We start from the raw sequence: 72,089 nt of genomic DNA on the forward strand, positions 1-72,089 counted from the left end.
CAAAGTGGTGAGTGCAGTTAGAGAAACAACTATGCTGAGAACTATCATGAAATTCATTTCTAAATGCTTTATCACTGCCCCATGGCACTATAATAATATTCTAGCCATTATATACATTATTTTAACGATGCAATCACAGTAAATTCCATTCTGCTTGATGAAACTCTCAAACACATCAAATTCTAGGTCTCACAAACAATTCCACCATTTGATTATCTTAGTATCATTCAGTCATCAGTTTTTTGATATAACTTTATTTTAGAAATATACTTTGGTCTGAAAAAATAGTTTTAGATTGGTCTCAGCTCTAAAACTAGAGAAAAATTTACTTCTCTGGGAATTCTTCCAGGTGACAATTTTTGTTGTTGTTGTAGGTTTTTTGGGGCCACACCCACACTTAGAAATTGCTCCTGGCTCAGTGGATATAGAATGCCAGGGATTGAATCCGCATCCATCCTGGGTTAATCGGGTGCAATGGAAATGCCCTACCACTGTGCTACCACTCTGGCTTCTCTCTCTCTCTCTCTCTCTCTCTCTCTCTCTCTCTCTCTCTCTCTCTCTCTCTCTCTCTCTCTCTCTCTCTCTCTCTCTCTCTCTCTCTCTCTCTCTCTCTCTCTCTCTCTTTCCCCCTCTTTCTCTCTCTCTTGCTCTCGCTTTCTTCCTCTCTCTCATTCTTGTGGGGGTTCACACCCAGAGGCTCCAAGAGTTAATCCTGGCAGACTCAGGGACCATATGGGATACCAGGAATAGAAACTGGGTCTGTCCCAGGTTGGCCTTGTGCAAGGTAAATCCTTTACTGCTGTGCTATCTCTTTGGCCTTGCAGTTGACAACTTATTTTAAACTTTTAAATCTCTGAAAAAGACAAATGGACAGCAAGTGAATGTAAGAAAAATTGCCGTCATCACTCACTAGGAAAATACAATCAAATTTAAAATAAGATATCATCTTATATCAATGAGAATTTATATAGCAAAAAGATAGCAAAGAAATATAATCAGTGCAGTGGGAGAAAGCACGTGGTGATTAAATGAACCCTTCTTTCAATGGTAGCAAAAATATTTTCTGACTAAGCATCTATGGTAAATACTATGACGATTTCTAAAAAAAATATAAGGATGGTGACAATAGTGATAGCATGTCACATTTGCTTCTATGTGGCTGCCCTGAGTTTGATCCTTGACATTTCATATGTTTCCTGAATCTGCCAGGAGTGATTTATGAGCTTAGAACCAGAATAACTTCTGAGCACTGCCAGTGTGGCCCCCAAACAAAACAAAAAGTAGGCTAGAAACATCATCAATTAAATAACATCATAATCTACCACAAAAGTCTTAAAGGAGAAGAACAGATACAAAATGACCCCTCTCATTATTGGGATAATATAGGATATAAAGAAACATATCAAAGAATTAGCAAATATTAAAGCCTACAGAAACTGAGAACTATTCTTGAGAACAGAGGTTACAATGCAATGGAGATGGGCATGTGGATGGGTGTTAAGGAAAGAAAAATGGTGTTCAGAAGACATTTTGATGGAAGAGTGGTGTTGGGAACCATAGCATTCAAACTACGTCACTAAAATATTTTTTTATTTTCTTTTTATTTCTTTTTCTTTTTCTTTTTCTTTTTCTTTTTTCTTTTTTTTTTTTTGGTTTTTGGGTCACACCCTGCAGCACTCAGGGGTTACTCCTGGTGGCTCTATGCTCAGAAATCACTCCTGGCAGGCTCAGGGGACCATATGGGATACCAGGATTCGAACCACCGTCCTTCTGAGTCTAAGGCAAACGCCTTACCGCTGTGCTATCTCTCTGGCCCCTAAACTTTTTTTCTTAAAGTAAGAATAGAGTTTTCATATGACTCAGTGTTTTTATTAAAGACACAAATATTCATTGGAAAGATTTATGCACAGCTGTGTTCATTTTAATGCTTATTGCAATATCCAGGACATGGAAACAACACAAAATTTGGACAAAAGATGAATGATTAGTGGCCAGAGCGGTAGCATAGCAGTAGAGCATTTATCTTGCATGCAGCTGACCTAGGACAGTCCATGGTTTGATCCCTCGCCATCCTATACGTTCCCCCAGCCAGGAGCATTTCTGAGCAGGGAGCCATGAGTAACCCCTGAGCTTCACCGGGTGTGACCCAAAAAACAAACAAAAAAAAATTTAAACAAAAAAACAAACAAATTTAAACAAATAGAAAGCCCTGCTACTAACAGTTACACCCAAGGCCACTAAGGCCACTGGTAGGAGAAGTATCACCCACTTAGAGAAATACTGATAGACTTACACTATGATCCAAACATTATATTGTTGATGCATAATTAATAGAATTGAAAACAGGTACAAGTTTTCAGTTGAAGAAAGTGAAACATCTATGTTGACACTCCTATGATTCATAGTTACCAAGGAAAACAACTCAATTATCATCTGCTGGTGAGTAGATAAACAAGTGATAGCAGACTGATAAAGTCTATTACTATGCAGTCATAAAAAGGCATTGCATGTCTATACTGCAGATATGGTAAATCTGAGCTGGAGAGATAATGCAGTAGGTAGAACATTTGCTTTGCACAATTTGCTTTTGAGCGACTTCAGTTCAATTCCCAGCACTGCATAGGTCACTTGAACACCTTTAGGAGAGATCTCTGAGCACAGAGCCATGAATAAACAGAGAGAGGAGCTATATATGCTCCCCTTCCTGGTGCCATAAACAAAACAATAGGGACCGGAGTGGTAGAACAGCGGTAAGGAGTTTGCCTTCTATGCAGCTGACCTAGAACGGACCTCGGTTCAATCCCCGGCATCCCATATGGTTCCCCAAGCCAGGAGCGATTTCTGAGCACATAGCCAGGAGTAACCCCTGAGCATCACCAGATGTGGCCCAAAAAACAAAAAACAAAAAAAAGATGAATGATTAAATAATAAATAGTATACAATGATACATATATACTAATATAATAGCATTAGCATATATAATAAAATACTTTGCAACTCTAAGAAAATATAAGGTCTTTCAGTTTTTTATGAATTAGATGCAAGTGTAAAATATTAAAAAAAAGTCAGATTGAAAAAGACAAATGCCTGATGACTCACTCATTTAGTGTGCAGAAAATAAGACTTGAGGATGGAGTGCATAGAATGATGACAATCATCCTGCTGTCTTGGATTATACAAGAGACAGTTACGAGTAGGGTGAAGAGGGAGAGAACAAAAGGAAGAGGTGAAATACAAAGAATATTGAGACATTATAGGTGGAGGTTTCTAGGACAGATTTCTGGTGATGATGTCTAATAACTATACATTAAAATTGTAAAACAAAAATCTTCTCTTAACATGTTACTACATTGTCAAACCTTACACTTAAAAATAATTAAAAACTTTTATTTACACACAGAATTAAAAACTAATAATCTATTGTCACAAATAATGATCATTAAATTTTTTTTAATTTACTCTAAAGTTTAATTTCATGTATAAGTATTAAATAAAGAAAATACAACTGATCTCTGTTTATTTTTTTGGTTTTTGGGTCACACCTGGTGACTTCAGGGGTTAATCCTGGCTCTTTGCTCACAAATTGTCCCTGGTAGGCACATGAGACCAGAATGGGATGTCTGGATTTGAACCACTGTCCTTCCTGAATCAGCTGCCTGCGGGGCCAATGCCCAACTGCTGTGCTGTCTCTCAGGCCTCTCTGATCTCTGTCTAAATAGAAAAAAAAATTAAACTAAATTTTAAAAATAAGGTGAGAAACAATAAAAGTTGAGTTTGATATTGGTTTTTTTGTTGTTATTTTATAAGAGACCTTTCAACCATTTTCTAAGCCAAATTTCTCTCTTTTTAACTCATTTTTCCCCAGTGTAGTCCTAATGCAGTACTGATTATTATTTTTAAGTTTTTATTTTGGAAGCCATGCCCTGCAGTGTTCATAGTTAACTCTCAGCTCTGCGGCGAGAGATCATTTCTGGTAGAGTTGGAGGAACCATTTGTGGTAGCAGGAATTGAACTCAGGCCTGGTACATGCACGGTAAGAAATTTCTAAAATAGTTTTTATTTTGGAACTCTAATTATTTTTTGAAAGTCTTCTCCTAGTGCTTTATTCTAAAGGGGATTACAAAGGCGATTCCTACCTCATTAAGAAGTTGCAAAGGCAAAAACAAACAAACAACAACAACAAACACTATCAAAACCACCAATATTGACAGTGTCACAGGCATTCTGTACCATTAAACTAATTTTCTTCCATTGAGTATGAAGACAACTTGGTGCAAATTCCTTGTTACTACTGCTAACCTCTTGAGAATTCAGCATTGTATTTTGACCATAGGATGTGAATAAATTTTTCTTGTGGGATGACTGAATCCATAAAGTCATAAAAATATTTCTACGATGAGTTTAAATCCATTCATTTAAAGTAAGTTTTTAGATAGCCTAATTTAACCTTTAGAGTAGACTATCTAATTCACATTGGATGGACTATCTAGGTCAAGGATGGACTAACTAGGTCAGGGAAGAACAGTACTGCTGTCCAGGCTAGTGAAGTTTTGGCATCAGTGCTGCCTTGTTGCACAACTCTGAACTGTCCTTAAGTGAAATGAATATTGTACGTAGGCAGGTTTGGATGATTGTGCTAGCAGTGCTGCACTGGGAAAAATTACACAGCTCATTACCTACCAATTCCAGGTGCTTGCTAAAGAAGTTTCAGTCTTTTTATTTCCTCAGCATCAGCACACAATGCAACTACTATTACTCCTCTTAAAAATCTTAGGGACCAAGCATGTGTAAACTTCTCTCTGGTACCTTTGAGAAAGCAGAGGCATTTTTCTTACTCTTATCTAGCTATTCCTTAGAGTGCATATGTAGATAATTTAAAAATCAGAACTGATCATTTGTAGGTGATATTTATCAGTGATAAAATTTTATATTATTTAAATAAAAGACATTCAAAGTCAGGTTATTTAAAGATACTAAAAATATAAAAAGCTTTTAAATATGATGTGTATTAAATCAACTGTTATGTACCACATAGAATATTAAAAATTACTTCCTGAGTGATAACATTTTAATTTAAAAAACTAAAATGCTATCTACTTTAAAAAGTATATTTACAGTAAATATAATTAAATGTATATTTTGCTTTGGGAAATAGTTACAGAATAAAGCTATAGTAAATTTTACTCATGCTTTTGTGTTTATTTTATTTTTCTGTAATTAAAAACAATTTTAAATCTATAGCAAATCGTCATGAAGTTGACATTTTAAAAATTTTACTTTGAATCGTTTAAAATGTTTCAGAGTTTTGTCAGTGATTATTCTCAATTTTAGCAGTAATTTTTTTAAGAATGTAATTATGTACAAATAAAGAAAGTCATTATATGGATAAAAAGTGTCATCTTGCTTTCACTTTATCTCTGTAGACTAATTAAGACTGAATGCCAAAAAGACTTTGTGAATTAATAGGAAATTGAAGCAAGCCTCAGAAATGTCTTTTCTCATTATCTTCCTGAGACATCTGTCAATATTTATTTGTTAATAGACTAAGCAATCAGCCTCAGTAAATAAAATATCAGATCCAAATATATATACCCTTTAAGTAGTGAAAGGGATGTTCAAGAATAGTATATTAACTTGAAAGTATATCAACAGTTCTGCTTTATACTGATCTTGTCTTCATAAAAATAAGGATGTGGTTAAGTGGTGGAGCAGTAATGACAGTCTTAACATCTCCCACCACTATTGTTCACCTTTTGCGTTATTGATATCTGTAAGATCTTTAAATAAAAACAAATTCCAGAATGAATAAAGGTTCCCGTTTATAAAGTAAAACAAAATCAAGGTCAGTAGGTAATCAACTAATGAAAAGTTGTTATTTACCTGAAGCAAAACACTTTCTGGAACCTTAACTTTGTTTTGTTTTCACTTATCCAATAAGTTACAATGCCTACATTGATGCTTCCAATTGCTGGTTAAATTAACTTGAGGAAGTTGCCTAAACTTTTGAAAGGACTTAAAACACATCTATAAAATACATCTTTAGAATATCTATTAATTGCAAAATATAATGTAGATACCTGATGTGAGGATTTTGGGATTATATGCATAAATTGCCCTATAAGATACTGAACATTAAATAGATTTCAAATTTCTATTCAGTAATTTAGTTATTGTTAGAGAAACAAATGAAAGGCATTCAGTAAGCAATCATACCCTTAAAAGCAATTAACTTTTTCTTTAGATATGATTATTTTAATCAAAATTATAAATAGCCTCAGAATATTAAACAAATCTATAAGGTATATAGCTCTTGGTTTGGATATATTCACAAAAGCTATTACTGAAATATTATAGTTAGATCTAAAATTTTATTATTAAAATATAAGATAAAATTCTTTCTTTTCTGCAGACCATAAATATTCAATTCTTTGTATTTTCCTAAATATAAGATGAAGTTGTTGTTAAGGTGCCATTAGACCAAATTCTATATTGCATGGAAGTCAGGGAAAACATTGTTTTTCTCAGAGTCACAACATAAATAAGTTAGAGGTAAAATTCTTCATGAACAAGTCATTATTTTTTCTTTTCTTCTTTTTCTTTCTTTCATTCTTTCTTCTTTCTCTTTTTTCTTCTTTTTCCCTTCCTTTCTTCCTTTTTTCTTTTTTTTCTTTCTTCCATCCATCCTTCCTACCTTTCTTTTCTCCCTCTTTCTTTCCTTTTCTCCTTTCTTTCTTCTTTCTTTCTCCTTTCTTTCTTCTTTCTTTCTTTCTTTCTTTCTTTCTTTCTTTCTTTCTTTCTTTCTTTCTTTCTTTCTTTCTTTCTTTCTTTCTTTCTTTCTTTCTTTCTTTCTTTCTTTCTTTCTTTCTTCCTTCTCTCTTCTCTTTATCTCTTTCTTTTTATTGTTCTTTCATTTCTTCTTTTTTTGTTTCTCTCTTGCTTGCTTTTTTAATGCTACATTCAGTGGTGCTCAGGGCTTACTCCTGGCTCTGCACTCAGAAATCATTTCTGGGAAATTATGAACCATATGAGATTCCAGGGATCAAATCTGAGTCATTCACATGCAAGGCAAATTTCCTACCCACTGTGCTAACACTCCGACCCAAATTATCAATATTTGATGTAACCAAGTTATCATTATATATACCAAGTTTCACAATCACTTAAAACCTAGAAAATTATTTATTAAAATAGGATAGAGAAAAGCATGCCAATTTCATTTCTTAAAAAGTGATTGAATGCACCTGGAAGCAATCCTATCCCAGAGAAGACCCTATCACTTCTCTGAAATCGACCTGCTCAAAAGAGACTTCCCTTAACATTTAGAAGACTTAACAACAATGATCTGCTTACAGGACAGGGCTCTCTGCATTGCCCTTTAAATGTGAGGTGAAATGAGAGGACGCTTCACATCCTGACTTCAATGTAGGATATGCAGATTTCAGGATCTTTAATACAGAAACATGATACCAACAACAGAGACTGTGTGAAAAACAAAAGTGTGTTGGCACTACAGACAATGACTTGGATTGGACAAACTAGTTTGACTGGAGCCTAGATTTGGTCTTATGCCAGGAAACTTCAGGGATAGGGTCTCCTTGTATTTAGGCCAAGGCTTTTCCTTTCCATGCCCCCCATTTTTTGGTGGGCCTATGCAAACAATAATTGCCACTTTAACACCATTTTTACTGTGCTCCTTTGACTCTAATCCTTAAAAAAAAAAACCACTTAAACTTTTGAGGTTAACTTAAACTAATATGCATGTGCATGGAAGTGTAATAAATACTATGCCTTTAATGTTTAAGGAGTTACATAAGTTTTATGGCTTTAGATTGCTTTGTGTGCTGCTAAGAAATACACAAAAGAGAAAAGAGCTGGAAGTTCCAGCTCACCTCAGGAAGCTCACCACAAAGAGTGATGAGTTTAGTTAGAGAAATAACTACATTTTGAACTGTCCTAATATTGAGAATGTATGAGGGAAATGCAGAGCCTGTTTAGAGTACAGGCAGGGGTCGGGTGGGGAGGAGGGAGATTTGGGACATGGGTGATGGGAATGTTGCACTGGTGATGGGTGGTGTTCCTTTTATGACTGAAACCCAAACACAATCATGTATGTAATCAAGGTGTTTAAATAAAAAAAAAAAGAATTCTCTAAAAAAAAAAAAAAGAAATATTTTGTATTACAGTCTGGGGACTTGAGGGGCAAAGTAATTGTACATGGGTTCTATTTTATTTATCTTAATGTTCTTTGGCTGCAAGTTCATAGTTAAGATATCAGCAAGGGTACTTCTTCTGAGAATTTTGTTTATGGGTGAATTTCCTTCCACTGTAACTTTACCTTGTCCTCTTTCTTTGCATCTTTGTTCTCATAATTAAAAATAAAAATAAAAAAAAGTGATTGAATGCAAATGTTAATTTCTCAAATCACAGTAAATCACAATACCAAATCAAATATCAAAGTACAATATTCAATAAATTACTCTTTAGCAACTTGGGAATCTTGCTCAAACCATTCTTTTTTAGTAGATCTGGTGTTTACTGGTCAAAAAAAATTCTCAGGTAATACTAGGAAATTAGTTGGCAGGCATTTATTGTAATGCCATTTCTGGATTAATGGAACAAATTAATATACAAATAAAAATTTTGTAACAACTAGCCCATAAGAATATTATGCTTTTGTATTTATCTGATTTTATATATTATAATTTTATTTATTTTTAAGTTCAGTAGTCAAATAAAGGTAATGGCAATCAATTATTCAATGACATCAGCTTAAATAATTCAAGAAATTTATTTAGATGAAATCATACTCATAAAAATAATATAATCTGACAAATAGAAACTTTATGTAATAATTACTGACATTGGGTTTATTGGTCTATATAAAGTCCTTAAGTATATTGAAATAATTACTTTAACCAAAGGGGAAAAAAAACTATTGAAAATCAGTATAGAGCATGGCTTAGCCCCATGTTTCAAAAACTATGTTATAACTGTACTTTGCAATCTTGATTAAATAAATCATATTTTTGTCTCAAATTTTAAGTTTAAATTGAGAATAATGGTAATAGTATTATAAGTTATCAAGGCTAATATTGTTAATAATTAGAATAGCATCAGTTTAAGTGTATATATATTTAAGTATATATATAAATATATATTTAAGTATATATATACTTAAACTGATGTTATTTAGTTTTTATATATACATATATATTATAAAATCACTCTCTTATAAAAAGTTCACAAAAACATACATTTCATATAGATTAAATATTGGATGGTAAAAACGTTAACTTTCTTCAAGTTTGCATTTATATCTGTATATTTATAAATCTAGTTAAATTTTGACCAATGTTTTTCCCAGAAATGTCCATTAGGCCCATTTTATATAATCCTGCAATGACAAAGTATTTCTATCAGTATATATTATATTTGCATATTCCAGAAGAGCAAACAAATGAAAATATATTTACTCCTTGCTTCTTCTATGAATTAGAACAGAGTTAAATTATTGCATTACTTCAATGTCTGGATTTATTCTATATTTAGTACACTTGAGTTTTCTAATGAATAAATACTAAAACTGGTATAGCTGTTTTTATAAAAGCTATTTGTAAACATTAATTGTATTCCATGTATAAATGCCTAAGAGTAAAATGTCTAAGTTAGAAAAAGTGAAATGTGTTAAAATTTTAAATCTAAGGTCAAACATATTTACTGAACTATTTTTTTATAAATATCTTTATGCACCATAATTACAAGCATGACTGTAGTTGGGTCTTAGTCATAAAGAGAATACCTCCCTTCACCAATGCAACCTTCCCACCGCCAATGCCCCTTCTCTCCTCCCCCACCCCTGCCTGCATTCGAGACAGGAATTCTACTTCTCTCACTTATTAACATTGTAGTTATTTCTCTAACAGCATTCACCACTCTTTGTGGCGAGTTTCACATTGTGATCCAGTTCTTCTGGCCCTTAAACTCCATTTCTTGCCTCATTACAAAAATGTCATTAATATTTTTAAAAACTCATAGATGAGTGAGACTATTCTGTGTCTATCTCTTTCCCTCTGACAGATTTCACTCAGCATAACAGGTTCTATGTATATCTATGTATCGGAACATTTCATGACTTCATCTCTCCTGACAGCTACATAATATTACATTTCTTTAGCCATTCAACTGTTGAATGGCATCTTGGTTGTTTCCAGAGTCTGAATATTGTAAATAGTACTGCAATGAATGTAGGTGTGAGGAAGGGATTTTTGTATTGTATTTTTGTGTTCCTAGGGTATATTCCTAGGAGTGGTAGAGCTGGATCATATAGGAGATCAATTTCCCGTTATTTGAGGAATCTTTATATTGTTTTCCATAAAGGCTAGACTAGACGGGATTACCACCAACAGTGAATAAGAGTTCCTTTCTCTTTCATTCCCGCAGCATTGATTATTCTTGCTCTTTGTGATGTGCTCCAGTCTCTGTGGCATGAGATGGTACCTAGTTCTTTTGATTTGCATCTCCCTGATGATTAGTGTTTTTCATGTGTCTTTTGGTCATTTGTATTCCTTCTTTGATAAAGTGTCTGTTCTTCCATTTTTGGCAGGCTTGGGGAACATATAAGATGCCAAAAATTGAACACAGGTCTGTCCTGGGTTGGCATCATGAAAGGAAAATGCCCTATAGCTGTGCTATCACTCCAGCTCCACTGTTTTTCTTCTCAAGGAAAATTTAACTGCTTGCAGATTGATGCTGTTTTCATTATTCCGTGGTATGTGGGATTTTAGGAGTCAAAATTAATACCAATACACCAGTTCATATTTTTATTCTGACTAAAGACCTATGCTATCTCATTGGTCCCTTACCTTGTGGGGTGGGTGATGTGTGTGTGTGGTTTATGTTTTACTTGATTCCATAAAACTATAATTAATTTAGTTGTTGTTTTAAGTAGTATAACATCTTAAATATTCATAGTCCTTAGATAGTTTGGTTTGACATTAGACATTAATGATTACTAGAAAGGAAAAGAGATAAAAATGGTGTTACAAAATTTATGGATGTCAAGAAAGTGTGCTGCATAAGCAAATATCATGAATCAATATCTCTGCCTAAGAGACATATTTATGAGCTAAAATTAGTACGGTATATGTAGGTTAGTTTAAATTAAATTTATCTACACATATTTTTAATATAAGTTATATCAATGTGTATATATACTCCTGGTAGACACTTGGTTCCATGTGATCTGGCTGAGTATGGATCCTGGTTGTGTATGTACAAGACAAGTGTCCTCTCTGCTAATACCCTCAGATAAAAGGTTGTCTATCATTACTAACCTGCTTCAAAAGAATATTTTAAAATTATGTACACTTCCCTGGATAATAAAAAGTAAGCTATTGTCATCTGTTCTGAGCATAAACCAAGGCACAGGTCTATATTTCTTTTTTAAAATTGTTTTTATTTAAACACCGTGATTACAAATATGATTGTAGTTGTATGATTACAGTCCTGTAAAGAACACCCCCCTTCAACAGTGCAAGATTCCCACCACCAATTTCCCAGATCTTCCTCCTCCCCACCCCACCCACACCTGTACTCAAGACAGGCTTTCTATTTCCCTCATTCATTTACATTGTTATGATAGTTTTCAGTGTAGTTATTTCTCTAACTGCACTCATCACTCTATGTGGTGAGCTTCATGTCATGAGCTGCACCTACATGGGATGATGGGGGGAAATAAGGGTTGGGACTGAGGCAGTAAAAGATTAGAAATGAGTTTTGTAGGGCAGTATCAAGATCACAATACAAGATGGATATTATGCATATATAAACTATATGCATACAATACTGTCAATAGGAGACCAAGGAGAAAAATTTCCAGTGACTGTCCCAACATAAACCGGTTCTAGAACGGCCCACCCTCCTCCCAAAGTGTATTCCTTAATGTGGGGAGAGGTAGGGGGAAAGCCCAATGACCCCTATAGAGTCCACCTGGACTGACACCCAGGGAAGGCCTGGAGTCCAGGGAAGAGAGAGGGGGACAGTTGGGGCCTGCCAAACTTCCCAGCACTCCCCAGGTTAGGGAGAAGGCCTCTGGCATGAGGACAATCTATATTTCATTAGTTTCTTGAAAGAAAGGAGAAATAAAAATGTCTCAAACTTAGACTTAAATGTCTTAACTTAGACTTAAAAAATGTCTTAACTTAGACTTTTTTTTTTGTTGTAGGTCTTGGCTGCTGTTTTAGTCCTCTCACAGACACTTCTATCAGAAAACTGAAAAACATTTTGAGACCATAAAGGAACTATTTACTGCCAATATATGCAAGTATAAAGTGATATGACATTATTTTTTTGGGGGGGCCACACCCGTTAACGCTCAGGGGTTACTCCTGGCTATACACTCAGAAGTCGCTCCTGGCTTGGGGGACCATATGGGACGCCGGGGGATCGAACCGTGGTCCGTCCAAGGCTAGCGCAGGTAAGGCAGGCACCTTACCTCCAGCGCCACCGCCCGGCCCCGATATGACATTATTTTAAAGATAATCAAAAACAATTATTGGTAGGTATGAATAAAACTTGGTTTCACTGTCCTAATATTACAATCTCTGTACAGTTATATGCCTTAGATGCGAGAGGAATTTCGTTTAGGAACTTAGGCATGTGGTGCATAAGTTATATCTCAACCTATCCTCTCTTAGGTCATATAATGGCAAATTGAGTATATGAGCAAGGGATAAAAGTCACAGCATATTAAAATCTTCATGATCTTTATTAAGAATAGAAAAGAAGAGAAACTGAATAGATAGTTCATGTATTGTTTCTTTTTTTCTTTTTCTTTTCTTTTCTTTACATTTGGGGGAGGAATCCCAGTGATGTTCAGGGGTTACTCCTGGATATGTGCTCAGAAATCACTCCTGGCTTGGGGGACCATATTGGATGTGGGGGATTGAACCGCAGTCTGTACTAGGTGAGTGCTTGCAAGGCAAATGCCCTATTATTTGTTCTACCACTTTGGCTTCTATTTCTTAATATAATTTCAGTAGACCCATACTTATCCCTGGCACTGCATATGGTTCACTTCAAATAAGGATTTATGACTAAAACAAAAGATGTAGCAATGGGCTCGTTTATATTTGATTTTTGGGCCAATTCTGACAACACTCAAGGATTACTCCTGGCCCTGCACTCATAAATCGCTCCTGGAAGGCTCAAAGAACCATATGGGATGCCAGAGATCGAACCCAGGTTCATCCTGGGTTGGCTACATGCAAGACAAATGCCTTACTGCTATGCTATCACTTTGGCCCCCACAGCAATGGGCATTATAAAGTGTGTCTCCAACTTCAGGATTGAGCTTTCCAAACTCAATTAGGTAATTCTAGATTTGAAATATTGTATAGTAAATAGAATGTAAATGTGGTAGTTATATAAGGCTATTTAAAGAAGACACTGAGAAGTAATGTCTGCAATTTTGGGACAAGTCTATAAAAATCACCATCATATTCTAAAATAAATATATGAAAAAATTATATTTAAAAAATTAAGGATATCATATAAAGATCATGAGATAAGATTTGGAAGAAAAATGGAAAAAGAAGAGGTCAAATTGAACACTTAATATTTTATAGTAATTAAATTTTATTCTGGCACAGATAATACTTATATGCTATAATCATATATTTTCTTTTTTTTTTTTCTTGGGAGGGGGTCACTCCTGGCAGCACTCAGGGGTTACTCCTGGCTCCAATCTCAGAAATCGCTTCTGGCAGGCTCGGGTGACCATATGGGGTGCCGGGATTCCAATGACCTTCTGCATGAAAATGCCTTACCTCCATTCTATCTCTTCATCCCCAACTACAGTCATATTTTATGTCAAATTTTCACACCATCTCAGCATAGAAATACTGATAGTCCTTTAACAAACTCACTAAATACTTTAGCCTAGCTCCTACTATTTTCAGTAATATCAATGTGTGCTGCTCAGTGTTTAGGTATGTTTTTACTAACAGCCTTTTTGCTTTACGTTTTAATATTTTACTTCTGGATATAATGATCAGGCATTTATAATAAATTATTTTATTTTTATTTTTATTTTTAGTAAAAAAGTATTATGAGTTATGGGAAGAATAAATATATAACATTATCTTCTGAAATCTATCATATGCATATATGGAAACATGTACATAAAATATGTAAGTGGTAAGTTAATAAAAATAAGATTCTATTTTTAAATAACTTATAAATTATTAGAGTTAGTATATGTCTATTTGTGTCTTTTTGTTTGCAGGAAAGAATCTGTCAATATCTAGCCAAATTAAAATTAGAAAAAAATGGGATTATAAATAATGTCTATATATATATAGCATATACTTTTTCTCAGTTCTTCTAAGAGTATGTTTTAAAGTGTTTATATTTTTTGGTTATTTGTTTTTGTCTGGCAATGACAATGCTTAGAGATTATTCCTGGTTGTCCACTCAGAAATTACTCCTGGTTATGCACAGGGGATCATTTGTGATTGGAAATAGAAAAAGATCGGTTTCTTACAAAGCATATGCCAGATATGCTATGCTAACTCTGTCACTGTTGCTCTTTACTTTTACAAGTTAGATCTCTTTCTTCAAAGATTCCTTTATTTATTTTTACAGATACTATTTTTCTTAAAAACAATATAAACATACATATTTGAAATATCTCTGTCTCTGACAAAGTGTCACGCGAGTCTTGCAAAGAAATTAGCATATACTGGGACTAGAGTCTTTTGTTCCTTGCATATTACCCATTTGGTTTCAATCCATGGTACCACATATGACTAGGACACTGCCACGGATGGTCCTTGAGTGCAGAGCCAGAAGTAAGCCTCAAGCTTAAAAGGAAGTAGCCTAATCTCAAGCATAAACACAAGAAAATATTAGAACATATTGGTTTAGTGAATTTCTTTGTCATTTATCTATGACAAGGACAGAAGAAAATAAATAAAGGAAAAAATAAAAGTAAGGCAACATTTTAGGAATGTTTTATTGTGAAATAAATGGTGCCTAAGTGCACAACATTTCCAAAACAAGGTTGATGTAGTAAAAAATCATGTGACAATTCCACTTTGGGGATTAAAAAAGAGTTTCAAATTATCTTCTTCTTTTATTTCTTTGGTTATTCTTCGTGCTCTCATATTTATCTAGATGTTCTTATTAATTTTTTTCATCCTCTACACTTTAATCTCTCTGCTATCTTTCTAATATTTTTCCATTAGAGATATTTTTATAGCACATTAATACTTTCACCGGAAAATTACATATATAGATGACAGTTTTAGTTTGGGGAAATTTTATAAGGTGCATATATATGAGAATTTCTTCTCAGTGAGCTACTGTGGGTCAATTTACCCACACAAAACCACTAGCCAAGCTTTCATGCTTCTTAAATTAAATGACAATATTATTTCTTTAGAAAGCAGGCTGCTAAGTCCCAGGACTAAGAGGAAGCCCAGATTCCAATTAATCTCATTAAGCCTCTCTTGCATGACACATTTTTTCCTTAGAAAAAGTTGTCACAATATGTTTAAATATTCATATTTTCTTGTTTTTACTAGGCAGAAGGTGTTACAAACAGAGGCAACACATTGCACCTACTTATGTTGCTATAATGCTCTCTGATGCCATAGCTTCTTTTATATGTCAAAAGCTACAGAATCCTACAAAGTTTGGTATCTTAGTATAATCATAACTGAATAGTGCTTAAATCACTTTTGTAGAACATGTGAAAATTTATGGTGTTCAAAGAATCAGATAAAGAACATCCTCTGATGGATAAAATAAAAATATTCGTTGCTCTTTCTGGAAGTCTCTGTCATGCTGTGTGGAATGCTTCATTAAAGAATGACTTATATGGAATTACAAACTAAAAGTCTTTCAGTGTTCATGAAAGAGTCACTGTGGAAATACTTCAGTCACCACACACTACTGATATTTAACAGGCCTGTCATTTGCAGTGCACTTTAAATAGATTGATAATGAAGAGTAAAGAAAAATACAAGTATCAAAATTTATCTTTTTTTCATACTTGCTATAGTCCAAGTATTTTATTTACTTTGCATTTACTTTTTGAATTTTTATAGTAGGTAAACAATATAGCCTATAATTATTATCCTTAAATTAAAGCACAATCATAATTCTACCACATTCTATTTTAATTAATGTATGTTCATATTTATTCAAATATTCTTACATTTAGATATTATGTATGCAACTATTTTAACAATTAATAGTTAAATTGCCATGCAAAAAACGTAATTTCAATCAATTCAGTAGAAGAAAACCTTCTCAGTTAATAATATTGAGGAAAAATGTAATGTAAAAATCTTATAATCTAAATGGTGTAATGAAACTAGGAGTTGTTTCATGATACCCAGACTTCAACATAAGATCTGTGCAAAAACCAAGATTGTTAATTAGAGAAGCTTGATTGAAACAACTATGATTGAAGAGAACTTTCCCTGGGACCATGAAGAAAAACTTTGGGGTTAGACAATTTATTATACCCGGAACATATTTATGACAGGATGCTTCATGGGTAGGGACACCCTGTATTTTAGGCCTTCTATTTTCACCAATTTTTGCTGCATATATGCAAAAACTTGCACCCTTCTTTTTTTATCTTTTAGATAGGGGCTCCTGTCTTTTTCATAGAACCTTAGGACACAGATTACTTTGTTTCACCTCATATTTCTACATTTTTCTATAAAATTAAGAAGAAGAAAAAAAGAATGGATGGTGGCTAGGGCCAAGTGGTCTCAGGTGCGTTGGTGGAGAAACAAAAGGAAAGAACTAAATATCCAAGACAAAGTCAACAACAATAAAATCAAGAGATATAAACTTTAACAATCTAAATTTAAAATGGGCCTGATATACTGGTAGTCTAGGGGTAAAGGGTGGTGATGCAATCTGAAAACATTGGTGAGGGGGATGTTGACACTGATAGTGGTAATGGTCCTGATTCACTGTATATCTGAATTCCAACTATGAAGGAATTTGTAGACCACAATGGTTTCAATAAAATAAAATTTAAAAAACTGTATAGTCTATATTACATCAAATTATGCAATTACTTTGCAGCATACTATATATATTCTATGTATGTGTATGTATATATATATATATCACATGAGGTATAGAACTATGTGACTTCCATGACAAAACAGAATAATCTGGACTTACAGAAGGTAAGATGATTGCTTAAATAGTGTCCATTGATTTTTGATCCCAACATTTGAACAAAACCATGAGTGTTCCTTGTGCACAGAGGAAATAAATCATTGAGCATAGCCAGGAGCAGAAACAACAAAATAATAGGATCAGCAAATAACAAATAAGAAGAAAATAAGAATAATATTCACAATCTGGGAATAAGTAAACATGTCTTTATTGTGGAAGGGTGAAGTCACACCTTACTGTACTTGGGGTTTATTTCTGCCTATTCCTTAATTCTCTGCACTTAAGGATCAGGAGACCATTATACAGCTTCAGTAATATAACCTCGGTGGGCCACTTGCAAAGTCTTACCCATTTTAATATATATATATACAATCTGAAGCAAACATTTTTGTATAGAATTATGATAGGTCTAACTATAAAAAAGGTATAAATAAAATACCTTAAATAATTATCATTAAGTAATAGAAATATTTTTTTCAACAAAAACCTCTGAAAAGCAGTGCTGATATATAATTCTCTAGTCTGAGTTTCTTTGGTGACAATCCAAATGACAAAACAATTAAAAAAATAAAACTTCAGAAGTCAGTAAAAATATAGTAAGTTTTGTCAAGTGGAATATTGACTATAACTTTATTCTGCCCACTGAAAACAACAATCGTCCCCATATTTAATGTGAATATCTTTTGCTGTGATTGAACATGTGCAAAATCCCAATATATAACAATGCATTCGTTTAGATAAATCACCCGTGTAATGGTTCAAGCATTTCAGAGAATCTCTGTGAATCCAGGACCGCATTGAGCCATAAAGATTGCTTGAAATTAGTAAACAGGACAATGTTTCCTCAAAAGGAATGAATAGTTCTTGTTTTTTCATATGAAGCCAAGTTGTTAAAGGGATAATGCAGCTCCACTTACGTTAAAAAATGTTTCAATACTGTTAGTGGATAAGATTGAAATAAGAAAGTGGGAAAATTAACCAAATAGCCAAGAGTTCTCTTCAGTCAGATATTCACTTAACAAAACAGCAGAGTAGCTCAGGTAATAGCTGTTTACACTAGGGAATGTATCTTAGATTAGGGTCATGATTGTGACAGCCAAACACCCAAAGGAAAAGAAAATCTCTGGGTGAGGAGGGTGTTTGAGGTTGATGTTCTCTGCCACAGGCTCATCTTGACTTATGCATCTATCACAGAAGTACATAGGTCAAAGGAAGCATAATAATTTGCATTGCTAAAGGAAAACAGCATACCACAATTTATTAAAAATATTCATTAAAGCCTTAACTTTGGTCTCTACAGGAAAGACAATTATTTACAGAAATTATTATAAGGGGCTAAATTGAAAGCAGAAATAAGACACAAAGTCAAAACACTAAAAGTAAAATAAAGTGGTACCTTTATTTTTAAAATGCATGCATGAGCGCAATTTTTTCTAAATACCACCGTCCATTCATTCATCAAGTAACTATACTTGATAACTGAGGCATTAAATTGTATCAGGTTTTAACAACCCAACTGATGATAGCAGTATATCTTTAAAAGTAAATGTTTTTAATGACTAACCAAACAACTAGGCATCACATGTGTAATGAAAATTTCCAATGACATAATTCAGACATTCTTGGTCAATCTAGATCCAATCACTGGTAGGGGCATAGATATTTCCAAGAAATATTGCAAATATTAGAGTCTGAATGCACTAACAAAAATAGTCTTTCTTTTTGGCTGTCTTATGAAATAGACCAAAAATATTGATTATTCAAATGCTACATACAAAAAACAGTTTCTTTTGTTTTATTAACAATTTTTATTTTGACCAAAATGGATTACAAATCATTCATTTAATCAGGGACATTGCCACCACCAATGTTGTCCTCCCTCCACCCCTGTTCCCAGAATGTAGCAGATTCATACTGGTTTATTTATAGTACTTAGGTAATTTCTTTGAATTATCTGAAAATATCTGCATCAACTAAGACTAGTGAAGTAATGATGGAACTTCCTTGCTTATTTTTGTAAGTCATCAGCTCCTCAAACTCTGAGTTCCAGGTAACCACTAATAGCATAGGCATCAGTGGGTTTTGCAATAAAAATTAAATTTAGTAGTCAGAATTAGAGGTTTGATTCAGGTCTTAAAAGAACCAATTTGGAGGCTCACCTAAAAATCAAAACAAAACAGAACAAAGAGTATGCTTATGAAACACTTATGCATTACATTTTTATGAAAATCAATATTTAGTACCTATAGATTATATGAAATACAAGATTTACATAAACATTTTAGATACCTGAAAGTTTCTATGAGCTTAATTATAGATCTTTACAGATCTCTGGTTATTTAGTCTGTCCTCCATTAATCATATACTTGTACTTTTTGGATTTTATTAATAATTTATGTCTTTCTGAAGTATTCAAAAATTTAATATACTTGATCATACAATTTAACATGCTACCTAATATTGTTTGAAGAATGTAGTGTCTCAGAAAACTCACAGTTATTTGATTCCAAATCATATGTTCACTTCACAGATTTAAAAAGATATTTCATGTATAAAATAATTACACAAAAAGATATAGTAGGTTACAAAGAAGTGCATTATAGACAGTTATTAAATATTCAAAATGAGAATTGAGAAATGAGTAAGAAAAATTGTCAATATGATAAAGAAAAACATTAAATAAATTAATGTTAAATGCATAGGTTCATTACACAATGTATGAAACAGCAGTAGATTATCAAAGCATATAGGCAGCTTCAAAATTTAATAGATGCCATAAAGTTCTCATTTAATAAAAAAAATTAGAAGAATATGGCCTTCCTTTAGATGTCAGAACACTTACTTGTTCAGGTCTAAAGCTAAAAATTCTGATTGAATTGACAATTTAGTTTGAGATAGAACCTAAATGTCAAAACTGTGTGTGATCCTATTTACATACCAACAAAATGTGTTAGGGTTGAGATAAAAATGTCTATATTACTTCTAAAAACATGAGGATAAACTAATCTGTAAAAGTTTCCTGAAAGGGCTGATACATGTGTCAGAACCTAAAGAATAAACAGTAGTTATTCGATTGGAACAAAGTGAGAGGAAGTTTTTCTAAGCTTCACAGTTTCCATTAGAACAAACATTGGCTTTTTTCATTGGTCTGCAGTGGTGGATTGAGGTATCAGATGTGGCTGTGAAAAGATGCTGAAAAATCAGTGGTGCTCATGACAAGTTTGGACAATATAAACTGTTTCATAATTGATAAAAGTCATTTATTTGATGAATCTGACCAGCTTAAGCAATGTGTGACTAATGCGATGCTAAGAGATTGGCAGGAAAATGAGACATCCACTCGGGGAAAGAGGTAGGAAATGACTTTCCATCATTTTGAGAAATATGACATGTCTTCTCAAGTCGCTGAATTCTCATTATCCACCTGACAGTCTTCGAGCACTAATGCACCTGTTGGAAAAATGTGGATGCGGCCTTGTTCTAAGGACAAAAGAGACTGTCACTTATCAAATAGAAACTATACAAATGGTCTGAAACCATTAGACAATCAGCCCTTTCAGGAAACTTTTATTGTTTCGCTTTTCCTCATATTTTTAGAAGTAATATAGATATTTTTATCTCAACTCTATATAAATACTTAGTTTTGTCATATATAAACACTTTGTTTATAAACTTTGTAAATTCTATTTATGAACTGTTCTATATAAACATGGTAAATATTAATAGGTATATAGCAGAAAGTATAAAATGTTTTATATTATAATGATTTGTGAGAAAAAAATTTGAGGAGCTTCCCGGAGATAGCAAAGCAATTTTCTAAATGTTTGATATTCTAAAATTAGAAATAATGTCACAAAAGGATTCATTGATGATGGGAAAGATCTTGCAGTGATTTTTTAATATATATATATATATATATATATATATATATTTACATTTCTTGTTTGTTTGAATATTAGCAGAGAATTTATCAGAATCAGGAAATTGTCATGGCAGTACTGTCTTAAGTATCAGGGCTAAGATGTAGATAAGTCATATAAATTACCATTCCTTTTTAAAAGTTTATTTTGAGGACATGCATAAAAGTTGGCAAGATAAAAGGTCAATATTCTGACTTGCAGGATGATTAGCAATGAATTTTTGAATAAACAAATTTATTTTAGTGGGGAAAAAGTTAAAATTAAATATAAAGAGGGCATTTAAAATTATATCTAGGGAATAGGTAAGGCTATTAATAACACAGGTTGTATATTATCTTTATATGGATATATATACACCCAGTTTTAATTTCTATAGAAACAATGCAATACATCAGATGATAAAATAAAGTGGTAAAATAATTATAAACCTTCATAATATGATTTTTCAAATAAAATATGAAATAAAAAATAGTGCCTTAAATTAAATTTCTAAAATGGGTCAGAGAGATAGCATGGCATATGCCTTGTATGGATCTTTTTAATCTGTAATCTATTGAGCATCAGTGGATACATTCCTGGTGGCTTCTGAACACTGCTGATATTTCCAGGTAATTTCTGACAACATGGAATTCAAGAAGCACTTTATCTTCTGTCCCTTACATTTTATAATCCAGATAGCTGCAACTGACATGTAAGCATCCTAAACCTCATCAACAATGGACCATTACATTCTCCCAAAATAAAACTTTTTAAACGATGAAAAAATAAACTCTTATAATTGAAACATAACCGTTATAATTATTTCATTATTTTATTAGTCTGTCAAATGAGAATGATAATGGCAATATCATTTTACAATAGAAAATAGGCATATTAAAATATTTCCAAGTATATAATAACTTGCAATAATATATAAAATTAAGAAGTAAAATAAAAATTAATTTATTTTTGGTAATCATTTTAAGAAATAAAATTCATGAGAACTAAGTCATTAAAATAGAAAACAAAGAAGAAAATGAAAGAAGAGCACTGTAACAAAAAATTCTGAAAATGATTGTAACTTGAACAAGGTTATGAAATCATTGTTGGAAAGTTTAGTATGCTCTGGTTCCTAGCTGATCATTCTGTTACTTCTTTGTTTCTGAACATTAGGTGACATCAGATACACAATGGTATCTAAATTAGTGTATTCCTTTCTGGACGGCAGTATTAAACAAAATGGAGTTCATCATGGCTGGGAATGTGGTAGTATGGTTGAGGAATTTCAAGCACTATTGACAATACTGAAGATTTGGTTGAGTATGATTTTAGCTGCCAGGGCTTCTAGAAGTATGAGAAGGCAGCTGAGTATGCCTAATGGTGCTGAGTGTGCAAAGATTCCTGGTTATGTCAAACAAATATAGGCAGATCTAGAGTTTTTGTTATATTGGTGTCTCTTTAGAATACATAGTCGAGTATTGAAGCAGGGACACTGGAAAGTGGTGATTGTGAGTAATATCCCAGTTATTTAATACTAGGGTTGAAAGTAGAATTCAAAATAAGTTAAAAGATTAATCTCTTTTCTCCTAATCTTTGCATATAACTTCCCCAATACAGAGGCCAAGGGAAATCAGGAAGTCATAGAAGAAAATAGCATCAGAATTTGATGATTAAGTTTGCTCTAATTTAATACAAAGAAACTAATAAAGAGTACTGTACATTTACTTTATGTCCTTGCAAGCCTAGAGATGTGCTGATATGAAATTTTTCTTGATTACAAGGGTAGAATTTGTATTTCAATATTTTAAAATAACTCCCAAACTAATAAATGATGAAAATTTATTTGCATTTCAGTATTTATATAATTAATCACTAATTGTATTTTATCCTCTTCTATATTTATCTAATCTTTCACTTAATGACTTGCTTTGGTCTCATCCAGTTTCCAGAAAATGCAGTCTTTGATGAGTTAATGTTAGAAGCTCATAGTTAAGGTACCCTGTATCTCTCATCTGATCTCTTTGGAAAATACGATTCTCATATTTCTTTGTAAGTAATATAATCTCAATGTCTACCAGATACTTCTGCTAATATTTAAAAATAAAATAACACTATTGAGTAATTGTTTTCCAACAATATTTAATAAAATTAATGCTATTGACTCATATATAGAAAAGAGAGCTTTTATTCTGATAACAACTTGCTAGAATGCATCATTAGAAAAATGAAAAACATTCCTTAAATGTTTAGAAGTTTCACAAAAATGACTGTAAATTGCCTGAACAGGAAACTTACATTGAGACAAACACATGCTTTTTATCCCTAAGAGGATATTCTGCTCTACACAATGGCATAACATAGAAGAGATGGTAATAAATATATTTTTTTTACTTTTGGATTCTTCATTGACCCTTGCTTACTTTAGCTTGTGTCAATTATTACATTTATAAAGAAAATTTGTGTAGCAGTTTTAAAATTCATTATTACTCTGATTTTTGAATAATTTATTGATTTCATATATTTACTGAAAACAATAAGTAACATTTTCTAGTTATATGTGGAATAAATAATTAAAATCAAAACATCCATTCAAATTTTATTTATATCTTGATCACACTTTTCCACAAGAAAATTAGATCCTATAAAATAAATTGGAGAAGTACAGAGATGAAATCTTAAGTAAGTTTTTGATTTCCTAAAACCTAGGAAATATAGTCATATAAAATGGTTTAATCTTCTTATATAAAATATATTCTGAAATGAGAATATATGAGACTTAATTTTATTAAAATATGAACATCTGGCTATTGAATTTGAATATGCATATATACATTATGGGTTTTCCACTCAGACTTTTTAATAGCCACTTGATATTACATTATCTTTTTGCAAGAAATCTGTTTACATTGAAAGAGAATGAATCCAATAATGAAAACTCAATATAGGAGCTCTGGATCCTCCTATCTTTTCAAACTTGGTATTACTTCAAACCTCAGGAGAGAGATAAAAGTGAATATGGCAATGGCTCACATTGGAAACCTCTCTGACTTGTTTATTGTGTGACTGTATTGTAAGTCTTTTACAGTTTATTTTGTGAATTTTTCAGTAAGTCCTTATAATTTACTTATCTATAATTTAGCATAAACTAATACTATATTGAAACATGTTAAATTAAAACTAACAGTTGAATTGGCTAGCTAACTGCACAAATAAGATGTAAAATAGTAGCTGAAGATCTTATAGGGCTAAAGATCTAATATGGTGTTTGCTAATTCAATATTGGTCCTTGGCATTCTATATGATACTGGACTTTCGTTAGAAGTGATTTCTGAGCTCAGAGCCAGGAATAATCTCTGAACACCACTAGGTGTGATTCCAAGCCACAACTAAACTAAATTTAAACAAAACAAAACAAAACAAAAAAAAATAACCATCACAATAGTCAATTGCCTTTGTCATGTTTTCCCAACTTTACTGTGGTATTCATCCTATCACTTATGTGTTCTGAACTATATAATGATATATTTTCTTATCTGTCTCATTCTAAATTTGTTTGGTGCTACAAATAAATAAGTTTTAGTACCGAATGATGCCAGGTGGTTCAACATTATATCCAGTGCTTACTTTTGCTGTTCATTCAGAATTCACTTCTGGTGGAGCCTAGGGAACCAGATGGGATGGTAGTTATCAAATCTAGTTTAGCCACATGTAAGGCAAAAAGCTTGCACTCTAGCCTCCCCAAAACTATATTTTTGAAAGTCCATGTGTTTCACTTTAATGAATACAATTGCTTTTCTTCAATATTTTCAAGAATAAATGCCACACTACATATGTCTCAGAAATTAAAAGGAAGCTTTTTATCCAATAAATTTCTATTTATATTGATAACTTTAATTTTATAAACACAGACAAGTGCATAAAATAACTTCACATTTATTATCTAAGCAATATCTAAATCATGCAAGTAATGAAACATAACTATTCTATTAGTTGAAATTTCTGATAGTTATTTTCATCATATACATCAAATGAATACAATTAAATATATTCTGTATGATTAAGCAGTTGCTTTGTATTACCATAAATAAGAAGTCTTGTCTTCAAAGGAATTAATTAATTAAAATGTTAAATTATAAAAGAAAAAATTAACTTTGAAGAAAAATTACGAGAATCTATTCAACTTACAAGGGTATATAAATGTCAGCATGACTTTCAGTAACTGCAGTTCAAGTTAAAACATATTGATGGTACTTTTGACTTTGGCAGAAGTAATGAAGATTCTATGAAGCTGGTGGTGTGGTTTGGAAGGTTGTTGTGCAGGATGTAATGAGGGAACTGTATGTGCATAGAAAAGAGGCTCCAATAGGTGTAAATTTAAAAATAGAACTTCTTTTGGGGAGACTTTGCTCTAGTTTTATTTTGTAATAAATATTGTTTCTGCTGGAGGTGACATTTATAGCCCCCTAGAGGTTTTCAAATATGAAAAAATGCTATTGTTTCCTGAATAGCTTTTGTACCCCTGCATGTTATTTTCTGTATTTTATTCATAGTGGCCCTAAAGTCAATTTTATTTGATATAAAATTCATTAAAAGAAGTGATATAAATATTTGCTGAAGAAGAAAATATATTTGTGCCATAGTTTACAGCAATCTATTATTTATTTCTATTCTCATCAAGTTCATCATGAAATCAAACTTCATTCATTTAAGACAACTGTCAGAACCAATTTTCAAACATTGAGAAATCAGTTACTATAAATCTTCAATAATATATAGAAAATTATTGCATCTAAAATTAATCTTATAATCTCAGCTATCACAGATTTTTGCTTTAACTTGGATATGAATTTGTACTATTGAGGGTAAATCTAAAATCATAATTTTTATGAAATTTTCTTTGAAATAATTATTCTGTCTAAAACTTCGTACTTAACTTTAAGACTTTGCCATCTCTGCATATTATAATTTTCCTTCCTTTCTCTTTGAACAATCACACTCAATTAGACATAACTCATAATCTCCTGAACATTTGATATATTTTGTCCAAGAAAAAAACATAATTTAGAAACAATTCTTTGATTACTAAGTAAAAGCTGTTAAAGTGGCTCCTTCAGAAAAATTTATCCTCCAAATGTATATTAATATATTGTTTTGTAATTATAAGAAAATAAAGGGCTGTGAAAATAATTCATATGTTTAGAAGACATGGTTTGCAAATGGAGTTGCAGTTTACCTCTGGCACCTCATAACTCCCAAACATCATTGGAAAGGACCCCTGAGACCATTACTGGGCTAGCTTGAAGCAGCACAGGTTGAGTATCAGCAAAGAAAGAAAACTATTATACACTTGGACTTTTGACTTCTTTTATAATTTCTATGTTTTTATTTTTTTTCAGTTTTGAAAATTAGGTTTCTCTAATGGATTATTTTAGTTAACATATTTTCAAAAGAGGGTGCTTAAAATAATTATAAGGAGACAATAATATGTTTTTGGAAAAACATTTATCTGTATTAAATATAGACTAAGCATTTTCTTTTCTTTTTTGTAAGTGAAAGCAACATGATTTATACAGATAAGAAAGCAACATGATTAAAAAAGATATGATAAGAGCATGATAAAAACATGATAAAAAAGATAAGAAAGCAACATAATTTGTATAGATTTGTACAGATTTTTTAAGATACCCTCCTTTAAAGGTATGCCGCTGGTGCTGGAGAACCATGAATACTTCCTCAAACACTGCTTTTCTGGGTTCCATAACCAACACCCTTTATAGTTCTGGAACACTGCCCAAAGTGGTTCCTGAACACAGAATTGGGACTAAGCCAGTAGAATGGTTAAGTGCATGTCCCCCAAACAAAAAACAAAGTGTATATTGCCACCACACAGTCACCACAGTTCCCTAAAGTATCCCCTACTCCCATCTCTGCCCCAAGGGGCAAGCTTCAAACTAAAGATCAGTTCCCCTACTTTTTGTTTCTATTGCTGTTGGGCTTTTGCTATTACTATAGGAAGTCTCTTTATATATACAAATATGAGACAGATCATTCTGAGTCAGGCATGCTACCTATGACTTTTGACAGTCTGTTTCTTTGTTCTAATGTACTATCACCTAAGTCAAATAATTCATTACTTTTCTTTCTTACAACCATTTACTTTTATAGTTAGCATGATTTCCATCTTTATACATCCAAGCTGCTAAAATCGCAATGTTTGATGTTTCTTATATTTGAGTAATATTCCATGAGTCACATATACTTTTTATATCCTTTCATTTGTGTTTGGGCACTGGATTGCTTCATATTTCTGCTAACTAAAAATTGTGTGTATATATATATATATATATATATATACATATATATGTGTGTGTGTGTGTGTGTGTGTGTTTTCAATTTAATGTCTTTGTGACCTTTGAATAAAAATCTAGGAATTGAATTGATGGCTAAAATCATGGGTATGTTGTTCAGCATTGAGAAAATTCTCCATAGGTTTTCCCACAAAGTTTGAGCCAATCTATCTATCTAACAATATTAGATAAAAGAATTGATGTACAGACACTTCACCTAAGAAAACATACTGGTGGTCAAGAGTGCACATAAAATGATGATTATCAATTTATATCAGGAAATGCAAACTAAATGTAATTTAACCTCAATATTTTTAGAACTGACCTATTTCATCATGACTAGAAATATTTGTGTAGGTATAGAGAAAAATGATTGCTCACACACTGATGGTTCGTATGTAAATAGGTTTAGACTAGGATTGCCTTTTCTAGCAACATAAAGATAACTGAATGAGAATATGATTTCTTATTTTGATTTTCTGCATTCTAACTATCTTATTATGAGTGCTGCACAAGCCTTATGGGAGAGGCAATATTGTTCTTTTGACTTTCTTTCTGAGTTTAACTTCATTTTAATGCCAGTATTTTTGCTGTATTTTTAATATAATGCAATACCAATTACTTATATTGTCTTAGACTTCCTTCTCAGAATTTATTCCACAAATCAAAAAACAATTAATAAATTTGCACTGCTATGTTAACTGAAACAATATTTATAATAATCAAGATGTATAAACAACCCAAGTATCAAGGAACAGATGACTGCATAAGAAAGTGTGCTAAATATACACAATGAGACAATATTATGGTATATGAGAGACATCATCTACTCTATGTCCCTTGAGTTTACTATATAGGATATCCTCTAACTGCATCCCATATAGCAGCAAATTGCATAATTATATCTATAAATCTAAGAGTTCAACACACAATAATCTACAAACCATAAAAATTTCACCATCTAACATTTAATTGGTACATTTATTTCTTTTTCTTACTGTCGACTATTTTCTACAAAATTATCATTTAAAATTTGTGATAATACTAGAACAAAACACTAAAGTATTAACACACATCTCTTTTTTGTGAAAATTAATCATTGATTCCCACTTTCAGAAAAATGAGTTAATGTACATGATGCACACTAGTTGTGAATTATGTATTTTTGTATGCAATTTTGATGATATTTTCATAATAAAACTTTTTACCATGAGCTTAGAGACTATAGAAAATGTTATTATTATGTATATACACTTTATAGTAATAATTAGTACATAACACAAACACATATTTGTCTAATGAGAAACATTTTAAATAAACTTCTAAATGCTTAAAATATTGAAATGAGTGGCATAATCAATTATTAATCATAAGCTCCTTGTCATGAATCTTAATTCTATGGATGAACCAAAATCTAGTTTTACTGACCATATCTTTATTCCATTAATTACAGAATTATTGCCTATTTAATATATAAATTTCTTACAAATGGTGCTGTTAGATGTTAAATGCTGTTAAATGTTAGATATTTGGGATATTGGTGGTGGGAATGTTGCACTGGTGATGGGCGGGGTGTCCTCGTAATGACTGAAACCCAACCACAATCATGTTTGTAACCAAGATGTTTCAATAAAATATTATTTAAAAAATGTTAGATGGTGCTGGTCCAGAATAACATGTCTAATTTGTTGACCTTTTCTACCCAAGACTAATCTAGGAGAGTAAAATATTTTACCCTGTGCTTTAAACTACCTATGACACATTTTTCTGCCCAAGTTCACCAACTACCAAGTTTTCAGAATGCTTTAGAAATATGAGTTTTTTTCCATGTTCCTCTGAGATTCTTTTTGAACTCTTCTTATGGTGCTTTATTTTCAAGTTTTCAATCTGGAAGCAATGTATATACCTAGAGAAAGCTTTGAGTTGGTCTTAGTTCCTTAACATCTTTGTTGTATCTGTCCTTTAAAGTTGGACTACATGCTATTTATAAGCATTAATTATGCTTTTATAGTAAATAAATATTTGGTGAGCAAATGAAAAGATAAATATTGAACAAAATCAGTTAAGTGCTGTACATAGCTATATCCTAAGTTTCTATCAATAAAGGAAAAAGAAAGACTTAGTGTTTTCCTGAAGAATAACATTTAGGTAACTAGAAAATTTGCCAGAGCAAATATCTATTTTCCATTTAACTATGAAAAGCATAAATAAAGGGGAAAGTTTATGTAATTCTCAAAAGAATTGAAGTTTTTATTTATTATTGTATTTAGGAGTTAATATATTTCCAGGAGACACAAATTATTCAGAAAGAAAAAAATAGACTGCAAGTCTATTCAAAACTAAGATTTTTGTCTGCTATTTGACTGTTATTTTTTTCTTACACTTTAGATAGAATGAAGTGTAAATGTATCCTCAGCAGGATCTTATTTTAGACACCAAAGAATTCAATCAAGTCTAAGTTCAGGGATCATCTTAAGAAAATAATAGAAGTTGAATTTAACAATAATGGTAAGATGAGTATTTTCAGAGTTTTAAACAAAAAGACAACTGAATTGATGAAATTCCTAACTAAAACAGTAAGAAACAGATATATTTTATATGTTACCAAGGAAAGAAAATTTTACATCAATGCTAATAATGGTTCCTGAACCAGCTGGCTTCTTCCTGCAACATTCCCACTGATCATACAGACAACAAGAATCTTCAATACAGCATGTTTATATGAATTTCCAGCATAGCAATATATCATCTAAAGGACACAGGGTCTAGTATGGATATACATAAATAAATTGCAAGACTTGCACACACAATCTAATACAAATCACCATTGTTACTCAAAATGTTGCTTTCATTGATTCTATTCTTTTCTTTCTTATTAGTACCAAAATTTTACTGCTCATCTAAATTGTAATCTTTTTCAAGTATTTTACATTTCAAAAGCTATTCTTTCACTTTATGTTGTATTACTAGAATTCCCCAAAGATACTTTCTAAACAGTCATTACTGTATTCAAAATTCCTTGCTGAACATTTATATTTATTCATCATTTATTCAACAAGTGTTTTCGATATATACTAAATGCTAAGCATTACCTTAGATGTGTGAAAAATCACAATAAAAATACATAAGAAAATTCAGACTTTTTTCTGAGTTTTCTTACTTATATGTTTGTTGTGTATGTAAATATTTTAGGGGATTACTATGTTACTCACCCTAACCTGATTGGTGACTGTGACTTACCCTAGGTTGTGACTTGGCATTCTGCCCCCACACTAGGGTAGTACCTGATTCTGCTTCCACCATTATTTGGTATCTGATTCCACCATTGGGTGGTACCTGATTCTGGGGGATAAAAACAAGGGTCTGTGGAAGGCGAGAGGCTTTTTGCTGGAACTTAGGCTGAGTCTTTTGACTTCAGTCTTGTCCACCGAATAAAGCTAATATTTCCACAAGCCTGACTGTCTGCAAGCTGTTTACCTGCCGTTTCACCTCAGAACCGTCGGCTAGACAGGGTGGCAGACGCGTGCTCCGAGCTGGAAGAGAAAGGCCTCATCTTCCATCCCTCCATCAGTCAACCTCTTCAGGGGCTGATTTGCAACATATGTTTAGAGGTACAAATTTACAATTTTCTTTGCCATGTAGCTGGTGGTGTCGTATCACGGGCTATATCTACAAAGTCCAATGGATCAGGACAGGGTGAGGAAAACAGAGGGCTAGTACATGGAGTCCCAGAACAAAACATTCTGGAAGACTTCAAAGTGAGGGCTCCTTTAATGTGGGTGAGTGTTGAGTGTTATGAGTATTATAGTGTTGTCTAGCCGATGGAACTTGTGGGAAGTTTAAACAAAGGGAAGTGAAGGTTGGTTGTGAAGTGATTGGTCACAAGACCATCAGGTGAATTTTGTGTAAGTGCAGTGATTAATGGCTCCACTTTTAGAGGCCAGCTGTGTCTAACTAGTGTTCAGATAAGCACTCATCTACCCCATTGAGGGTGGTGTACCCTACAAAATTGTCTGTTAAGGCTCTTTTCCGAAACCTTGTGAGTGTCAGCTTCTTGGGGGGCCTTCACTGTTCTCTTTGGTTGCACCCTTGCACCCAGTTACAATTTTCCACAATATATATCTAATAGCAAAGTTCCAATCTCCTTCCACCAGAGTCCATAGAATACATATGCTTTTCCACTCCATTTCTTGTTGGTAGTCTCAGTATTGTTGTCAGTTTGTTTTCATTGCACATTTTTGATTACCTGCTTTAATTATATTTCATGTAAGACTAAGCTCATTCAATAAATGAATTTTTTGAATAATTTCACTTATTATGACTCGATGTTGTAGTAAAATGTACACTTTCTTGTACATTTTTCTTCTAATAAATCTATATTCTATTATATATTTATATATTATATATGTATTTATAACATAAAACATAATTGGATTACCCAGTCCATTGTTACATGGTATATAGGTTGTGTCCAGATCTTCAGTGAGATAGAATGCCAACTACAGATAAACATATACATATTTGAATTATTATTTTTGTGTCTTTAAGATAGAAAGAGCAAGATATCAAATTTATGTTTTATAAGTTAGTTTTACCTTAATTTAAAAAATATATCTCACATGTTTTCATAGGAGAATAGTTTAATTTATACCCCCATGAATAGTATATAATTACTATTTATTTTCCCCATTTTTCTGCCCACTCACATTTTTGGTATATGTCATCTTCATTATGATTTTTATTCCCTTCATAATAAATGATAAAGAACATTTATTTTCTGTCCTTGATTTTTTTTTTAAATTAAGGCTTTGTAATTTACAAACTTGTTTATAATATAGTTTCAGGAGTACAATGTTCTAAGATCAAACCCACCAATAGTGTCAACTTCCCTCTACCAAATTCTGCAGGTTCAATCCCAATTACCATTTGACTCCTTGTCAGATCCACTTTTAAGGATGATTATTGTTTTGGTTCAGATATATGTATGTACTGACTCTGCATATATTTCAGAGAACCCTATTTTTGTCCTATTAACTCCTGTATGCCTCTTCTTAAGCCTTCTACCCCCAAATCTTATTTCCTTTTCTGTCATCATTTTTATAATCTAAGATTCAGAGTAACTTAGGTATATTTCTCCTGGGATATCTTGTACAGTCTTGTTCTTTTATTTTTGTATACCATAAATTAGATCCTCATATATTTGTCATTTTGACTTAAGTAAATCAGTTGATCTTCAAATTCCATCCAAGTTGCAAATAATTGGTTGGTTCCAGAATTTCTTGCAGCTGCATAGTGCAAGGAATTGTGTGTACATTTTAAACCTTCTTTATTCACTCATTTGTGTTGGACGCCTAATCTGTTTTTGTATCACAAATTTTAGGAATTAGCATAATATTCCCTTTTAACATATTATTATTATTTTCCTTTGACTTTCTATGTTTAGGTTTTTAAGAGGTCAGATGGCTTTCTCAATATTCTCTACATTAATAATTTGAAACTTTATATATGTATCCTATTTGTCAATAGTCCTTAGAAAAAAACATTTACTACTAAATCTTTAATTCTTATTCTATTACTTTTGAAATTTCTCTATAATATAGCATCTACCTACATATATTTTAACAAGTTTCCAAATTGACTTGTCCATGTGAAAGTTTTTGCAAATTATCTAATGCTACACCCCAAAATTCATAAGTACTCCACTTACTCAACTAATTAAGTCTTTATTGTCATGTCAAAGGAGAGTAACCAAACTCAGAAATTTTTTTCAAACCCAACTTTATAATCCCTTTTAGGAACACATTTACTTGATCAGATTTCCTACCAAATATATTTAAATCTCATAATTTATAAGGGATTTATTTAGGAAAAAAATCTTTGGACAGTGAAGAAATCAATGTCAAGAGTAAAATGGAGGGCTTGAGCAGTGGCATCTTGGTAGGGTGTTTGCCTTGCAGGCAGCTGACCTAGGACAGACCTTGGTTAGATCCCTGGTGTCCCATATGGTCCCCCAAGCCAGGAGCAATTTCTGAGCACATAGCCAGGAGTAAGTAACCCCTGAGCATCCCAGGGTGTGGCCCAAAACCAAAACAAGCAAAAGAATAAAATAGTGTTAATTTGGGATGGAGCAACAGAAACTAACAATTCTATAGGGAGAAAAATAACTCATTTGAGTAAAGCATTATGTTTGATTCTTTACTTATTTTATTTGATTTTTTGGCTTTGGGGTCATCCCTGAAAACATTAAGGAGTTACTCCTAGCTTTCCACTCAGAAATCAATCCTGGAAGAACCCTATGGGAAGCCAGATATCAAATCAGGGTTGGCCACATGCTAGGCAAACACCAATTCCTCAGTGCTGTCACTCTGGCCCATGTTTTATGCTTTATATAAACACTTAATTAAGCTTTATATAAAACATTAATTAAATTTAAACTGACTTCAGGGACTACACATAGTCTAAGGTATTTTTTAAAATTTATTTAAGGCAAAGTTTGTTTCAACTGTAAGAAAGTGATGGGTGGGGTCCTTGTGAAATTGATTGTGGGGTGCAGGCAATCTGGTGGCATGATTATTTGTTATAACATATGCATGAAATTACTATTAATAGCTGTGTATGTCATGGTACCTTAATAAAAATTCAAAGGAAAAAGAGGCAGTTTGTACTCCTTAGGTATCTTTTCATGATCTTTTAATTTCTTCAACATTCTGCTTTCTGGACCATGAGAAATTACTTTCTCCCTAATTGATCCTGTACTCATGTACTGTATCATCATTAACCAAAATCAATTAAGCTCCTACTCGAACATGAACTTTCTCCTGGGCTCTGCTTAATTTGCACATGATCTTGTGCTTGTCTGCTAAGGATTAAACAATCTAACTCTTTAAGAAATTTCCATTTCCATTGTTAGGCTTCCAGTTGATGGAAAGAAATTTAAGGAAGCAGGTAATTGTTATGTAGATTAAAGATGTCATTTAAGAGAAACAGTTGGAAAACTAAGAGGCTTACAGAGTTTAAAGCACATGGTTAGTTTGCTGTCCACCCAGGTTTGATCCTAGGCACCCCAAGGTTCCCTAAAACTCCTGGCTTTAGTCTTGAAGACAACAAAGCACCCCATAACCAAACTAAATAAAGACACAACGAATAATGACTTTTGTTATCCTTCATGAATTGAGTAAAAAACGTAATTCCAATGATGTTATAATTTTTAAAGTTGAGTTAAGTAATTTTTAATTACACTTAACCATTCTATTCTCAGTGACTGGCTCTGATTATATAGCTATTGGTACTTAGACACTTTTACACAGCAATGAAGATAGTTCAGTCATATCTTAGACATAGACAAATATTACATATGTTAATAGAAACTTAATTTTCGTTTAGAAAATACAAAGATTGAAATAGGAGAAAAAATACCTCATTGAGACATGAATCTTGAATAATGTTTTCTGAATTCTTTTTAATTTCCAATGCTAAAATTATTTACAAAAATTAAATTCAGCTCTTTAGAGAAAAAGTGGTCCTGAGTCTCAGAGAAACAAACAAACAAAGATATTTCTTGTTAAAATTATGAGATGAAATCAACATCCAGGATAGTTTTTAGTTAAGACTAATATTGTTAGATATTGCTACAGAATTGCATACAATTTACATAGAAGACAAAAGCTAAATATTTGATAATAAACATAAACAGATTTCTATTCATTCCTTATTGGAATATAATAAAAGGGAAAAATTTTGAATGATGTGCAGTTAATAAAACTTTTATCACTCTCTGCTATGCCATAAAATAAGAGCTGTAATAACGATTTCATTTGTTTGCTTTTTTGTTCTTCTGTCCTTAGTTTTTCTGTTCTTCTGTCTTTAGACACTGATGATCAGGGATTAATCTGGCCTGCTTCAGGAATCAGTCTTGGCAGGTTTGGCAGCTCACATAAGGTTAATGGGACAAACCCAGACCATTTATCATCTAGAAAAAATATTACTTAATGTTCTATTACTCCAGTTCAAGATTTAATTATTTCTAACAAAAAATTTAAACTAATGTAATATTTCCAATTGTTTGTTGTAGATGATTGAGGTGTGTGGAGATTACTCTTGGATCTGCACTCAGGAATCATTCCTAGAAGGCTCAGTGGACCACATGAAATGCCAGGGATCAAAAATTTGGGTTGGCTGCATGCAAGACCTACTTACTTTATAGTCACTTTCACCCATACTTATGAATTGTTTTTTATGTGATCCATCCATTTTTATATTAAGATGATTAAATAATTATTTTTACAGGAAAAAACTGGTGGTTCAAGCAATGAAGTATTTATTTCCAGAAAAACTTCAAAAGCATTTTTGCATAATAATATTAATTGGCATCAATTAAGAACTTCTTTTACTTCTGATATTAATGTGATACATTTGTTGTGTTAATGAAGAAAATAATGACATATTATGATGTTTAAAATAGATACAATTAATCCAAATAGAAAATAGGAATTAGAATAACATTCCCTACCTCTTTTACTTTTAATTAAACTTAAACTTTATTTATTAATTTGTAGGTTGGAATTATAGTTGACCGTTCTCGGGGATTAATTCTGGCTCTTTACTCACTGTTGGCAATGTTCAGGAGTAACACCCAGTAGACTCATAACATCAAACAAAGTTTGCCTGAATACAAGGCAATTGCCTTACCCTAAAAATATCAAGACTTTCTGAACTTAAATAGGGCAATTATGAATCTGTAGTGGATATTGGTTATTATGTCTTACAACTTTTTTCAAAATTTATCAAACTATATGATTTTAATTTATTGTACAAAATATTGTAAATTTATTGCATAAAACAATTCTCTAACTATAATTTTAATTTGTACCAGTGTTTTATATATCTATGAGATGTATAATTGAAAATTTCTACTAAAATAATTTTTTGTTTGTTTTTGGGTTAAATTAATTTTTGGTCAACAATTTTGTGCTGCAGAAAAACATGAGTTTTTCACATGGTTGTCAAAAATAGAGGCTATCACTTCTTTTTCCTTATTTCATATATATATGAAAATAGATTAAAATTGTTAAATTTATTTAAAATATCCTTTTCCACTAAATTGATACTGAATACAAAAAATCAGCACGCATCTTAACATGATAGTTTTAAGAAAAGTTTTTGTGTATGAAGTAACAAGCTATCAACTTGGAGCTTTTTCAATTTTTATAATGGGGTTGTATTCTTGAACATGCTGTTTGCAATCTTGTATTTATTATGGAGTTATCATAGAATAAGTTTCTGAGCCAATATTTTTGCATCTTACTTTGACTATTAAGATAATGTATTTTCATTAAAAAACTTAGTTCAAAATTATTTTATATCAGTATTAACTAAAAACCTTAAAGATTAAAAATATACTAATATCCAATTTGACTACAAAATTTTTAATAGATTCCAAACATCAGCAGAAACATAAAGTGTAATCTTTATCTACTAAAACGTCTAAAGGATTTATCTGACTCACATTTTTACTTCTAACAATTTTAAATGTTACTTAGGCACTTATTTGAAGCAGTTTAATTCAAAAAATAATAATTTCATTTTAGTAACTGAATAAACAACTATTTTCTCTGACTTAAGATACAAAAATCACAGCTGGATCAAAGAGCAACTCAAGGAAAAAATAAAAAGATTCCTTGAGACAAATGATAATGAAGAGACAACTTGTTAAAATTTGTGGGACACAGCAAAAGCAATAATAAAGGGGAAACTCATAGCAATACAGGCCTATGTCAAGAAACAGGAAAATGACAAAATCAACAGTTTAAAGGATCACCTCAAGGAATTGGAACAACAGCAGCAGAGAAATCCAACTACAACCAGAAGGCAAGAAATAATTAAAACCACAGCAGAAATAAACAACATCGAAACTAAGAAAAAATACAAAAAATCAATGAGATCAGGAGTTGGTTTTTTCGAAAAAATAAACAAGATAGACAAATCACTGGCAAAACTCACCAAAAAAAGAGGGAAAATACCCAAATCAGTAGGATCACAAATGAAAGGGGAGAGATTACAACAGAACCCCAAGAAATACAACATATCATGAGATTATATTATGAACAACTATACTCAGCTAGGCTAGAGAACCCAGTAGAAATTGACAGATTCTTGGAAAAATACCATCTTCCGAGATTGGAAAAGGAAGAACTAGAAAGCCTAAACAGACCAATCACCTCAGAGGAAATTGAAGATGTAATTAAGAAACACTCTAAGAACAAAAGTCCAGGCCCAGATGGACTTACAGGTGAATTTTATCAAACATTTCAAGAAGACTTACTACCACTTTTTCATAGGTTCTTCCAAACCATCGAAAATACAGGAATCCTCCCCAACTCCTTTTATGAGGCAAATATCACACTCATCCCCAAAGATGGCAAAGACACCACCAAAAAAGAAAACTATAGACCAATCTCACTAATGAACATAGGTGCAAAGATACTAAAAAATATCTTAGCAAACCGAATCCAGCACTTCATCAAAAAGATCATACATCATGACCAAGTGGGTTTTATACCAGGAATGCAAGGTTGGTTCAACATACGCAAATCAATCAACATTATACATCACATCAACAACATGAAAGACAAAAACCACATGATCTTATCAATCGATCAGAGAAGACATTTGATGAAATCCAACACCCTTTCATGCTAAAGACACTCAGCAAAATAGGGTTAGAAGGAACCTTCCTCAAGATAGTTACAGCTATCTATGAAAAGTCTACAGCCAACATTATACTTAATGGCGAGAAACTAGAAGCATTCCCACTAAGGTCAGGAACTAGGCCAGGCTGTCTACTCTCTCCACTCTTATTCAATATAACCTTAGAAGTCCTAGCAATACCGATCTGACAAGAGAAGGGAATCAAAGGAATCCAAATTGGGAAAGAGGAACTCTAACTCTCTATTTGTAGATGATATGATGATATACATTGAAAAACCTAAAGAGTCCACAGTAATACTCCTAGAAACAATTAACCAATACAGCAAAGTGGTTGTATACAAAGTCAATACACAAAAGACAGTAGCGTTTCTATATACAAACAACGAAGTCGAGGAGATGAGATTAAAAATACAATTCCATTTAAAATAGTATCAAAAAATATCAGGTACCTAGGAATTAACCTTACAAGGGAAGGGAAAGACCTATACCATAAAAACTTTAAAACACTCCAGAAAGAAATTGACGAGGATCTAAAGAAATGGAAGAACATCCCATGCTCATGGATAGGTAAAATTAACATAGTCAAAATGACTATCCTACCCAAACTACTGTATAGATTTAATGCAATCCCTATCCAAATTAAGACATAATTCTTTAAAGAAATAGAACAATCAATCACAAAATTTATATGGAACAACAAAAGAACCAGGATAGCCAAACATTAAGCTGGGTGGCATTTCCTTACCTAACTTGAAACTATACTATAAAGCCATAGTAATCAAAACAACATGGTACTGGAACAGAGACAGGACCTCAGACCAGTGGATCAGAACAGAATTCCCAGACATAAACCCCCAGATATACAGCCAACTAATATTTGATAAAAGAGGCAAGAACTTGAAATGGAACAAAGAATGTCTATTCAAGAAATAGTGTTGGTACAACTGGAAAACCACATGTACGAAAGTAAAAATTGACCCATACCTCACTCCTTATACAAAAGTCAACTCAAAATGGATCAAAGACCTTGTATTCAGACCCAAATCTATAAAGTTTATCAAGAATAAAATAGGAAGAACACTTGAAGACCTATATATCAAAAAGGTCTTTGAGGATAGAGCACCAATGGCAATAACTTTAGCATCAAACATAAACAAATGGGACTACATCAAACTAAAAAGCTTCTGCATGGCAAGAGAAACCTTACTTAACATAAAAAGACAGTTAACAGAATGGGAAAAAACTTTTCACTTGACATATCAGATAAAGGACTGATATCTAGAACATGCAAAGCCCTCAGAAAGCCGAACCCCCCAAAACCAAATAAAGCCATAACAAATGGGGAGATGAAATGTCTCTGAGAAAGACAGAAGGATGGCCAACAAACACATGAAAACATGCTCATCAGGGAGATCCAAATCAAGACAACAATGAGATACCACCTTACACCAGTGAGGATGGCTCACATAAAAAATAATGGGAACAATTTGTGTTGTCAGGGATGCGATATGAAAGGCACTCTCATCCACTGCTGGTGGGAATGCCCCCTAGTCCAACACCTATAGAGAACAGTCTGGAGAGTGCTCACAGAACTCAAAATTGAGCTGCTATTTGACCCAGAAATTGCTCTCCTAGGTATCTACCCCCAAGTTGGAAGGACATTCATTCCAAAGTATGTGTGCACACCACTATTTATTGCAGCACTCAGTATAATAGCCAAGTCCTGGAACCAACCTCGATGTCCAACAACAAATGAATGGATCATTAGGATGTGGTATTTATACACAATGGAATACTGTATGGCAGTCAGAAATGATACAATCACAGAGTTTGCAGCAACGTGGATGGACCTAGAGCATATTATGTTAAACAAAGTAAGTCAGCAGATTAAAGATAAACACAGAATGATAGCACAATTCTGAAGCACCCAGAACATACACCTTATAGAAACTAATACTCAACAATCAGATAACAGGGTTTAACAGGGTAGAAACTCCAAACACTGTAATAGTCAACATATACTAGGGAGCAGTGTCCAAAGTACATGAAAAGGAGCAACACAAACTCTTGACTACACATTATACCACAAAGAAACCAGCAAAGCAGAAACAGCAGCATTGAGAGAACAGGTATGTAATCAGCCTTCTACTACAAAGGCCCATAATAATTTCTTAGAGATCTTATCCAGAATCATAGGTAAAGAATACCAAGGGAAATCACTGACTCCAATGAAAACATCTCATAACACTAAGATTTAATGCCTTAATCTTACTATATTTAAAATAACCTCTCAGCTTTTCTATCCCCAGGCGTTCTTGGATAAAAGGGTGGACAAACTAAGATGGCATCTCGGGGTTCAGTCACAGGAGATACCATACCCAGCTTGCACTACGAGAATGTCCCGAGACAACTCTTTAACATACACTCTATCTCTAGGTTATACCTTCTATTAGGATGTGAAGCACGTGACCAGTCAGACCACCAAGGCAGCAACTGTGACATACAGACTTATACTACAGGCCCTACTCATCGAACACATTCAAACAAACTAGCATTCCCTTGCTATTTTCTCCTCTCTTCTCACTACTTTCTTTTTTATATTTTCTTTTCTTTTCTTTTTTTCTTCTCTTTTCCTTTTTGCTTTCCTCTTCTCCCTTTCTTTCTAATGTATTTTCTCTTTTCTTCCTACCCCTTCCATATACTTTCCCCTTTCCCCCCTTTGGAAATCCAACTATTCCTTCACCCCTCAATCCCATCCAGACCTCCCACCGTATTAAAACTCTTCACCTTCAGTTCTTAATCCATTAGGCATTAAGACTGACCTCCTACCCCAACGAACCAGTACCCAGCACCCAAAGGAAGGGACACCCAGTCAAACCCACACCTTGTCCCCTGCAAGGAAAGTCAACCAACTCCCCTGTGGACTCATGCTGCATGGCTCTCTCTACCAACTGCCACTAACGTGGACTGTTACTTAAAATCAGACTTAGTTCTAAAAGTATCTCCAATGCAAGAGCTCTTCCAAGACCTCCTTGCCGCAAATCTTTTACCAATCTCAAGAAGGTCAGGGGCTGTGATGGAAAGGTGCCTGGGAACCCACACACCACAAGAGAATCACAAAAGACAATGGGGAAACCTAAAATTACAACATAAGTATAAAACCTATATTACACCAATTCCTTACATGCTTTTCCCAAAAAGTAAAGTCGTCTCTTTCATCACTTTTTTACTTTAATTACTTTGTTAATGCATTTTTTAAAATATTTGTTCTACATATACATAGGTGAGCACATATATTTTTATTCCTATTTTTATCTTTTTTGGGTGTGTGACCTGTTTCTGTTTTCTTCTATGTCCACCCCCAAATGCACTTACAATATAATGTACCACAATTTCTCCCTGCAAAGGCATACTAATAAAATGGGAAATTCTACATATAAAAATGAGCTCTTATCTACTAGGGATAAGAACTCATACTTGTTTACAATACAGGGATATCTCCCACCTTGAAAACATGTCATGTGGACACAACTTAGACCCCAGGTGATTAGAGACCATCCGTCCAGCCTTCAACCCTGGATCCCAGACATAGAAACGTCAAAGTTCTTCACAACAGCTACGGGAAATAAACAAATCCCATCTGGGGCATCCTTAATACTGCTGGGCCACCAACAAGTGCTAACTCTAATATGATATCCTGACAATGAGGAAAATGGGAACAACTTGACCTAAGAACAGTTTATCCTACCTCACCAGCTAACGATAAGACAAAATCAGAAGACTTGTCACCCTTTGGTTGGTCCAAAAGCCAAGATCTCAATTTACAGATGACTGGCTACTAGAACTATGACTGGATTGTATATATCTTGGGACCAATAAAAAAGCCCTAGTCTAGGGTTTGAATTACGACTTGCACAACAACCATGATTCCCAGTTCCAAAGGTCTGGGTGAGACAATTGCAAAGGAATGGGGCTTCTGGAAATACAATGAAAGACGCTATCCTGGGTTCCATCCTAGCATCAGTGCAAAGACCAAGACCACCAACCACAGAAGATGGATTAAAATGACACTGAGGGAATAGGACTTCTAGAACCACAAAAAAAGACTCCGTCATAAGTCCCACTCCTGGACCTGTGCAGATACTGAGATCTCTAGATACAGAGGTCTGATTTTATCACCCAGGAAGGAGCAGAAGTCTTCCAAACACCACGAAAGCACCAAGGGGAGAGTAAATGAACCTGCACGGAGTATACAGTTAATCCCATGAAAATATACTCCAATGGTGGAGAAACCTCATATCTCTCAGGCCAAGTGAATTCCTTTTTGAATGACCCCAATATTTACTGTGCCAGTGCAGGAGGGAAAAAAAAGGCAAAAAGCACAAAAATTTTTTTATTTATATATATATTTTTATATACCCATTTATTGTTATTTTTTATTTTTATTTACCTATCTACTTCTTGTCGATTTCTTTGTTTTGGGATGGTTATTGAAGTTGTTGTCCCCATTTATATTTAGGTTTTTTCCTTCTTTTCTTTTCTTTCTTTATGTGCCCTGCCATTTTTTTTTATCTCAAGACCATGGCTTTTTTTGTGGTGCTTATCATTGTTATTGTTGGAGTGATCACTGGATATTTGACACTTCTTTTTGTACTGTTGGGGTGTTTCAATTTATTTTTCTCCTTCGTCTCTCAAACCAATGATGAGAGCCTCTAGAAGGATGCCACCCATTTTCGTCGTATTAGACTTTTATCCCAGTTTATTACTTTAGTCTTCTTCAAACAAAACCACATAACTTGAACTATCTAGTCCTGCCTCCCAGTTAGAGGGGGAAATAAGGGAGGCACGAAGACCAAAGAGGTGCAAGACTACTAAGTATTAAACTAGGTACAGAGGGGACCACATTTTCTAGCAGCCCCAGGGGTGAGGGAAGAGGATATGGGAGGTAGGACGAAAACGGAGGTGTAGGGAGGACAAATTGGTGATGGAAATCCCCCTGATTTTATGTAAATATGTACCTAAAATATTATTGTCAACAGTATATAATCCATTATGATTAAAATAAAAATTATATTAAAAAAGAAAAGGTGAGCATTGAAATGTGTTAAGGGATAATTTTTACAAGAGTTTATAGATGATTCTAATGCAAATAAAAATAAAGATATGCCAAAGAAAAAGATACAAAAAAAAAGATGCGAAAAGTTGTATAGAACAATTTTGGGAAATGATTTATGAATTATAAATAAATCATTCTACATCAATTCTTCACTTAAATTCACTCATTTCAAAAGATACATTACTATAATTATTACCGCATTTACTAAAGAAAAGTTATTAAATAGTGTGTATGTACTGAATTATAAATCTTAAAATCATGGGTTGATTTCTTTATGAAGAAAATTAAATAAATAAATATAAAATATTTAAAACTGTGTTGGCTTATTAAGGATGTGTTAATAACATTCACCAGCAACGTATTTTTCTCAAACTGATTGTGACAAGTCAAAAACTCACAATTTATTTTTACATTTAAACATAAAGCACCATATTTTGACGAATCTGACAATATAATTGCAGTATAAAATAACCCTTCTTTAGGTTAAAGAGAAAAAGTCATAGCAAACACAAAATAATAAAAACACTTACAGTATAATAGAAAGTGTGTGGAAATTCTTTTTACAAGTCAATGTAGTGATTGTATTCTTAAGAATTCATAATTACCATTTCTAAAAATTATTTATTTTCTTTCCTCAGGCCTGTCTTTTAAATACTTTCTATATCTGATACATTGTCTTAGAGATATGTGTTAATTTCTTGATAAACATTTCATTAAATGTGTGAATTAATAATGTTCTAAGTAGAAAAATTTATAAATTTTGGAATAAATTATTTTTTCTCTGAGCTTTTCATTTGTGACAAGTTAAGAGATATATTTTGGTAGAGAATATTGTTGGAAAGTATGGACCTTTCTAGATATGAAGCCCATCTTCCCTGTCTGCTCAATTTGTATATGAATTTTAAAATACTAAAAAACAGCTTTTATAAAGTATAGGAATTTTTTTATTTTGTGACTTTTTTAAGAACATCTAGGGCGCCGGAGAAGTAGCACAAGCTGTAAGACATCTATTTGTCTTGTGCACGACAGCTTAGGACAGACCTCGGTTCGATCCCCTGCGTCTCATAGGTCGCCCAAGCCAGGAGCGTTTTCTGAGCGCATAGCCAGGAGTAACCCCTGAGCCCTGAGATCACCGGGTGTGGCCCAAAAAACAAACAAACAAAAACAAACAAGCAAATAAACAAAAAGAACATCTATTAGTTAATTTAGGGGAAATTCATGGTGTTTACCAATTAATATTTAATTTAGCACACTATGGTAGTTTGTGATGCAAATTGTTTAGAAATCAACATATTTAAATAAACTAAATATTTAAGTTTTAAGATAATTTAAAAAGTACACATTAATATAAAACATTAAGAAAAATTCTAATTGTATACTATATGAAGTACTCTTTGGTAATAAATATTTTTATTTTTTCAAATCCAATATAATATACAGAATTGTATAGTATATGAATAGAAGACTATTGTATATATGTAATCATAGACATATATATAAATTTAAAATAAAGATTAAAAGGAAGTTGGAATAAGATTAAGTCATAGTAAGAAATAATTATATATCTGAATTTATCATATTGCTTTATTTTTATTTTATTATTTATTTATTTATTTATTTTTGGTTTTTTGGGTCACACCTGGCAGCATTCAGGGGGAACCTGGCTCTTCACTCAGAAATTGCTCCTGACAGGCTCGGGGGACCATATGGGATGCCGGGATTTGAACCACCGACCTTCTGCATGTGAGGCAAACGCTTTAGCTCCATGCTATCTTTCCAGCCCCTATTATTATTTATTTTATTAATTAATTCAATACTCTGATTCTTCCTACTTATCTAAATAAAATTCGGCCACATTATTTCTTGACATTTGACTGTGTGAAACACATTTTATGAAAAATTACATAATTACATACAAAAATAGAATTTTGAGTCGATAAAATTTAAATCAATTAATTAGTAATTATTATAGTCTGCTCCTCCAATTAGATTAGAAACACCATTATGTTTAACTGATTCTGTAGCAAAAACTAAAGGACAGCTATAAGTTTAGTAATCTAGATTAATCTAAAGCCCTTGAAATAAAAATAATTATTTGTTACCCTATTAAGTCTTAAAAAGGTAGGATATTTTAAACATATAACTAAAGTCTGTCCTCAAAAGTCTTAAATGCATAATAATAAATTAAAAGGGATAACACACACTGAATACTGAAGAATGTGGTCTTCTACTTAAAATCAGGAATGGACCCAGGCTAAATTGTGTCTTAACTAAGTTATTTCTAGATCTGTTAACTTTTTAATTTTCTCTCAATTTTACTCAATTTTAACTTTTACTTACTAGAACATTAAAATGAAATTCCCCATTAGAAAAGTTTTAGCGGGCCCAGAAAGATAGCACAGCGGCGTTTGCCTTGCAAGCAGCCTATCCAGGACCAAAGGTGGTTGGTTCGAATCCCAGTGTCCCAAATAGTTTCCCGTGCCTGCCAGGAGCTATTTCTGAGCAGATAGCCAGGAGTAACCCCTGAGCAACGCCGGGTGTGGCCCCCCCAAAAAAAAAGTTTTTAGCAAAATGTACGGTAATATATTGCCTATGTAATTCTGTACCACCTGTCACTTCAGATATTCACTTAGCTATATCCCTAGGAGCTAAGGCATGCCTAGAGTAAACGCTCTTGTCTTAATTTCACACTTCTATCACTTAACACTGTCTACATATTTGCAGGTTCTAGCAATTATACTCTATAGGGAAATACACATTATTGAAGTGTGGTAGTATCTTAGCAGCAAAATTTTAACAAAACAGGAAATAAAATTTAAGTGAATGTGTGAACCAATTGCCTTTTGTATAGTATGCACACAGAGCCAACAGGCATTTTTTTAAGCCAAGTAATTCTAATTTCCTTCTCCCATTTTTGAGATCATCCTTTACAGAATTAGACTCTTCTTTATTTATGGGAAGGTGATGAAATGTTCTAGTGTTAATAGGTCTAACTATAAAAAACATATGATCCTTTAAGAGTTTTACATAATTAATTTTGTTAAATATTGTGATATAATTCTAGGTTTGTCCTTTGCTTTATAAGCATTAAATGTAACTATTGAACATAAAGTGCTCAATGTGTTTTGTTTATCCACTTACTTCTCTTATATATACATTTATATAGGCATTCTATATGCAAATAGAAGATGCCAATTTCATACATGCAATATAAAATATTTTTCACAGATATATGATATATTTATGATATTAAGGTAAGATATATTTCTTGATTCTTTAACACAAACTGAATGAGGTTCAGGTTTTCTGTGTGTGTGTGGATTTATAATCATAATCAAGTTTTGTATAGAAAATAATTGTTGATTTTCATTTCAATATTATTTCATTTTTGAAAATAGTCATGTTTATTGGATTTGTTTGTTTTGCTTTGGGGACCACCATACCTACCAATAATCAGGGCTTACTCCTTGCTCTTTACTCAGGAATTACTCCTGACAGTATTGGGGAGTCATATGAGATGCTAGGGATAGCACCTCGTTAGATTCCAGGTAAGGCAAGCACCCTTCACACTTATTAGTATCAGTGTTCTGACCCCTTCAATTATCAGTATGTTTAAATATTTAAATTCTGGTATGATAATTTACATACAGTTTAGCAATTGATTTTCAAAATTTAAATTTTTCAGTACCTCCATTCCACCACCCCATGTTCTATTTCCTTCACTAATAACCACTGTGTCCCCTCTGCCACACCCTCATTATACTCTTTGACAGATACATTTTAATTGTTATGTCTTGAGTCCCCCAATTAGAGTAATTTCAGATTTATGCATTAGATATGTCGACATATCTCCAACATAAATATTACAAGACCCAAGATTCTTGCACCTGTTATTCCCAGATTTTCTTTATCCTCTCTTTCATCTTCTTTCTTAATATTCATAAATATCATCTAGATTTATACATATCAATCATCATTTGTTTTGGGTATATTTTTGAAATAACATTACCTAGGGATAGTATCCAATATCTGTCTGTGAAATTTTAATTTAACTTCCCATAACATAATATTTAATTTTTATATTTGTATATAAGGCCAGAGAGATAGTGCAGCCAGAAATTTTTTACTTTTGCAAGAAATCAATCTGGGCTCCATCTTATGTGTTTCATATGAGCCCCTGAATCCCAAGAATGATTGCTAAAAGAGTACCGGGAGTGGCCCTGAGCACTGCTATGAGTTGACCAAACATCCTAAACACAAATACACACACATATACACACAAGTAAAAACTAAAGCTTCTATACAAAAATATTTAATAGCTCTTTAAAATAATTTCTTTTAATATAGGTCTTACAAATGACAGTTATGACATTTATCACATATTACTAGCAACATGGAGTTAATTATGACTGAAATTGTTTATTATAGAGTTATAAAGACTTGAAACATGTGAACTAAGAGAAAATAAACTCATTTTTTTATTGTGGTAAACATTTTAATTAGGAAAATATTTTTTTAAATACTCTCCTACAAATAGGGTAGGAATATACTATCATTTTATTCAGAGAAATTAAAATTTTCTGCTAAGCTTTTTATTTGAGGGGGGCTCTTGCCACACTCAGTGTTGCTCAGGGGTTACTCCTGGCTCTGTGCTCAGGAATTACTTATCTAGTGGTGCTTTCAGGTCCATATGGGATTTCAGACAAGGCAAACATCCTACCCACTGTACTATCACTCCAGCCGTTTTTTACTATTAAGCTCTATAGAATTTTTCTATTTTAATCTCTTTTAAGTTGGTAGTCAAAAAACTGCATATTTTATACTATACTTTAGTTTTGTATTCCAAGTTTTGAAACACATTTTCAGATATCGAAAAGCAAGAAAATAACAGGGTCAAAATAGTTTTATTTGCATTTATAATTTATAATTTGATATACTGTATTGTCTCCAGAAAAATATCAGCCACAACATAATTTATTCTAATTTCATGAATAAATCTCAGCAATATGGGATAACATTCTCAGATCAAATTAATTGACTATCCTTTTTTTATATTTTAAAAAATTCTTATTGATTAGACAACACAGACAAATATTGATAGTGTTCCTTTATAAACATTAAATAGTTTGCAAATATCTGCTAATTTAATTAATACCAGCCACATAATTTAAAATATGAACAGAGAATTGGATTAAAGTTCAGCATCTTTGGGTACAATAATCTTTATATAAGGATTTTAAGCAAGAGTATGTCTATGGTAAAAGCGTGCAATGAAGTTGGTTCTAGGTTAGGAAAACAAAAACTCAGGATAGTCTGTTGATTAAAAGACTCTGGGCTCTATGAACATGGAAAATATAAGCAAATAAACATTTCTTATGGTTGAAATAAAATGAGTTTAGTGGTTTTCTAATTTATGTTTGGTAACTTCCTAAGAGTATAACTGATGTTTTGTTAAAATTCAACATAAAACTATAATTTAAGACCATGTTTTCATTAAGACAATTAAAGTTTTCCAAATGGTACATTTTAGCAGATGTTAAATTAAATTCAGAGCCTATTCTGTGAGATGCAAGAATCAATGTTATATGTATATTTTGAAGTAAATTATGTATACTTATATTTCCTATCAGTTTAAAATTATTGAGCACTTCTTTACATAGATGATTTTGTCTCTCACTTTATATCTAGGTATATATGTAAACAAATATGCAAGTATAGACTGTTTTACTATTTATATCTATATTTCATGCAATGTTTCCACTTTAATTTGAATATATTTGTATATTTATTTCTCCAGAAAATAAAAATCATTATGTCTCAACTGATTGACCAAAGAAGCAAAACTAAATTAAAGTAAATTAACTTATCATTAGGAGCCTTCTCCATGACAATAATTGTCTGTTTGGCTTTAAGGACTGTAGATCAATACCAAGTGTGAATTAATCACCAACCCTATTACCCCCCTAAAAAAAGCACCTATGTATTAATAGTGTCAAATGCATGTGAGGAATCCAAGAGAGAGATTCATATATCTTTAGTGCTGTGAGTCTCAGGATATCTACCATATCTGTGATTATATTTTCTTTATAGTAATGACCAAAAGATAGACATATATACATATATATATATACATATATATATAATAAAGATCACCAGTTTTCTCCTTTAACTCTATAAAATATAATACAATGTGTTATAAGGTGACCATATTTCCTTGTGGGTTCTTCTGATATATTTTGTGAATTTCCAGGAACAGGTGAAGAAAAGGAAGATAGTGATCAAAAATGAGAGAAAGGGAATAAGTTGAAGAAAATAGAAAGGAAGCAGGAGAGTTTATGAACGATGGAAAGAGGGAAAGGAAGAGAGGACTGTGGTATCTTTTATAAAGACATTCCTCTTTATGTTTAGAACCTATTGTTATGAAATCATTTAATTTTAATTACCTCTTTAGGCCCAATCTAAAAATATAACTTGAAAATACAATAAAATTATCAATTCAGGTAAAGAATACAAGAAATTATTTATGTTGTCTTTAATAACTTTGAAGTGATATCAAAATAGAAGTTAAAACCCGAAGAATAATAAACCGATTTTTCTTTATTGATTCAGTTTCACTTAAAATATTATTGACATGTCATTCATAAAAACAAGAAGTCTTATAACACTTTCTCACTTTAACTTGGAGTTTTAAATTCATGTAATTCTATGGTGTCCAATTACTTTAATTTTGATAAACACCAGCATCTAAACTGTATTAAAATAATACAGAAAATTGAGGACTACAGGCCAATATTTAAAAGTGAAATAAAATAGTCTAATATAAATATCTGTAAGATATCATAATCAATTTATTCTCATACTGAGATATCTTCACAACTTAAGCATGGCTTTGCAAAAGCTATCCTGAAAATTGCATGTCAAAATGATAAATTTGTCAATTTGTCCAACTTCTTATTGTTATGGGCATGACACTTATGATAAAATGAAAGGGGGCAAAAATTTATCCCTGAGATTCTTATCTAGGGAGGATGTACTAAATCAATTTTACCATATTATCAAGGTGCTTTCTTGAACTTTTTCAGTATAGCTTTTCTTTCGTGATTTCAGTTTTTAATTCTTTATCTTCTTTCTCTTCCTCCACTTCCTCCTTTATTTAACCCCATCTTTAATGCTCCTTTTTACCTTTCCTTTCTTCTTCCTTTCTTCCTCTCTTCAATTAACTACCAGTCAGTCCCATTGTTCTGTTTGTATGACACACTCCCAATTCATTATGAGCCCATTGAAAGTCTACTTTCATAAAATACATAGTTTCTGAATTAGCTCACAATACTTTTTTTATTACAGTGAATTGAGATTTTAGGGAAAGTGTTATATACATTTAAGCTAAGAAAAGTAATAGCTGAAAATTAATCGCACTTTAACTTGAAGAGATGTAGGTATGCCAATCAAAATTTCAAATATATGGATTGTTTTATAGTTTAAATATTGATTAAGTTGTGAGGCTATCTTTTACTTAACTTATTAAATATGCAAAATAAAAATTTACTTTTTTTGTTATTTTTGGGGGGAGGCACATTCGGTGACACTTGGGGTTACTCCTGGCTATGCTCTCAGAAATTGCTCCTAGCTTGGGGGACCATATGGGACACCAGGGTTGGAACTCATGTCTGTCTTGCATCAGCAGTGTGAAAGGAAATGTCCTACCACTATGCTACTGCCCGGTCCCTAAAAATTTACTTATTCAACACTACATACTTGTGATAGAAATTAAAAGTGGGAAGCAAAACAGATTAGCAGATGAATATATCAATTTTTACTACTTTGATAGACGTTGATTTTATTTTGACTTAGAGAATTAAATTGTTTAGAAGGGAGCTATAGACTTAGAATTAGAAGAGAATAAATTCAAAGAACTGCTAATTGATGCATAGCTGTATTTTTATTATTAATTTTATTTTTATTTACTTTTTTTTTTGTATTTGGACCATACTCAATGATGCTCAAAACTTACTTCTGGTTCTGTACTTCAGAATCTGTCCTATTGATGCTTAACAGACTATATTCACAGCAGGGATCAAACTTTTGCCTAACACATACCATATTTTCTGGCATATAAGACGACTTTTGAAACAAAAAAAAAAGTCAACCGAAAAGTGGGGGTCATCTTATACGCCGAGTATATCCCGAAAAATGTTTCAATATGCTGCTAAACAAAAATTGTCTGAATATTGCCACAAAACGAATTTTCCAACTCGATCCTGCACCAATCACTGCAAGGCTGCTCGGACAGTCTAACTCAGCCAATCCAAGCAGGCTTTTTATGCATGCAAATTAGACAATGTTCTGTACCCAAATCTACACTTTAAAAAGCCTGCTCAGATTGGACAGAGTCAGAGAGGAAGTCTATTACAGTATAAACTTTAAACCTTTGCTTGTGATTGGCTCACTGTGGTACATACAGTTGCAGCACAGGAATATTTTTATACAGTGAATATAGGCCTAAACCTATGTTTTAACTGCAAAATTAGGGGGTCATCTTATACGCCCAGTAGTCTTATACGCTGGCAAATACGGTAATCACATCTCTCTGGGCCCTGTTTCTTTTTTTAACATAAACCATTTTCTCTCATTAAAATAGAAAAATTACATATTGCAGTTGTATCATATGAGTGGGCCCATACATATAAATGCTTCAACTATTTAACACTGAAAATATTGTGGACCCAATATATTGCATATAAAAAAAGAGATTATTTTAGTGAAAATTATTCAGCTTTTCTTAAAAATAATAGCAAAACTTTGAGTTTTCTAAGTTCTATGTTTTTTCAACCTTCTAATATTTCAACAATATTTATAGCACGTGCTTTATTTTAAGTTCTTTGAGCTCAAATATTCTTATGATTTCTTGCATTGAATTCTTAATTTCATTACCAATTTTATTACCAATACAATGTGGTTATGTGATAATGCATAATTAAATTACGACCTATCTTGACACTAAAATATTAATATTAATATACATCAATGCTGTCTTTGAATAGTATGATGTTTGTCAGAGATAAAGAAGCTCATTAAAAGGAAACTTTATTGGTTGCAGGAAGGCTGCACTGGTGAAGGGGGGGTTGTATGTTTTATTACTGAAACTCAACTACAAACATGTTTGTAACGATGGTGCCTAAGTAAGATATTAAAAGATAAATTTTCTCTTGCAAACTTGGCACTGAACCTAAAATATGTTTTGTTAATAGCAAGACCTACTCTATAGGATATATAGCTTCAATGGATGGAGATATGGAGGGTGGAGAGATAGATGGATTATTGTGAACAATAGAATGTCTGTGATGGCACTGAGCTGTCATTAGAGTTTGCCTGTATAAAGGCCAGAGGAGAATAGACTCTCAAGGTTCTTTTTTTTTTATAGGATAAACACTTTAAAGTATACTACAGAGACAATATTTTTAATATTAAAAGATGCACTTAATTTCTTGTAAAAGCTGCATTAACTTAGAGCACACAAATTGAATGTGCTCACACAATTTTTTCAAACATCTGCTTTTATTTTAGTGCATGCATATTTGTAATATCGATTACTTTGTGACCTCGTTGACCTTATAGACAGGTTTCTTTAATCAAGTAAGAAAAATATCTTACTTCCTATTTTTAGATAGTTGTAAAATACTTTGTTCAATGCACTGTTGGCAAATAGAGGACACGCTGAACAGTAGTTTCCACTATGCTGTCTTTTTGTTGTTTTTGTTGTTGTTTTTATTTTTATTGTGGCCAAAGTAAATTACAAATCTTACACAGTAATATTTAAGGTACACAGTGACAATAAATGAGGGCCTTTCCACCAGCAGTGTTGTCCTCCTTTAATCCCTGTTCCCAAGCATATATCCCTTATCTCCCTCCTTTATCCCCCAGAATGCTAGTGTAACTAAAAGCATATATGTTAACACTAATGTAAACCTTTTTTTTTTTTTTTGCAGTTCCAGATATTTTTATTAGTGGTTTCTTAAAGGTTTGGAGTCAAAGGAGCACTGTAAAAACTATGTTAGTGTGGCAATTATCATTTGCATGGGCCCATCAAAGTATGGGGGTCATGGAAAGAAAAAACTTTGGCCTAAGTACAAGGAGACCCTACCCCTGAAGTTTCCTGACATAAGACCATTTCTAGGCTCCAGGCAAACTAGTTTGTCCAATCCCAGTCATTGTCTGTAGCGCCCATACAGTTACATTTTTCACAGTCTCTGTTGTTGGTATCATGTTTCTCTATTGAAGGTCCTGGAATCTGTATATCCTACATTGAAGTCAGGATGGTGCGGAGTGGCATCTAATTTCAGGATCAAGGCACTGGAAGCCAGTTATCTGCCCAGCCCCTCCCTCTGCTCCTCCTCCCTAGAATAGGGAAGAGGGGGAAGCCTGGAGAACCCTAATAGAGTCCACCTGGTACCCACAGCAGGCCACCCGAGGTGGCACTCAGGCCAGGCCTAGAGTCCAGGGGGAAATAGGGGATTGGCTGGAGGCCTGCCAAGCCTCCCAGCACCCCCCAACCTAGGGAGAATGCCATTTGGCATGGGGTGTCCCCTAACCCCATACCTGGGAGGAGCTGGCCTCCAAGATCAAGGCAACGGAAGCCAGCTATCTCGACTCTCAAGGTTCTTAAAAAAAGAATCTTCATAAAATATAATGCATAGTAGATGCGAATATTTATCTAAATAGAGATTTTATTAAGTTTCTCTATTTTATTTTTCCTGTAAAAGAAAGAGGAGAAAGAGGACACTTTAGACTTTAGTGCAGGAAAATATTTGATTACTACTAATTTACAGTAAATTGATTATAACATAAAAATAGAATTAATTTAGTGGCCCTGAAAAAAATCAATATTTGAAAGAAGTACAAAATCAGTAAGATAATACATTGAACAATTATTTTATTATAAATGTAAATAAAATTATTTGTATATATTTTTATGTCTTTTGGAATGCATCTCTTTACTCCTGAGTAATTTCTGAGGGAACCATATGGGATGTCAGAATGAAACCCAGTTTGGCCTTATGTAATGCAAACAGCAACTGTGCTATTTTTCTGGCTTCTTAATAGCAATTGCATATATTAAAAATAATTATGAATTAATAAATATCTCTGAGATAAGTTAATTGTGATGCTGGTATCTAATAATCTTATATTGAAGATAATTTTAATGTACATTGTTTTTATTGTTATATCTAGATGTTTATATATATGACAGAGCCAAGTGGTTCCCTAATTACTGTATAATGTTGTCTTGTCCAGATTTTGTACTCATAGTAATCATTTTTTTAAATAATCTTTAAGTTCATAGATATAGGTACTTGGGTTCAGTTTAAGGGAAAGATATAAACAGTTTATGAAATTAACTAGTTTGATAAAAAATTAATATTCCTTACATGATATAGTTTGCCAAATATATTACATTAAACTGTATGAAAATAAGGTATATATAATCTACAAAATGAAAATAATTGTGTATAGTATTAAGTTACTGAGACTATCAACAATTTGACATTTTTCAAAAAATAAATTTGTGAATTATTTTTGGGAAGGGGCACAGCCTGTGGTTCTCAGGTGTTACTCCCTGCTCTGTACTCAGAAAATGCTCCTGGCAGGCTCTAAAAACCATATGGGATGCTGAGGATTGAACCAGGGTCCATCCCTGGTCAGCCAGTGCAAGGCAAATGCCCTACTGCTGTGCCATCACTCTCCCAGTCAATTATTCTTGTCATAGTTTTAAAATATTTGATAATATTATGAGATCATAAAATTATTTCAAAACATGAACTTTTAGCTTTTACTTATATTGCTTTTAATTAGTAGAAAATTATACTAAAATTAAATGAAAAAGTGATTTAAACAGGTCAAAATGGGGTACCGAGGGAGGGATGAGGTTAATGGACAAAAATCTATATTCTCAATTTTATCACAGTCTAAGGGCTTATTTTCATTGACCTTCCATATTTACTAATTTTATTTACTTATATATTAAATATTAATGATATCTAGTATCAAATTTTTCCCCTTTAAGATTTCTCCTTTAACATTATACCTTCTATGCAGAATGATAATACAGAGGATACTAAGTTTAATTCATGGTTCTTCTCTTAGAGATCAATACTGAAAGAACCTGGAGGACTGTGTGAATGGTGCTGGAGACTGAACTCCTGTCTACTTTATGCAAAGTAAGAGTCAAAAGTTCTGTTATATCTCTGTGGCTCCATGGTTTTGATTGTTTTTATTAATTCTTAATTGATATTAATAGCTGACTCACTGTATTGATTATGATAGGGTCTCAAGTATACACTGTCCCAAGCCCAATTCCTACAGCTAAACCAGAATTAATGCTTCTTTCCACCATTGTTTCATAGAACCTATGAAATCCATCTCTGCTTTCTCCTTGCTTTAAGGGCAAGTTCAATAGACCAGTTCTCAGGTTCTGTTGTTTTGGGCTATTTCCTCTTTCCTTACTAAGTTTCTTCAGATCCTAAACATGAGAGACATCATGTTGTCTCTGTATCTGTCTTTCCCCTTTACCAGATTTTATTCAGCATGCTACCCTCAAGTTCTATACATGAAGTATAAATAGGAAAAAGAGAATAATTTCTTTAGTTTGGAGGTCATATTCAACATTATTCTGGTTTTACCTTTGATTCTGCAATCAGGATATCACTCCTGTTATGTTTATAAAGGTTCCCAGGTCAACCATGTGCAAGGCGCTAATGTACTATTGCCCAGATCCCACATCTTTTCATATACATGTATTACATTGTGTAAGTATCTCAGTTTATCCAGCCAAATATTGTAGGAAATTTTAATTGCTTTTAGTTTTGGCTATTTTTTGATCAGTACTGCAGTGATTATGAGATCACAAATATCTTTCAGTAAGTGAGATGCCAGGATTGGATTTTCTGGATTTCATTTCAATTATTCATTTTTGGGAAGTTTTAATACTGTTTCCCAAGAGGATAAACTGGTCATCAGACCTCCCAGCAGTGAATGAAGGTTTCTTTCCCCTTCATCAGCATTGTTTTATGTTCATTTTCTTATTGTTTTCAAAATGTACCAGTATCACTAATATGAGGTTAATTCTCTGAAGATAATACAGAACATTCTTTTCCTTTTATTAGCCATTCATTTGAAGTCTTTGAGGAAGTATATATTCATCTTTCTCTCCCATTTTATGATATCAGAAATTACTTGTTAAGTTGATTAATTGTTTTATATATCTCTGATATTAAACCATTGTCATGTGAGTGGGCAGCAAATATTTTCTCCCAATATATAGGTTTTTTTGTATGTATTACTTCTTTGGTGGTACAAAATCTTCTTACTTGTATTACTTATGGTTATTTATCTTTAAATCCCTTTGACTATAGTTTTATAGTATAATATAAATTTGAGAAAGAAAAACATCCCATCTTTTTTTTCCTAGAGTGGCTTTAGATATTCTGGCATTTTTCTTGCTCCATATAAAATTTAACAACATTTGGTATATGTCTCTAAAAGAGTCATGGGGCAATTTTTTTTAGGGATTGCATTAAATCAGTATAGAACTTTAGAGAGAATGATCATTTTGACAAATTAAATCTTTGCAATTCATAGCAAATTCTATTTACTTAAACAGTGGCTTCATTTTCTTTATTAGTCTTATATTTCTTTTGTTAAGCTGGTTCCTAGATACTTGCTTTCTCTGAGATACATATATGAATGTGATTGTCATAATTTTTTGTCCTTTACTTAATTGCATGTAAAAAAATACTAAAGGTTCCAAGCACTGATTTTGTAGCCTGCCACTTTGCTCTATAAATTTATTTATTCTAGTTTGAAAAATTGGGTAGTATTATTTTGACCATATTTTATCTTCAAATAGTAAAAGTTTTATTATTGCTCTTTTCTAATTTGGAACCCCTTAATATCTCTCTCTTGTCAATTTTATTTGACAAGGACTTCCAATGTCATGTTGCAGAAATAATGGTAAGAGTAGCCAAACATGTTTTTCTCTGATTTTAGAAAAAATCTTCCAGGTTTTAACCGTTGAATATTTTGATTGCTAAATATAGTTAAATAGATTTACTATACTTAAAAAATATGGTCAGTTACAAATATTCATAATTTTTACATCTTTTTTATTTTTTAACTTATAAATGTGATCACTGTGATTTACAAAGTTATTGATAGTTGAGTTTTAGACATAAATTTTCATTCCAGGAAGAATCCCAACAGTGTCAATTTCTGTCCACCAAGGATTCCAGATTTTCTCTCATATGTGTCTCTCCAAGCATAACATCTTAATAGGCACCTTTTTAAATTTAGTTGTTAAAATTTGGGTCTCATGATTTCAGTGTTGTTGGCTCTGATATTTGGATATTTATTGATGGATATTTAACTCCATCAATATAACTGAATCAATATACCTGAACCCTACCCTTGGTCCCCCTTATTTTACATTCTCCTCCACTCTTACTTTCTCATTGCACCCTTGCCAAGAGTGACCTAGACCACCTTCTTTTAAACCATTACGTTGTCTCATGCAATTTTACCAATTTTATTGAGAATTTTGGTCTTGAACATTTGCTGCTTATTTTAAAATACATTATTTTATTAATTTATATGGATATATGATTTTATCTTTAGTATTTTGTGATCAACATATATACAATTATATATTAACCATAATTTCTGTTCTTGGATAAAACCTACTTTATCAGAGCATACAGTACTTTTAATTTATATAGTTATAAATCTGGCAGTTGGAACCAAAATTTTATATAAAGCCTAGAGTTGTAGATCCTAACATGTGCAAACCCTATAGTTTCCCACAGATGAATATAAGTCCTATATAAAAACTATGTTTTTATTCTCTCTTATATTGTGTTTTTGAGTGCTATATCCCTCCATCTCTATATAAATTTTATACATAATTAATGAGAAAGCTAGACTAACAAAACTATTATTCTTTAATAATTTTAGAAACTCAAGTCAAGAAAACACGAATAGTCTCCAGCTGTGACAAGGAATCCTATAAATAAGAGACCAAAACCGGATATGAGTGGATATGAAGAGAAGTTAACAATTATGCACAGTTATGGTGTGAGGGCAGGTATATAGAATTTTGGAGCCATTATTGAAAATAGTTCATGGATTGGGTAGCAAGAGCCAAACTAAAAACGTTAACTTTGAAGCATAATTTATTTCAACTGGGTAATGAAAGTAGAGAATTATATGCCACTCCCTACTTGATCATTAACTCAGGACTGCCTTCAGCACTGAATATTAAGTATTTTTAGAAGTTTGTAAAGGTATTATTAAGTATATAGATCTATGTGAGGAAATATGAGTTACCTCTTTTAATATAACTTCAGTTTTTTTCAACATTTCTACAAAATTATTAACAATGACTATTCAGAATGACTTTCTTATAGGATATTCTTAAGAAAACCTATTACTCTTAAGAAAAAATTAAATGTTGATTTAAGCAATCATGTCTTTAGCAACTTGATTACTGTTAAATTTGATGTGAATTCTCAAAATATGGTCATTCTTTCATACTTATATTTCCTCATTTCATTTTTCTATATGTCACAAATTATTGGGGTCATATTAATATATTCTTCTCCTTTAACTTATTATTCTTAGAAGAATTTTGTAACAGTTCAAATTGCAGAACATGATATTTTATTTTTCCTTAGAGTTGTACCTTATGTGTTATGTATACATACCCATACAATTACTTTAACCTTTCTTTTGTCTTTGAACATTTCAATTGTTCCCATATCCTGGAGGCGCAAATTTGTGCTGAATTTTGCTGAGGGGTGAATATATATGTACACACACACATACACACACACACACATATATATATACATATATATATGTTGTTTTTATTTATGTTTGAGGACTACACCCAGTGGAACTCAGGTACTGAGGTCTTATTTCTGGTTCCTTGCTCAGTTATTACTCTTGAAGGACTTATGGGGTTCCTGAAATTGAACACAGGTTGGATGTGTATCAGCCAAGTGCCCTACTTCCTGTACTAGAACTCTGTCCCCTATAGATATAATTTTGAATTAATAATTTTGTTTTTAGTATAGAGGCCAAAGAACAAAATCATTGGGTACTATAAGGTTTCTGGTGTTACTGTTTAGAGAATATTTTTGGTATATTCATAGAGGCAGAACCAGACTACATTTCTATCAAGAAAGAGAATTCTTTTTTCACAACATGCCTGATAGCATTTTTAATATTTCTATTCTTTTTTGATATTATTCTTATCACTGATGTGGCATGGTATCTAATCATTCTAATTTTCATCTCCTTGAAAATTAGCAGTGATGAACATTTTCTCATAATAAATATCCTCTGTTTTACTCACAAGTGTCTGTTTCTCTTCTTTCCATATATTTATGAGTGCTTATTAAATCTTATGAAAATATTTTGTCTCATTAAGTTAAATTTATTCTTATTTTAGCTAGATTTATTTCACTCATAAAACTTTTTTGTAATTTTTGGTATAGCTCATTTGTTTATATATATATTTCTTTTCCAATGGATTTATAGTACAGAAAACAAGTCTGAGGTTCATACCCTGGGGGGTTCATTTTATTTTAGTGTAGTTTTTTGGATTCTGGACTAACATTAGAGTCTGTCATCCATTTTTAATTAACTTTTGTGTGTGTTGTGACAAAGAAATAAATTCAGTTACATTGGTTCACACTTGTCTATACTGTTTTCCCAAAGCCATTTGGAGATTATTTTTCTTCATACATCAAGCTACATTCATAGTTAATAAGGGATATTTTATTTTTCTTTACATTAGTTTGGCAAAGTCAGAGAATGGTGGCTAATTCTGTACATCATAGAACGTTAGTTTATATCTTGTTCTAATAGGATAATGCCCATTCTCTTTAGCTCTCTGTCACTCATTTTCCCACCTAGGGAAAACATCCATTAGCACTGAACCTGTCAACAGTTCTGGAATCCACATAGTCACATATCCCTAAAAGGGTAGTTGTATTCTACAGTAAATATTCTCAGTGAGATGATTTAATAAATGATGATTTCAATTCACTTTTTTTATGGGATATGTGTTTGTATATGTGTATGTTTATGTGTTGATGTGTTAGGAATATTCTCATGTCTTCTTTTCTCTATGTATGGCCATGTCAAGATAGGGCAGACACTCTTTTCAAGAGCAAAAGTGTATATTTGAGAAAAATATTAAATCGCTCATACACAGGTAATTTTTTTTATATATATACAATGGGTGACAAAATTAGAGACTATTCTAAAATTCATTGATATTTTTTTTCCTTGTTTTTGGGTCACACCAGCAGCTCTCAAGTGTTACTCCTAGCTCTGTGCTCAGAAATCGTTCCTGGCAGGCTTGGGGAAGTTTATGGGAAGCTGGAATTTGAACCACGGTCTGTCCTGAATCAGCTGCGTACTAGGCAAAAACCCTATCGCTGGGCTATCTCTCTGACCCCAAAATGCATGGAGTTTAATAGTAATGAAAAGATATTATATAGTAGAATCTTTGTTGCTCCTTTCACAGGAGGAGACTATAATAATGCTTAGCAGAGAAGTATTCAAGTAAATCTCATTACTGCTGTGGTATAACACAAAATTGTCACACACAAAATAAAGAGTAATCAAGGAGATTGCTAAGAATGTTGTAAGAATATTATTTGCTATGTTAACGTGAATCTGGTAATACAAAGACAAATTATAAACTTTGGACACAATATATTATAATTAATTACTTGACTTGTTAGTTTCACATACTAGCCCTATTAATTTATTATTATTATTATCATTAGTGGTAGTTTACTTGAGGGACATCTCTGAAAATATTTAGGATATAACCTATAATCAGGGATGGCTTCTGTTGGTTCCTGGTTCTGTTGGCTTCTGTTGGTCCCTGTACATTTAAAGATATAATGATAGTGGTCATCCTAAGCTAACTACAATTTATTATTTATATAAATACTAATGTTTATCTCATGTAACATTATGCTTAAATATTTATTTCTCTTATTATTTATTTTTCTTGTAGTTAATGACACTTTTTTGTATTGTAAGCTCAATTTTTAGAATATACATAGAACTTTGGCAATAATTTTTAAAATAACTTTTTTGGTGTTTACTCCTATTTTTCTTTTTGTTTTTGTTGTTGGGACACACCTGGCAGCACACAGGGGTTACTCTTGGATCTGTTTTCAGAGAAATCGCCCCTGGCAGGTTTGGTGGACCATATGGTATTCAGGAAATTGAACTCAGGTTTGTCCTGGGTTGGCCACATACAAGGCAAATGTCTAATTGCCTTGTTATCTCTCCGGCCCCTACTCCTATACTACTATGTTAAATTTGAAGTTATTGGAATGTGGTGACTCTGTTTGATACATCTGTAATGTCAGAATGACATTCATATCTTACTAGATTAAAATAATATAAAAATTGTGTTATAAATTTCCACCTTCCTTACTACCTAGGTCTCTATTTATTAAAGTATTAAATTAAATTAAATTTTTATTTGCTCTATATGTTCTACAATTTTTCCTAAATTTTATTTTCTGATTAATGTTAAGTTTGCAATCAGAATTTTATCTATGTTTTGTGTTGAAATATACCATGTCTTTGGAACAGAATCAATAAAATAGAAAATATAATGTCTTTTACTCTCTCATATGTCTTGATATCATTAAACTCTACCTCTATTTCTATTTTCTAATAACTTAAGTTCACTACAGTTCAAAATTTTATTTACATGCTGTAAAATTTATAGTCTTGCAAGGGTATTGGCATGATATGTCATCAACCATATTGAACTTCTAGAGAGACTTCAAACTAACTCTCCTTTCATACTATTCTGCATTTTTCTAACTTACATTTCAGTTCTTACCTATGTTTTTTTTCATTAATTTTTTTAAAAATAATATCTTTATTTAAGCACCTTGATTACAGACATGATTATTGTTGGGTTCCAGTCATATAAATAACACCCCCTTTACCAGTGAAACATTCCTGTCTCCAATACCCGCAATCTCCCACACACACAAACATACTGCCTGTAATCCAGACAGATAGGCTTTCTACTTCTCTCACACATTGACCTTGTCACCATAGTTGTCAGTGTAGTTCCTTCTCTAAAACCACTCACCACTCCTTGTGGTGAGCTTCAGATCATGAAGTAATTCTTCCAGCTCTTGTCTCTATTGTCTCTAGGCATTAATACAATTGTTTCTTTTATTTTTCTTAAAACACAGAGATGAGTGAGACTATTCTGTGTCTATCTCTCTCTGATTTATTTTTCTCAGCATAATAGATTCCATGTATATCCATGTACTGAAAAATTTCACGACTTCATCTTTCCTGACGCCTGCATAATATTCCATTTTGTGTATGTACCACAGTTTCTTTAGCCATTCATCTGTTGAAGGGCATCTCATTGTTTCCAGAGTTAGGCTATTGTAAATAGTGCTTCAATGAATATAGGTGTGAGGAAGGGATTTTTAAATTGTATTATTTTGTGTTCCTAAATTATATCCCTAGGAGTGGTATAGCTGGATCCTATGGGAGCTCAATTTTCAGATTTTTGAGGAATCTCAATATTGTCTTTCATAAAGGCTGGATTAAATGGCATTCCCACCAAAGTAAATGAGAGTTCCTTTCAGCACATCCCTTTCAGCACAGATTGTTCTTATTCTTTGGGATATGTGCCAGTCTCTGTGAGATGGTAACTCATTGTCGTTTTGATTTGCTTCTCCCTTATGATTAGTGATATGGAGCATTTTTTCATGTGCCTTTTGGTTTTGTATATCTTCTTTGAGAATTTCTCTGTTCTTTTCTTCTCATTTTTTAATGAAGTTAAATGTTTTCTATCTTGCTAAGTTCTGTTACTAACTTGTATATCTTAGAAATTAGCTCCTTGTCTAATGTGTATTGGTGAATAGTTTCTTCCATTCTTTGGGTGGCCTTTGTATCTTAGTCATTATTTTCTTTGAAGTGCAGAAGCTTTTCAGCTTAATATAGTCCCACCGGATTATCTCTGCTTCCACTTGTTTAGAGAGTGCTGTTTCCTCCTTGAAGATGCTTTAGTCTCAATGTCATGGAATGTCTTATATATGTGTTGTTTTATATACCTTATGGTTTGCGGTATGATAAATTATTTTAACATTCTCCCAAAAATCTTACATAATCATTCAATCTGAGAAATATATGTCCAACTACCTGCTTTTTATAAAATAGTTTTATTTTTTCTTATACCATTATTTTACTATTTGAAAATAATTCAATACATTTTTCCATAATTCAAAATATTCTTCCATATCTGTAATACCTTATAGATCAACATTCCAATATCCTGTTTACTGGATCTCCGTAAAAGAAATAAATTACACTTTTTGTTTCTTTTCTTTTTTTTTTTTTTTTGAGCCACACCACACAATGCAAAGTGCTTACTCTTGGGTGTTCTAACTTAGGGATCACCCTTGATTGGTCATCAGAGAACATGATGACCAAGATTGAACCCAGGTAAGCCACATGCAAGGAAAGCTCACTATTTTTTTTACCATCATTCAAGGTCAGAAATCAATGTTTTTATACATAGAAGAAATCTAGTGTTGGTCGAAGAGATAGCACAGCGGTAGGGCATTTGACTTGCAAGCAGCTGACCCAGGAACAATGGTGGTTTGATTCCCAGCATCCCATATAGTGCACCATGCCTACCAGGAGTAATTCCTGAGTACACAGCTAGGAGGAAACCCTGAGCACTGCTGGATGTGAGAAAAAATTAAATCTAGTGTCTAAGTTATAAAATTGTCAAGTGGATTATAAACAAAAACATTTTCAATAATTATATCAAAGCAGATTTGTCTACTACAAAATTTAAGATGAGTCAATTTTTATTTTCTATTTCTTTGTAGTATTTTTTTATTTTAGTTTAGAACGCAGTCTTTATTATTCTGTGCATATTCCCAACTCTACCCTCAGAGATCATACCTGATGATCTGAGGACTAACTGCAGTAGCAGTTATTCAAATGGATCTGCCCATTGCAAGGCAAATACCTTAACACCTATACTACAACTATTTCTCTAGAATGTTAGGTAAATTTGCTTGAGTGGAACAAAATATCTTCTGTTACAGTAAACTTTAGTTGGTGGTAGTATTTTCTTTTAAAATATATTTATAATGTGAATTTATATTATAGTTAGTTAAATTACATACAAAGAATGAAAGCAAGAGTTCTACTGATAGAATCTAAGTTTGAGAAAATCTAATCATATTTGATATGACACTCCTAGAGTCCTAAATGTTTAGAATAAAAATTCATTAGCACTTAAAATTATGGCTTATAATTTTAATTGTATGACAATCGTCTGTTTGTCATAGAAATATTTTTTTGTGTGTGACATGATTGTTTCTTATAGAACATTTACTGATTATTCAAAAGCTAACATTAGATAGCAAGCTTAGCCTCATTTCTTTCTTCTCTCCATGTTATTTACTAGTTTACATATAAATGGTGTTGTGTCAGGCGAATTTTATTTGAGTCTGAATTGTGCTGACACCAGAAATATTTGCAAATATTTTTGACATGTCATCAAGCATCTTGTCAATTTGTACTTTCCAAATTTATACACACAGAGACATTCCAAATGCTGTCCCCTGCTTAAGCAAGATGCCAAAATTACTCTATAAAAAGGGTTTGTCAACAAGATTTATGTGAGGATCTAAAGCTGTGAAAAAAAAGTCCAGCAGGTTTTTATTTCATTAAAAGATTTTCTTTCATTATCCACTAATCTTATTTTAAGATTATTTTTAGAGAAATCTTACTTAGGATAAAAATAAATTATTTAATTCTGTGAAAATGTGAAAAAATATTTAAGAATGTCTTCTGATGTTTCAGACAGAAACATCAGCAAATCCAGTAGCTAAAATGTAGGTAGTAATTTATATGCATTCTCTTAAGTGATATTTTACATAATTAAAGTTTTCTCATGGATTATCAACCAGTTCAAAAATATTTTTCAAAGATACAATGGTAATATTTAATTGCTTGGTTTTTTTTGCATCATCAATAGTTTACATACATGTCTAAATGTGAAGTCCAAAATGTAAAGTTTCTGAGAAATACTTACAGAAAATTTTAATGCTGGGTGTTCAGCAAAAATTCTCTTCCAGAAATTTAATATATAAAATTAAAAATTTGCATAAGTTATATATTTGGAGATAAAAAAGAAACTATTTTAAAATAATTATTACATTTTGATATTTTCACAAGTAGAAGATGGAACCCCACTTCTGCAAGGCAAGTTCAGTGCCATTAATGTATGCTCCCAGAGTATTTATTACTATTTGGGGGCATCTCAAAAGTGCTTAGGATACTAAAAGTTCATGTCCAGTGATGCTCTGACTGGTGGGTGGGATTGTCTAAAGTTAAGGCCTGTGAATAAAGATATAACAGATCCCTCTGGTGTGTGTCCAACACGGTGGAAGCAGACTGTGCCAAAGACCCTTCATAGCCACTTTAACCTGTAGACCTCATTGATCCATTTTAAATATACTACGTTTTTCAATAAATAGTTGCAATCTATATCATTTCTTCTACCAACGTAGTATTGTGGGTTGAACAAAATCAATCTAAATTTGAGACCCTACTTCAGACTTACTAAGAATTATTATTAGAGATGAAGTTAAGATAGAGCTGGAGCAATGGCACAAGCTGTAGGGAGTTTGCTTTGCACGGGCTAACCTAGGACAGACTGCAATTCCATCCCCCAGTGTCCCATTTGGTCCCCCAAGCCAGGAGCAATTTCTGAGAGCATAGCCAGGAGTAACCTCTGAGCGTCACCAGGGGTGGCCCAAAAGCAAGTAAAACATTTAAAGAAAAAGATAAAATGATAGTGGAGTAGGGTGTGCTCTTAAAATAACTCAGACTGTTAATTTAATCAAATTTATATTAGATAAAGATATATTTTTGGACAACAACATTGAACATATTAACATAATGATACTTCAAGTAAAAAACTAATAGAAATTATGAAAGGATTGGAAGATAGGCTTCCTTTTTAACTCTAAAAGGATCTAAGTCTTTGCTAGCAATTTGTTCTTGGACTATTATATTCAAAACTATTGTATAGTAAGAAACCATTATTCAATCTATTAATTTGTTATATTTTGTTAGAGTTACTCGAATAAAATAAACACAAGGGAATTAATATAGATTTTGCCTATAATTTATGGCGGTCTCTAATATAATTTCAGTTGTTTCTACTTCATCCTTCCTGTATCCTTTATGATATTTTTTTTACTTCTTGATGACTTTTTTGCATACTTATCTATTTAGGATCCAAACTAAGCAATACTCAGGGATCATTTCTAGCAGTACTGAAGGGATCAAGTACTATGCTGAGAATTGAAGCAGTGCTAGCCATATGCAAAGCAAGTGCCTTGAGACAATTCTAGTACCATTTTCATATAAGTGTTTTAATACTAAGAATCTGTCTCATGTAACTTCAATAGACTCCTAGTCAACTTTTGACAAAGAATAAAGCAAATGTGTTATAAATAGGAACACCTAATTAAAATTATAATGTATTTGAGAAAATAAATAGCATGAACATGTGAATATATATAATAACAATTAAATAGAAAGTTAATAGGGAAAAGTTAAAAAATAGAAATCAGATAAAAATTATACTTTAATAGATATAAAGAAAAAAAAGCTAAAATTACTATTATTTTTAAATGATTTTAAGGGGCCAGAGTGGTGGTGCAGCCGGTAGGGTATGGTCCCCCAAGTCAGGAGCAATTTCTGAGCACATAGCCAAAAGTAACCCTTGAGTGTCACTGGGTGTGGCCCAAAAACCAAAAATGATAATAATAATAATAATAATAATAATTTAAAATTTTACTAATTGTATTGGCTTTAACATGTTATATCTCACCTTCAGGAAAATAAGTCTGGAACAAGGGTTGACACAGGGAATAATCCAAACCTGGCAGAGAGGATGAATCACATATGGTTGGGTAGCTTTCTGCCGCATTGAAAAAGAGAGCTGCCTGTCAGAACTGTAGGTTTTTTTTGGGGGGTGGGGAATTGAGGTTTGGGTCACACCCAGTGGTACTCAGGTGTTACTCCTGGCTCAGCACACATAATCTGCTGCTGGCAGGCTCTGGGTAACATATTGGATACCAGGAATTGAACCGGAGTTGTCCTCTTGCAAGGCAAATGCCCTACCATAGCGTTATCAATCAGGCCCCACAAAATTGCAGTTTTTATTGAGTACAGAGACTACCCCTGGGCTGGGTAGTTGGATCAAAACACCTTTCCTGAGCCATTTCCACTCTCAAGTATGCTTGAGACATATAAAACAAGATGCTAAGTAGGAAAATCTCTGAATTGGATAAAACCAATTTTAAAGAAACATATACAAAAAAAAATAGTAATGATCTGTATTTTGGGTGAAACCAAGTTGTAAGTTGTATACTAACAACTAATCATGATTATCAGTATAGATAATAATGTTTCCAGGTATACAATGCTCCAATTCCACATTTTTCCCAAAGTGTCTGCTTCTCTCAAATACTGTCACAACCCACACATCACCATAACCCTATAACTGCCTCCTCTTCCAACTACCCCCAAACAGTTATTAGACAATTTAATGATATTCTAGATACCTCCATATTTAATGGAATTTTAATTATTTAGCTTTGATCCAAAAATGTTAAACATTTGAAAAGTTGCTTACAAATCCACTAAACATCTTAATGGATTTTTAGGAAGTAAAAAATAAATCTGTTATTAAGATAACCAATATTTGCTTGGTTAACTGTATGGTGTCTGTTTTCGAGTTCATCAGTGTAACAGATGTGTGTTTAGATTGTTTATTTGCCTAAGTTAGATATATATTTTCCAGAAATAAGTTTCTGAATTTGATGTTAGCTTAAGAGCCAAAAGATTTAAAAGCAGGAATGATAAGCATAATTTATAAAGTGTTTTCTAATGGCATGGGATGACAGAGAGATTTAAAGAAGCCATTGAATTCTAAAAAGTCTCCTTTCTGTATCCCATATTATTTTACCAGTTCTTCCCAGTTCCATCACCTAAAGTAGTGGTGGTTTCTGTAGACGTTTTCTTCAATTCTTTTTGGTTTTACTCAGGAAGGTAGATATATCTGGCTTCCCAGTTTTCCTTATTATCTCTGACTTTCATTTGCATTAGTGCTTCAAGAAATCTGATTTGTTGGGGAAAGAGTTTCTCCTAAGTGAACATCTCTGATACAATGCACCCTAGACCCCACGGTGCCAGGCATTTCCTGCTCCACCTTTTCCCTGTAGTGCTTGCAAACCTCCAGGGAAACAATTGGAGATGCTGATATGTATATTATGGTGCTGAGATGGAATTGAGGTCAAAAGTAAGCATTTTTTTTATACCTCTGATTCCCCAGTTTCCAATATCGGATTATGTTCTTCAGTTTTTACACAATGGATAGCACAAATTCCTAAAGTAAATCTTTGTCGCTAAATATTGCAGTTTCTGCTTTCTTGGTTGACCTATCGTTTTGGCATAGTTCATCTCCTAAATAAAATCATGCTTTTAATTAAATTATTTATTTTTGCTCTCTTCTCTTATATCTGTGATGATTAAAATGAGGAATCTGTTTACTCTTGTATAAAGTGGACAGTGATAGCCAAAATTTCCTGCTGCCATGTTTTTTGTTCAGTCCCATATTTTTGCTCCATTTTTTATTCTGAACTGTTTTTTGGGGGGTGTTTGGCTACACCCAGTGATGCTCAGGGGTTTACTCGTGGCTATGGGATCAAAAATCACTTCTGGCTTGGGGGACCATATGGGATGCTGGGATCGAACCAAGGTCCTTCCTGGGCCAGCCACGTGCTAGGCAAAGGCAAACACCATACAGCTGCGCTATTGCTCCAGCCCTTATTCTAAAAAAATTTATATTCTAAAATATCATAGCATTTGAATCAAGAAACCTGTCTCACAAACTCCTGCATTTGAAAAAAAATTATACTAGGTAGCATACCTTACTTGAATAAAAGTGAATTCATTAATTCTAAAATAGTAAATTTATTATTTTAGGTATTTATAAATTCTAAATGATTTTATATGTTTATATTTGTAAAATAATGTTTATAGAAGCTGTTTGCCTGGCTGGTACACAGAATTATTTTATTTTTTACCAATACTAGTAAAACTATTATTTTTAGGAATAAACTTTACTTAGGTGTCACTGCTTGTCTTTTCTCAGGTGACCTTAAAATCTGCAATTATACTCTAGATGGTATTTTAAGTACCATGAACATAATAGTCAACCTACAAGAAATATACCTCCACTTATTTTATATAAACATCTTAAAATCAATAGGTAATTTACAGAACTATTTTCATATCATTTCCAAACACACAAAGACCATTTTTCAATAGTTAACAGTATTGAACTGTTATATCTAAAAAAATGGTAAACTAGGCTATCATACTAAAATTTCCCATATTCTCTTATTCCTTGTTGCTCCTTATATAAATAACTTGATTAAAAGTTATGTCATTTACAGAAATCAATTTTATAAATTCTCATTTCTTTATTTTATTTTTTATTGTGGTAGGCACTTCTCAAAATATAAGTAAAAAGGTTCAAAGGTCACTCCTGTCCATTTTTTGCCAAAATGTTGGCAATTTGCTTCTAGGCTATAAGGATGCAATGTTCATTGGATTTTGTAAAGCTGGGAATTATTCAAGTCACTTCATTACACATTTTAAGTCATACTGAGTGGTATTTTGAGGAGCCACTAGGAATGAACCTCAGTGATATTCAAGGACCATGAGACTAGTTGAGAGAGGTATGGACATGCAAAGCATGTGCCTTAGCTCCTGTTCAGTTTCTTTTTTTTTTTTGGTTTTTGGTTTTTGGGCCACACCCGTTTGACGCTCAGGGATTACTCCTGGCTATGAGCTCAGAAATCGCCCCTGGCTTGGGGGGACCATATGGGATGCTGGGGGATCGAACTGCGGTCTGTCCTATGCTAGCGCTTGCAAGGCAGACACTGTACCTCTAGCACCACATTCCCTGCCCCTAAGTCTTTTTTTTTTTTCTTTTGGTTTTTGGGCCACACCCGTCGGTGCTCAGGGGTTACTCCTGGCTGTCTCTCAGAAATAGCTCCTGGCAGGCACGGGGGACCATATGGGACACCGGGATTCGAACCAACCACCTTAGGTCCTGGATTGGCTGCTTGCAAGGCAAACGCCTCTGTGCTATCTCTCGGGCTCCTGTTCAGTTTCTCTGGAGCTGTCTTTTCAATAATATTGCTACTATTTTAATTCACTTCACTCACACACATTATAGTTTTTATCTGACAGCTTTTCAGACAGTTTTAACTGTCTACATGATGGTTAATGTGTTCTAACATAAAATTAAATAAGTATATACTATTTAAATAATCAATATATATATACCAATATATATATATATACCGACTTACATACATATATTCATACTATCTATATGAAAACCATTTTTATCTTCAGTGGATGATGGTGAATAGATATTTGAAACTTGAATGAGTATGGTTTAGTAATGTATATTTTGAAGAATGTACAGATGAATTTAAAAAAATATTGCCTCAATATTAAAATTAAATGTACAAGTTTATTATTTTACATACAAATGGAATTTTCCACACATTAAGACTTAAAATATTTTATCAACATAAAAATTAATATAACAATTTATCTATTTGTTACCCATCTTTGCATGAAGTTTTCCAGACCTAGGCCAAATTTAAACTCATGTTTTCCTTTGTTTCCCTAATTTAGTTGTTCAAAAAATAAAGTAATAAAATATATCTACCTTAGTTATTGTAACCACTAAATATGTCCAAGTTACATTAAATATGTCCAACCATTAAATATATACCAGTATTCCATTTCCCTTAAAAAGTAGGACACATTCTATTGTACAAATACTCCTATGTAGATAGATACTTATCAATCTACTTGTTGATGATAATTTGAATTGTTTATAGATAAAAGTGTTTCTATAGTAATTTTATAATAGCTTCTGTATAAATTGATTATACTTACTTTGTTTTATATAATTAGAAGTGGAATACTTAATTGCATGATAAAGTTTATTCTCATTTTTCATACATTGTTTAATAAAAATAGAGAGTTATAAACTAAAACTCTATTTGCCATAGTTCATGTTAAATTTCTAGTCTACTTTGTTTTTTTGCTTTTTTTTTGTTTTATGGGCCACACCCAATGACACTCAGGGGTTACTCCTGGCTAAGTGCTCAAAAATTGCACCTGGCTTGGGGGGCCATATGGGATACCAAGGGATTGAACCACCATCCGTCTTAGGTTAGCACATGCAAGGCAAAAGTCCTACCATTTGCGCCACTTCTCCAGACCCTAGTCTGATTTTTGTTACTACACTTTGTCCAGCCTTTGAGTATATAGTTATGTTTTGAGTCTAAACTATTTTTATTTATCTTTAATTTATTTTCAAAATTAATTAAAAATTTTATCATAATTGACAATAGTCCCCATTTTATATTTTATAATTTATTTAATGAAAATTCTAATTTTTTAAAAATATTGTTTAAATTTGTGAAAATTTGCTAGTTTGTTCAACTAGAGTTTTCTTCTAGTAGTATTTTATTAAAATATACCATGCATATCTAATAATAATAGTATCAAAGAGATGACGTAGGTGAGTTTCAGTCAATTTTATGTAGCTATTTACTCATATTCATATGA

Source organism: Suncus etruscus, chromosome 9 (assembly GCF_024139225.1).
Source record: "Suncus etruscus isolate mSunEtr1 chromosome 9, mSunEtr1.pri.cur, whole genome shotgun sequence".
Classification (NCBI taxonomy): domain Eukaryota; kingdom Metazoa; phylum Chordata; class Mammalia; order Eulipotyphla; family Soricidae; genus Suncus; species Suncus etruscus.